This window comes from Argiope bruennichi, chromosome 11, assembly GCF_947563725.1.
Source record: "Argiope bruennichi chromosome 11, qqArgBrue1.1, whole genome shotgun sequence".
NCBI classification, from domain to species: domain Eukaryota; kingdom Metazoa; phylum Arthropoda; class Arachnida; order Araneae; family Araneidae; genus Argiope; species Argiope bruennichi.
Window position 1 is genome coordinate 71,598,108 of NC_079161.1, and position 72,089 is coordinate 71,670,196.

A 72,089-nucleotide genomic window follows, 5' to 3' on the forward strand; every position below is an offset into this window, starting at 1 on the left:
CCAGGCATTTTTGAAAATGTTTGGTGGTCGATACAACGGCTCTGTGGATCCTATGTTCGTATGAATGGTCGCAATTTTGAGCACCGATTGTGAACTTGTACTTTACCTTGTTGGAAAAAAAGTCACAATTGCAACTACTTAAATGTACTGTTTCCTTGTGTTCACTTCATTTGTTCATTTGGTACATTCAGTTGACCATTTGTGGGCGCATTTTCTTATATGAAATCTGTTTCCTGGCGTATTCCCTACTTCCCCAGAAATTTGAAGGATAAGTTTTGAATCACCTTGTACTTAACATTGATCATAGATAAAATTTATTATTATTGAATGTTAATAAACTAAATTATATTCAAATGCTGCATCTTAATGTGTTTGCCGTCAAATATTATATTCACTTTATATTGTCAAACTCCTCTGGCCCCTAATTCGAATGTATCCTATAATATTCATTTAATGTGACTGTCAAACATGGTTTAAATAGAGACATGGCGTAAATAGAGAGTTGATATATTCTTCATTTCCAACCATGGAACTTCGTGGAATTTCTTGCTGTAATTGTAAAGAAACGGTGTCATTTTTCCTACAAGGCAGAAGTCACATTCTTTTGTTTGGTCCAGAACTATTTGGATTGGATTAATGACAGAATTATTTGGATTGGATTAATGACAGAATTATTTGGATTGGATTAAAGGCAGAATTATTTGGATTGGAATAAAGGCAGAACTATTGGGATTGGATTAAAGGCAGAACTATTTGGATTGGATAAAAACAAGAACTATTTGGATTGGATTAAATGCATAACTATATGGGTTGCATTAAAACAAGAACTATTTGGATTGGTTTAAAGCAAGAACTATTTGGATTGGTTTAAAGCAATAACTATTTGGATTGGATTAAAGGCAGAACTATTTGGATTGGATTAAAGGCAGAACTATTTGGATTGGATTAAAGGCAGAACTATTTGGATTGGATTAAAGGCAAAGTTGCAATTCTATGTTTCGCTGAAATCTACTGTATAACCATACATTATTTCTTACTATTGAATTAAGAAAAATTATTTGAATGGTAAAGACAAAATTGAAATTTTTAATAAGTATAAAAGTTTATTTAAAAAGAGCCAACAAAAATATGTTCCGTTGTTGAAATTTTCAAAGCCTCTTCTTTTTCAAAGTTTCGTAAAATCGCTAACTTTCCGTGAGTAAGATCAAGCAATAAACTTTCATGATTTCAACTCAAACGAATGGATTCTAGAATGCTCTCCGAAGAACGCCGTCATAATTTAAATATATGCGTTTTTGAAACGTTTCCTTCAATAAAACAATGCAAATAAGAATGGTATATTAATGAATTGTTAAATAATTATTGTCAATATGCAAAATGTTTTTGTTAATTTTTTATGAAATAAATTATAGATAACACCAGAGTTTAATGCATTTCCCCTTTTTTAATTTGATAAAAATATTGATTATTTTATACTATTCAATTATTTTCCATCTCTCAAGTAATGTTTTCAAAATATTAATCCCCACAGGGATCACATTAAGACTATCAATTGTAGTCTTCTATACCTTGAGCATGATTTCAAGAATTTATTAATTAAGTAAGTATAAATTAAGTAATTATGTCATATGGTTAGAATAACCGCTTTTAGTCTCGTTATTAATCATTAAATTTAGTTTCAAATGTTATAAAATAAGAATTTTCAATTAATTATGTGGCTAAAGTATTATGTTATTAAAGTATCCCTCTGGAGATTCAAGATTAAAGGAGTACTTTTTTTCATAACTTATGACTAAAGAAATGTCGTTTTTATTTAAAAATGCATGTTTCAATAAAAGTTGAAAACCGTCTAAAAATATTCTCCACTGAAAATGGACAAATGACTTTTACACATTATATGCTCATTAAAAAGATTTTTCAAAGGAAAAATTTTAATTGGTTACTATTTTCAAGAAGAAATCATAATTAATCTCATTATTAATTTTGTGAAAACTAATTTAAACATGTGTATAAACTTTTCATTAAGTGCAGTTTGTAACTAAATTATGAGTTAATGAAAAATTTAATTTACTTGAATCATTTTTATTTCTATTTTTCACCAAATTGTGTTTTTAATTACTTTCATCTTTGGTGATATTTACTTAACTTAACGTAATATCACTTATGTAATATATGTTATAATTCATTGCTATTTTTATAGCAACGAATTTAATACAATTCACACTTCAAAACTTTAAACGGATGAGAGAACACATTCAAATAGAACGTGTTTAGTAATTAAATAGATTTCCTTATGTTAAATTTTATACTATTCAGAATGCATTCCAGCAGTCTGAATAAGAATTTTTATATGGCTTATTTTATATTTTGAAAAAAATGGCATTTTATTCTCACTAATTTTAGATAAAAATATTTACTCGTTTTCCCAATACATCGTTTCAATAAATTTTACTTCTTTATGTTACATGGATGCATATTATATTGATTTTTTTTAGCTTTTGATTTAACCTTTTACTTGTTTGAAATCTTTGAATTTGTGAGAGTATCCATCACTCGTTTATGAACTAGATTTCTTAAATTCTATATACTTGTGTGTTTCTGATGACAATTCACCAATCCTATGATTAACAGTTTCCTGTCTCAAAGCTAAAAGAACTAACTAAATTTTTTTAGCATCACACAATATTATTTAAGATAATAGGAATGGACACAATTATAATGTTTATGAAAATTAAGAATAAATATATTTAAAAGTAATGCTTTTTTTTTTTTTTACCTTTTAGTAAACGATGTATAAAGAAATTGTTGTAATCTTCAAAGAATTTGATCTAGATATTTTGACAAATCTTTACGGTTTAGACCTCCTGAGATTGAAAAACACATTTTTGGAAAATGCCTGGCTGTATATGGCAAGGATAATTAAAAAGGTTTAGGTTTTATTTAAGGTTTTATCAATTAAATTGTATATATCAAACATACAAATTACTATGAAATTTTGAGTAAATTCCAGTCAGAGGAAATCTGTCTATCCTGCTGTCCGAATAAAGGTCAACTGATAACTACAGAATGAAAAGGACTAGATAGATAAAATTTAGAAAATAGATTTAGCATCTATAATGTAGACATATATTAAATTTTGAGACAAATCCAACTAAGGATTGATTTTCTGTCAATCCATACTTTTAAAAACATGCAAACGCGATAGGTCAAAAATTGAGAGATTTAAATAGATGAAATTTGGTATGTGCTTTTGTGGCTATGACAATAGTTCTATAAACTTTTTGCTTCAATCGATGAAGAAAAAAAAAATTGTCTAAAACACAACTCCAGTTTCCGAATAAAATAAATCACATGCCAGGAAGCAATTGAAAAGAATCACTCTCCAAGGATTTCACAAGAAATTCAATAAAATGGTTAAATTGAAGCCAAAATTTAGTGTTTCATAATTATCGCGTGCCAATGCCATGGAATTCATTTCGAGGCATAACTCTTTTAATAGAAAATATGCTAGACAATTTTAGGCAAATCATTTCCATTGGTTTAACTTTATAATGCACAAATTTCAATCCTTTAGTCTCCTTTTCAAAATATATTTACTCTCTTCTTTACTACCTTTTCATCTGATCAAATTGAAAATATTGTTCACTTAAAATCGTCCATCTTAGTTCCGTTGACTCAATTAGGAGCAAATTGAGTCAAGAGCCGTTGGTACGATGAAGGAAAAGAAAAGAATATTTAAGGAAAAAATATATTGAGAATTTAATTTCAGAAAGAATTGGCAGGATGTGAACGAAGTAAATATAAAACTAAACATCGAAAGAAATTAAAAAAGCGGCAGATGGTTAAATCGTCTGCTCGAATGATGGCAGACGATGCAATTACCCATAATCCCTTTTCTAGGATCATAACGACACGTTGGATTACGTTTTGAAGTCTGATTTTTATAAATTATAAATTATCCGCTGGCAACAACTTGCTCAGAATAAAATGATCTCATACATCAGATGATAGGATGGAAATATGTCGTATTCCATATGGTTTTTCTGAAAAGTGCAATATGAACATCATTTACTAAAGGGGAAACAAGTGAAGGATGAGATGTATTTATTTAAATTTATGTCTAATAGTTGCTCGATAATATTTCGTAAAAGTTTTGAGCCTTGAGTCTTTAATTTTTGTCAGTGTTAGAGTTGACTTTCATATTTTATGTCAAAAAGATTTATCAATTTCAATGTTTGTTTATAATTACGTAAAAATGAGAAAATGTATAGGTATTTCACGATAATATATAGATAAATAATATTATATTGTAAAAAAATGTTCCAGAGGATATATGAAAGTTTTATTTTTAAATGTAGTAATTGTGTTTTTTTATTTAAGATTTTAAATATGAGATATTATAAATTTTGAAAATAGCGCTTTCTTAATATTTAAGTAAGTTCTCGCATTCTAATTACTAAGAAATAACAACTATGATTTTCATTAATTACTTTAATTAACATGAGATATATGAAATTCTTATTTGTTATACATCTAACTTGATAAGATATTTTTATGCTCGTAAGAATGAAATCTTGTCTTCAATTTTCGGTTATTTTCTGATACACTTTTAAATTAACTTTTCAATTTTTTACACTTACCTACTCCAGATGATAATTACGACATTTTAATATTTAATGGGTCATTTATGAAATAAATTTGGGTTAATATAAGAAAAATACTTAATAGAAATCACTGTAATGCTTATAGCAAATAAATGTGAATATATTAAAAGCCGAAAAAATAAAATCATTTTTAATACTAAAAAAATATATATTTCCCACAACGCATTTCTTAGTGTGCAAAAAATTCTGAAAAAATATATTTCTCAAAATTGTGGATATTAAATGAAATTGCAGAAGAGAAGGCCGCTTAAAACAATATCATAAAAATAAATTAGAGATGAATATTTATCATGCAGAATATTTACAAATATTCTGTCGAAATTTTAAAAATATAACATATATAAACAAAGTTAAAATTTATTTAGTATTTTTCTATTCACGCTTCGTGCCTATACCATTTAATTTCAATTAACATATTTTTTTATAAAATAATTATTTTTATATACACTGATGAAAGTTTGCCTAAAAACGCGTTTTTAGATGCAAAAACTAATAGATATTATTTGTATGTCAGTTGATTAAAATTTCAATGTTCTATAAACACAGTGCAGTTGGAGGGTTATTCACTACTTTCTTAATCTCTTATTCTTTTATTTTTCTTCTTTGCGATATCATATAAACATTAATACTATAGGATATCAATAAATAATGGACATAATTTTGAAAACAATAATAAAAAAATGTGATGATTAACAATAAAGAACAGAAATTATTCAAGTTCATTACTTTCTCATAAAAGACCATCAGCCCTTATGAGGCTGATGGTCGTCATCAACTTCACTTCTGCTTCCTGAGAAACCCTTGCATGGGCAAACTATATTGATTTGATTGGAAAGTTTAGGATTAAATTTGTTTATGAGTTTACTAAAACTAAATTTTAGCTTAAAATTGCTAATGAGTAAATGCATTTGCTTAAAGGCTTTAAGATTTAATTGAATGAAATATAAATTTGATCTTTTGTGCGCTGTTTAATAAAGACTACTCATAATATACGATTTTAATTATGTTTGAAAAAAATATGTGTTTTATAATTAAAACCAATTACTTTGCTAAAAATAACAGCAAATTCCTTTACATTTAGAGATCGTGCAACTATTTAACCGAAGAAGCACATGTATTACAAACACAATTTTTAAACATGACAATGTATGAAATATTTAGAAGAATGAATAAGGAAATAAATTAGTGAGATTTACATTTCCGGAATCACAAATTAGCCTCAGCTAAAATGTTATTTATATTTATCATTTTCGATGAAATCTTAATTTTTACAATAATATGTAAGTTTTGTTTTACTGCAGAACACAAAATATAATGATATTTCGCCGAATTGAAGTTGATGGTGATGGATACATAACGCTACCAAAATACAATTTGATACATATCTATTCTGTAGATGTTAAATTTGTGCGCCGAATTGTTTCAGTTTATCACTCTTCGTTTTTTTTTTTTAGTCATCATATAATTTATATTTGGATGAATGGACAATTAGTCTTCCTCTGAATAAATTTCGTTCAAATTTTACAGACATCTACAGATATGTAGTAGAGAAAATACGCTAAATTCCATCGATCTAGCTCAAAGTGGTTTTAAAATATCCTGTTAGCAAACATATAATAATATAAAAGTGTTTTTTTTTTGCAGAAAAATGGAGATTCCACAAAATATTCAATTTAAAATTTTGTACAATTACAGTACTTTCTCTCTTCATATATGAGGCCATAAAAATGATTTATTTTAGATTTCATTTCACATTTATAAACAAAATTACAACAAATGAAATTAGAATAAAATATAAGAGTCAAGACATCCATTTTGAATAATTTTAATTATCTTTAATTTGATATCGCAAATAAATTTCAGCTATATAGATACAAACTATTTCAATCTAAAACAATTATTATGATCATCTATGCGTATATAAACTGAAATACACTATCATTTGTTTACACACATTTACAAAATTCTAGAATAACATTCAATAGTTATTGAAAACTTCCATTTGACATATGTGGAAATATCTCATGGATGAATTTGCGAACATTACTATGAAATTTTAAGTTATTTGAAATAACCCTCAAATCAATATTTCTGCATTCTGGTTGTCATATATCCAACGGATTTTGAAATTATAGAAGATGAAATTCGAATTTCATGTGGAAACAGATTCGGTTACTTTCGTAAATTTAATGTCAGTCACTTCTGTTTCAAAATATTTTAATGAAAATTCTGCATTTATATTATAAAATAAAATTTTGATATGTAGATTCTCCAGTAAATTTTGCTTAAAATAGAAAAATATCCATCTAAATTTTCTTACAGATTTTTTCAAGAAGAATATGACATCTTAAAATAAAATATTATAAAATCTAATTTTAAATTACCAATCATTTTAGTTCTTTACTGATCTGACTAGTAATTACATTAATTTCAAATGTTAAAATTAATTTCACCAAATTAATTTCAACAAATATAATTCGTTTGGTTTTTGTATTAAATTGATAATTTAAAATTAAAATACTTCGCGAAATCAATAGGAGAATATCATATATCTCCTATCGTTATAAAAAAACTATTTTTAAAAATTCGAAAGTCAGGCACTAGATATTAAAAACATAAATTTTATTCGGTTTATTAATAAATGTTAAATTCTTTATTGTTTTATTGTGTTAGTGATTATTAGTTTCTGCGTTAAATAGCGATAATCTATACTTATATAAAGCTCAATGTGTGTGTGTGTGTGTGTGTGTGTGTGTGTGTGTGTTGGCGCTCTACAGGCCAGACCGTTTGACCTACAGCTACCAAATTTGGTGCATGTATACCTTGGAGGTCGGGAATATGCACCTGGGATCCTTTTCTTTTGAATTTTTAATTAGAATTTTAATTTTTCATTAAAAACAAACCTTCCCGCCAAAAAAAATCTTTTCATTTTCCCTACCGCCAAATGAGTAAGGCTTCCGTTTTTTTCCCCAACAATAATGAGGAAAGGCTTAAGATTTTTCGGCTGATTATTTCAAACGATTCTGTTTATTTTCTTAATGTTTGATGCATTTAAAATTAAACATTGTTAATGAATCGATCTTTCAGATTCATTTTGAAATACTTTTGAATTAAAATAAAACAGAATAAAAAAAAAAATTAAAAATGTTTAATCTGCATAGCGTTACCCTAACTGGCGTAGAAAAACTCACGCATTTAAATTACCGTAACTGGCGTTGAAAATTCACGCATGCGCATTGTGTTCTGATTGTTGACATGACAACCCTTATCAACGGATGATTTAAATTATTTTTAGGTTAGATGCATGCTTTTGTAATTAAATTGTATTTATGTTAGATATATATTTTTGTATATGCTTATAGTTTTAAGTACATCGTTTTTTAAGTAGTTTTTTTAAACCTGTTTTAGACCGATTATTTTAAACGATTCATTTTATTTTCTTAGTGTTTAATGCATTTAAAATGAAACATTGTTCATTAATCGATCTGTTCATTATGAGTCTGAGAAAATTTTATTGGCAAATTCTTGAGATATTACATAAATTAAGAAAGATATTCTTTAGTGCCCATAAAGTTGAAACGCTTAGTGACTCTGTTATCAGCAATCATATTATAAAAAAAATACTTTGTTTCAGTAAAAAATATCATTATATTAATTGCATATTAATTCTTTCCACTTCAATTGTTTCCACTACGGGAGCTAACAGAAAATTAGAGAGATACATATTACGTTATGACTGAAGTCCTTTATATTTGGAATGAACTATAGAATGTTACATACTTGCATGCAAATATTGCATATGTCAACGTTGTTTCTCTTATTCTTAAATTTTATTCTTAATTACTGATTACAGTTTATCTTTAATGATTGTTAAGATTTTACTTGTCAATTTAATTATTTTAGGATACTTGAACATGCAGGGCTTTCAGTGCTCGTAGTTTAAACATTTAGAAATTGACTGCCTGATAATCTTAGGAAGCTGATGAAAGATTTCAGATATTATAGTTTGAATAATAATGCGATAATTCGACTCGATTCCCTTAACAGGTAATTCATTTTGATGCAATGCCTATAAACATTAAAGATAGTACATGATTTTCAAGCTTTAAGATTCAAGCCTTTTTGGAAAAAGAGGACAATTTTGTTTAGAAAATAATTTTAATGTAAAAGTGTTTCGAAATAGAACACAGGGAGGAGACAAAGGTGAAAAAATATCCACAACTCTTTAGTCTGCCTTATTGCCGTATGATCAAATCCCCTATGGAAAAGTGACTCATGTATTTGGTTGTCATATTAAATTATTTAGAAGTTAAACAAATCCTCAAACATCTTTCAAGCACACATTATTAGTACTACATCATAAATCAAATTTTAAAATAAATATTGTGCATTCTAAATCACTTGTATAAAAAGATAAATATAATATGCACAAGCTTTTTAAAATCTTTAAACATATAAATATCAAACTCTATCTACATAAGTTAAATTTTATAATAGTGAATTTAAATATTTGATTAATTTCTGCAGATATGGTTGCCGGTCTGTTTTGGATAATACATTGCAGCTACATTTGTGGTGAAAAGCTTATTAGCCAGATAACAGCTTCGAAACACGGGCAATTGCTTTTGTCTTGTGGTCTTGTTACTCGGCAGCGAACCACGAAGTCCCAGGCTCCTTCCTCGCTCATAACAATCCGTCACTCCTTAAGTAACTAAGCGAATCAATAGGTGCAGTTATAAAGCGCTTTTAAAGAAGCAATTTAAAATTTTTGTATAGTGATTTGTAGTATTTTATTGTTGCTACTCCACAATAATTAATAATGGCGGTATCTGCATCACGCACATAAGTGTTTTAAACTTTTAACTACTGAGCCGACTCAACAGACCTAGCATACTGTGCTCTAAAGAGTAGACATCTTTTTCAAAATGGGGATAAAAGATGTAAAACGAGTTATTACCAAATGTGCCCTTGCTTTAGATGCCTGCCTCGTTTCAAAGAGAAGCTGGCTCGGCAGTGTAGAATTTGCACAAGCTGTTGGACTTGCTTAGTAGTGAAAAGGGTAAAAACATAGATACTAAACTTAGCCAATTTATTGGTGTTTCCGCAAAACTTATGATCACACAACTAATTTTTATTCGTGAAGTACAAATTAGTCATGAATTCGTAAAAGTCACATTTTTACATTTTTTATTCTAGATTGAAGTGAAGACCAATAATCTGAGGTCTAAATAATCTAATTTATATCATTTCACATTTATGTTGATTTATTATAATCTCCTTTTATGAATCAGAAGTCATTGCTAATATTTCCTATCATTATATTTTTAAATTTAGTAATTTTACGAATTTTTTTTGTTAGAGGGTTTCAATTCAATTTTAATAATTAGTTTATATTTGAGAATGTTTGTGATAACTATGTGTAAAAAAAGGGGGGCATTGCAAAAAAACAAAAGTTAAGGAAGCATAGTAACATCTACATATTTTTTTTATTATTATTGCTTGGAATTATATTTTAGTTGTATTTTAAGCAGAATAGTTCTCTTTAGCATTTGCTCAGAAAAACGGTTGAATTATTTCTAAAATTTTTGTAAAATTTAAATTTAAAAAATAAACTTTATTTCATTTCTAAGACTTTTTTAAAAGTGCGAATTTAAAATTATAGCAAGATATACTTTTATTCTACATAAAACTTGCTATCGATTTCTTCCTCCTAATAATATCTAAGTTTTTATAACTTTTGTATTGTAAAATGCACACAAATTTTTGAAAAATGAATTAATTTAGATTGTGAACATTTAAAAATTTACTACACATCGTAGAGATAATTCTATAGTAAGTTGTACAAAACATATATTTTAGAATATTCACAAAATAATTCATACCATTAATTTATTATTTAAAAAATCATTGATCTTTCGAAAAATATTATATAAGCAAAAACACAACATGAAAAAAAAAATTAAATTATCATTCATCTATACCATGATATATCCATTCAAGTTTGCCTATAACTTCTATAAATTAATTAATTCACTCTAAATTATTTAAAACTAGCCGCCTTTGGCGACCAGCCGGTTCCCCAATCTTAATGCCCGTTAAAATTTTAATAATTAAATATTTTATGCAATTCCAACTTTAATAGATTCTTCAGCAAAATATTTTAAAACTTCAAATTTTGATAGTCATATAATTCACTCATAATATTATAAAGGCCTTCAGTCATAATGTGATATGTATCTCTCTCATTTTCTGTTACCCCTCGTAGAATTTATGCTTTAAGGTATATGTATACACTTGAAACTTCAAAAATCGTTCAAAATATCGAATATTTTTTTATTGCTTAATAACGTTTTCTGATCCTTTAGCTTTCAAACGATACCCAGATGTTGTCAATATTCGAAATATTTCTTGAGTTATAATTATTTTTCTTGAGGTGCTTTCATTAAAACCTCTAGTTACGGTGTTTTTAAAACTCATTTTATGAAGAATGATATTTTTTCACTCTGTTGCTTCATTCAAACAATCATAACTCAACAAGAAATGAACCAAATACAGTTATTTATATATCAATATAATGTGTATGAAATAGCGGATGTTTTGTGTCTCAATAAAAGTTATATGTATAGACATAAATTTTCAATAGCTGTTTAAAATTTAAAATTACAGATAAAATCTCGCCTTTTCTATTCATTGTTGATGAAAAAATTGTTTAAAAAAATATATATTTTTATAACTTGTTTGAGGCAGACAACATGAAGTCTAATATTAGGCATCATTTCCAACTAGAATTGTGTGTCTGTACAAATTAGAATTTAAGATATCATGTTTCAAAAAATAAGCTAATTAGCTCGTTAAATATTATTTAATTAATTAATAATTAGTGTAATATGGTTTTTTCTCACTAAAATGAGTTTAAACATATATTAATAACATACTGTGAAAAAACTGGATTTTTAAAGTTAAAATCTAAAAAAAAATCTTCAAGTGTTAACGTACACCTTAAATTAAAGTGCAAAGGATTAATCTGCAATTAAAATAATAATATTTTTTTACTGAAACAAAGCATTTTTTTAATAATATGATTAGAAAGAATATATTATGAAAGAATATCTTTCTTAATTTATGTAATATCTCAAGAATTTGTCAACAACATTTTCTCAGACTCATAATGAACTGATCGATTAATGAACAATGTTTCATTTTAAATGCATTAAAAACTAAGAAAATAAAATGAATTGTTTAAAATAATCGGTCTAAAACAGGTTTAAAAAAACAACTTAAAAAACGATGTACTTAAAACTATAAGCATATACAAAAAAATATATAACTAACATAAATACAATTTACTTTCAAAAGTAAGCAACTAACCTAAAAATAATTTAAATCATCCGTTGAAAGTGGTTGTCATGACAACAATCAGAACAATGCGCATGCGTGAATTTTCTTCGTCAGTTAGGTAACGCAAATGCGTGAATTTTTCTACGCCAGTTGGGGTAACGCTATGCAGATTATACATTTTTAATTTCCTTTATTCTGTGTTATTTTAATTCAAAAGTACTTCAGAATGAATCTGAAACATGGATTAATTGTGTCTGCCTCAGGCATGTTGTCTGCCGCAATCAAGTTATAAAAATTCATAGTTTTTTTTTTTTTTTTAAATTTTTTTCATAAACGATGAATAGAAAAAGCGAGAATTTTTCTGTAATTTTAACATTTAAACAGCTATTAAAAATTTATTTCTATAAATATAACTTTGATTGAGGCACAAAACATCCACTATTTCATACACATTATATTGATATATAAATAACTGTATTTGGTTCATTTCTTGTTGAGTTATGATTGTTTGAATGAAGCAACAGAGTGGAAAAATATCATTCTTCATAAAATGAGTTTTAAAAACACCGTAACTAGAGTTTTCAATGAAAGCACCTCAAGAAAAATAATTATAACTCGAGAAATATTTGGAATATTGGCAACATCTTGGTATCGTTTGAAAGCTAAAGAATCAGAGAACATTATTAAGCAATAAAAAAAAATATTCGATATTTTAAACGATTTTTGAAGTTTCAAGTGTGTTCATACACTTTAATTCATTTCAGTTTATATACGCAATTTTTCGAGTGGCAGAAAAATATAATTCATTTCTCATCACACTGAATATTCGCAGACGATCTCAAAAATGGGCGTGGTAATATTGTTTTTTTTTCTGTCATGCATTAAAAACTTTTAAAGGATTAAATAAAATAAAACAGATAACGGCTTTAAAATTTTACAGACAGATCCAATTTATCAAATGAGCCAATAATTTGTTTTATCATTTTTTTTTATGTGTTGTGTCGCCTTAATGCGAGAGAGAATTGGGACGGTAACTAGAGACAAACCAATGACGCATTAAATCAGATTCATGATATTGTTAGGATTATAAGATCACGTCTAGACAAACACTATTCTATTCTCGTTTCATCATAAAAATTATATCATTATTATCGGTTATTGTGAATTATTTCAACTTTATTACGCTTTTATAGATTTCTATTAATACAAAAAAAAATTAAACTAATTTCAGAAAATAATAATAAAATCTTTATTTTAAAATCTTTAATGAACAACAATAGTTTAAATTCCATTTGAAACCATTTAAATTTTAACTATCATAACTTATATTAGCTTTGTTTCATATATAGAAAAATTGTTATTCTTAAAAAAAGTTAACTCTGACTTTGAATACACGTTTATTCAATAATTGCCTTCTACAACCAGCTGGTTTGGGAGTATTAATTCTCATTAAAATACTCAATTCAATATTTTATTTAATTTAATCGCTTGATGGCAACTTCAGGAAAGTAACTTCAACTTTTTAAGCTTCAAATTTTGATAATCCTACAATCATAATATAATCATAGTTCCTATGATATGTAATATATATATATATATATATATATATATATATATATATATATATATATATATATATATATATATATATATATATATATATATATATATATATATATATATATATATATATATATGTCAGTTGCCAAAATGTTAATTGTCAATTTTTTGTCAGTTGCCGAAAAATTTGCATTTTAACCCTTTTACTAATGGTCCAACAGGCCTTGCAAATTACTTCTCGGCAGGCTGGTTTATTGTCAAAAGAAGAGTGTATGATATAAAACTAGTTGTCAACAAGGACGTCTACGCTTTATTTCTTGCACTTCTCATTTGAAATATGAACTGACCTGCCAGGATAGAATGCGTACGGCCTGTTGGGCCGTAAAGGGTTATTGTAGTGCGAATGATATAAATATATAAAAAAAATGTTTTTGTTTTAAACTAACATGTTTATTTTTTTAAATTTAAACTTGAGTTCTGAAAACAGAAACGTTTAGAAATGAAGTGTTATATAGAAAATAGATATATATATATATATTCATAATATTTGCAATATTCCAAAGAATTATTCAATAAGCATTTCTTTGATTTATTTGAAAATTCAGATCTTAATTTCGCTTTTAAAAGATTTAAATGATGGAAATATTATTTTTAAAAAAATCAGTGAATAAACGGCTAAAAACATTATGCAATCTTGAGTTTTATAGCATCCTTTTGGTCCTATTGTACCATACGTAGTGAAATATTTTTGTCACTTGAACTTATAAATAGATATGAAGAATTGGCCTATGGAGTGTTGGAGTGATTAAAATCGCACATTTTTTTAAGATAATAATGTTAAAATTATGTCCATAATTCAATTATTATTAATAAAGTGGATAGAATTTTATTTAAAATGTTAGTATCTCAAGATTACTTTAATAAGTGTTACCTGAAGAGCGGATATAAAATTCGTCATTCATTAGAATACTTATTTATTAAAACTGTAAAAAATAGCATTATTTTCTTCATTTTAACCATTTTATTTATTAGATTTAGATTCCTAATAGTAATTGTTACGAATATTGTAGTTAGGCCTCGATTAAAGTGGATATTCTGTTTTTATATAAGTCATGCATGTGGTATGTAATATATAATTATTAAATCAATCTAGATATTTCAAAAGATCACAGGGAACTGTTTTTCCGCAAGATATCCTGCTGTCATATTTATTTCAATTTGCACAGAAACGTACAGAAAATTTCACTTATCTGCCTTTAATTTTCATTTGAAGCTAACTTAATCTTTTAAAATGAGCTTCGATCAACATGATGACAACATTTTGATAAAAGCTAATTGCTCCTATAATGCGATGGGGCAGGTTAAATTTTATATTTATTTTTGAGAAATAAATTTTTGTAAAATATGTTCAAAATATATTTTTTTTTTGAAATTTATTAAAAATAGAGAATTATTTTGTTAAAAAAAAACTGCTGCCATTGAAAATAATTCTTTTGAATTTTAAAATCATGAAAAAAGTCACTTCTTTGCTATAATTTATTTTGGACTTTAAAGTGGAAAATGTCAAACTTTAACTTATATTTTCGTTAATTATAATTGAAATTAAAATATCAACATTTGTTTTCTTTTTTACACCTTCCAAAGAAAATATGTGCCAAGTTTGGCAGCTCCTGGTCAATCAAACTACCCTCTAAAGAGCCAATGCACACACAAAAATACATATTCATCTTTACTATAAGCAACAAAGATTGTTTTAATATTCAGCTGATACCAGAGAACCTGTTTTATTCACTTCTAAATATAAGTAACTGCTTACATTTTTGAGAAAAAATAACTCAGTTGCGAACAAACAAATTAGACTGCATTGTAACCTACATGTTATGTCTAGGGATTTACATAATAAACAGATGAAACATTGCTTGAATTGTTTACGGGAAACATTTGTTTATATTTGCATAAATAAATAATTTTTATTTATTTAAATAAACATCCGTATTTGTTTTCATAAATAAGCACCTGCTTGTCTATTTCAAATACAAAAGCTGAGCTGCTGATACATACATTAAATGATATCGCAGCCAACATGACACATTCAACGGTTTGCATAAAAAAACAATAATTGGAAACTGTTTTAAATGTTTCCTATAAACACCCGTTTGTATTTTTATAAATACATATTTGTTTATATCTTTATAAATTAACATCCGCACGTATTTTCATCAATAAAAGCCTCTGGTCTTTTTGAGATACAAAGGCTCTGTTACTAAAACAAATTAAATGATATCCTAAAAAAGAATTTCGAAAAATAGCAAATAGAAACAGGGATAAAGCACGATGTTTCCATTCCCGAAATAAAAGGAAAGAGTAATTTTCTTGGATAAAATTTACTATCATTTCAAATTAATTTTAGGTACGGCCGATTTATTTTGTTTTATCTGTTGTGTCAGAATAAAAGATAGACAGATATTTATCAATGGTCATTTAGGGTATAATTAGACATTCAACAAACATCAAATATTGTGTTATTTAAAAATGTAGAATAAATCTATACTTATAATAAAGTTCAATGTGTGTGTGTGTGTGTTGGCGCTCTACAGGCCAGAAAATTCAACTTACATCTACCAAATTTGGTACATGTATACCTTAGAGGTCGGGAATGTGCACCTGGGGTCCCTTTTTTTGAAATTTTAATTAGAATTTTAATTATTAATTAAAAACTAACTTTCCCGCCAAAGAAATCTTCCATTTTCCCTACCGTCAAATGAGTAAGACTTCAGTTTTTTTTCTCCCAACAGTAATGAGGCTAGGGTTAAAATTTTTCGGCGATTTATTTCAAACGATTCTTTTTATTTTCTTAATGTTTTATGCATTTAAAATTAAACATTGTTAATTAATCCATGTTTCAGATTCATTCTGAAATACTTTTGAATTAAAATAACACAGAATAAAGAAAATTAAAATTGTATAATCTGCATAGCGTTACCCCAGCTGGCGTAGAAAAATTCACGCATTTGCGTTAACATAACTGGCGAAGAAAATACAAGCTTGCGCATTGTGTTCTGATTGTTGTCATGACAACCATTATCAACGGATGATTTAAATTATTTTTAGGTTAGTTGCATGCTTTTGTAAGTAAATTTTATTTATGTTAGTTATATATATATTTTTATATATGCTTATAGTTTTAAGTACATCGTTTTTTAAGTAGTTTTTTTAACCAGTTTTCAATTATTTAAATTATTTTTAGGTTAGTTGCATGCTTTTGTAATTAAATTGTATTTATGTTAGTTATATATATTTTTTGTATATGCTTATAGTTTTAAGTACATCGTTTTTTAAGTAGTTTTTTTAAACCTGTTTTAGACCGATTATTTTAAACGATTCGTTTTATTTTCTTAGTGTTTGATGCATTTAAAATTAAGCATTGTTAATGAATCGATCTGTTCATGATGAATATGAGAAAGGACAAATTCTTGAGATATTACATAAATTAAGAAAGATATTCTTTAGTGCCCATAAAGTTTAAACGCTCAGTGACTCTATTATCAGTAATCATATTATTAAAAAAATGCTTTGTTTCAGTAAAAAATATTATTATATTAATCGCAGATTAATCATTTACCATTTAATTTCAAGCATAATTTCTACGAGGGGTAACAGAAAATGAGACAGATACATATCACGTAATGACTGAAGGCCTTTATAATATTATGAGTGAATTATATGACTATCAAAATTTGAAGTTTTAAAATATTTTGATGAAGAATATATTAAAGTTGGAATTGCGTAAAATATTTAATAAGTAAAATTTTAACGAGCATTAAGATTGGCAAACCGGCTGGTCGCCAAAGGCGGCTAGTTTTAAATATGTCTTGACGTTTGCTTCACAAAAGTGTAGATTTCCATTTCTTAGAAAGAAGCTTTAAAACACAATAAATAAAGAAACAGATGTGAAAAAAGGAATAATAAACTAATCTAAACATAAATTGATTCCAATTACTTTAAACGGTCTCAACGTTTGCTGTAGAAAATTCATTTTAAATCATCGTTCCGCGCCGTTAATTTAGTTTAGTTTTGCTGCAAATAGTGAAAAATCTGTATATATATAAGTTAACGTACGTGGCACAGAAATAGAACTTGTTACTACTTGTCAAATGGCAACAGTCAAATATAAACAAAACATCATATAAATTTCAGACTGCTTCAGTCATTGATGATTTTTTCAGCTGCACTGAATCAAAAATTTTGCTTAGCTAATTAATGGAGCTGCAAAATATTAGTAGAAATGTTCTGGAAATAGTTCGTCACCTTAGACATTCAGTTAAATGAAATAAGATATAGAAAAAAATCAAGAAATAGGCTTCAAACAAAAAATTTAATCAAGCGCAAAAATAGGCTTAATCATTGCCTGATAAGTAGATTGCCGTTCCAGAACTTCAAGATTTAAAATTGATATTGGGTTTCTCGCCAAGCCAGTCAAACAGTGCCAATCGTCCAGAAACTCTAAAAATCAGTAATCCTTAATGTATACCAGAAATACTAACAAATGGGTTTTGAAGTTGCCATAAAAAATTGTCAAGATTATATTTGACGAGAAATCGCTCCAAAATTTTTCAATTTTGGCACACTATAATGACCTTCATTCTAGCGTAATTATTATGACTTGCCTATGGAATTTCCCAAATCTTCCCAAACAGTTATTTTATAAAAAAAATTAAAAATACCTTTTTGAACTATCATAAAACAAAAATATTAACATTTTAGTGATATAAAATTCTTTCCTGAACAATTTTTCCCTTAGCTTTTCTAATTTACAACTGTTTAACTGAATTCAAGTGTTTTTGTCTTATAAAATAGAAGGTGACATTTTTTTTAAGAAATGCATCCCATTTTATTAATTTAATTACCTAAACTCATTAATCTAAGCTAACAGACTGGTCGCCAAATGCAGCTAGTATGATTTAGTGCAATTATCATTTTCTACAGTCGGTAACAAATACGTTTACCGCTGATCTCACTTATTTATGTTTCGTTTCTATTTAGCAAACGACTATTTTCTGAAAGAAAAGGACAGGAAAATATGATTGAAAGAAAAGAAAAAATTAACGATAAAGCTCAAATTCAAATTCAAGAGACAAGTTAGAGGCTTCACCATAATGCTTCTTATTATATAGGAGCATTTAATTTTATTGCTTGAATTTTCTGATGTAAATATTATCCCTGAATCATTCATTTTTTATCCTTCAAAGTCATTTCCTGTTAATAATCAAAAAGTTTCTTACTTTGTATATATCTTATAAATAGACTTAGCACAACGATTTATATCAAATGAACCCTGTTATAGAGTTTAAGCATCTAATATTTTGATTTTTTTAATCAACTTTTGAATCAAATCTATCCAAGAGTTGATCGTATGTACTTTCTTTCCTTTTCTACTTTCGGATGCATGTTAAACATGATAAATCCAAAACTTAAAGATTTAATAAATGAAATTTGGTATGTTATTTTAAGTTCTGTTTCAAATTTTTTTTCCAATCAATGAACGAAAATGGAGATGAAAATATTGTTACAAACTTGTAATTTGCTTCCCATCACGGCTAGTATCACCGTAAGAAAGACCGTTGTAAGATCTGAGCTGAGCGGCTGCCACGTCAATGACCTGAGAGCTTGGCGACCATTTGGCGACTTGGCGGTGAATTTGGCGAGTTTGGCGACTAAATGGATAATACCAGAAAGTTCGAGAAGTTTCATGATCCATCCAGTAATAACAGAGATACACCCAGGTACGCCCTGATTGGTCTGCAGTTTCTAGCCCCGCCTCCCGGAACTATAAAAGACGGGCACTCTGAAGCTGGAGAAGAAGTCGTGTGGATAGTGGAAGAAGTGTGTGGATAGTGGAAGAAGTGTGTGGATCGTCAGAAAAGTTGTGTGTGAGAGGAGTCGGAGTCGCCGACAAATAAAAGTTCTTGGAGGATTAGACAGCAAGAAAGCTGCTGAACTATAGCAATTAAATGTGCTGCGCTATTACAATTGATTAGCGGTATTTGTTGTAGAAGAAAAATTTGTAACAATATATATTTATATTTCTTTACTGTACAAGAAAACACAAAACATTCATGTACACAAAACATTAAAAAATTTGAATGTTTGCGGTGTTCCCGGTCTTTCTCAAGTTTTTCACATCTTCGGTTGGGGGTAGTGAACAAATATTTTTTCACGAAAAAGGCAAGAAAGTACCTGGTAGATCACTTCTACTGTTTTATATCATCGCGTTTATGCTCATATGCATTAACAGACTAATAGATGATTGACCAGTTGTTATAATTTGTTTAAATTCACCTCACAACTACAGTTTTAGTTTCAAAACTATTTACCAAATTATCTTCCTTTGTTAAAAGACGTTCCAAGTTATTATCCCGTGCCTTTCCTAGAATAAGCAGATTATAATACAGTACTTAGTAATCGCCCAGAAATAGACAGATCATTGATAAATTATATGAATTTCAAATATAATGTTATTTAAGTTATATTATTAAGTGATATTATAATATTAATTAATATCAATATAATTATTGCTAAATAAATTAATAAAATTTAGTTGGTGTTAAGTTCACTTACAATTTTTTTTAAAAAAATAATTCTTTTTTCTATCAACGTATGTACAGATATAGATACATGGTTTGTAAAATATTTTTTCTATCATATGAAGGTCTAACAACGAAAGAATAACAAAAATCTGGGTAAATGTCAAACTTCTAAAAAATAACAATATGAATTTTTGTAATCTCTCTGTTTCTGCAATGCTTTCTCTCTGTACACGTTTCTCCCAGTAGGTAATATTTCCGCTTTGTAAATACCGTGCCTATGCGCAGTATCTTCACTTTATAAATGATCTTTCTGTAAGCAATATTTTCTTTTTTTTTTATTCTCCGTTTCTGTACAATTCTTCCTTTTTGTAATACCGTTGTTTTCAATTTTTTTTCATTGCTTAATACTCTCTTTTTATAATCACATTGTTTGTGCAATACTCTCCCTTTGGGCAACATTCACTCTTTGTAATCTGCATCTTTGGACATCACTCTCTTTTTTATGTCCCTGTATATAAAATAATATGTTTTTGTACAATATTCTCACTCTATCCAATATTCTCTGTTTGTACAATGCTCTCATTCTGTTCAATATTCTCTGTTTATACAATACTCTCTATTAAAGACGACGGCGTTTGTAAAGCATACATTTATTCTTCACAATAAGTAGACGTACAAGCATATAAGTAATTTTAGAATAACAATAAAACAAGGTGATGCCACTCAAGCTAAAGTAATTATACAAAATTGTTTGCTTGCTTGCTTGCCGCAACATCCTCCCCACCCTGGTCAACATCCAGAGGTATGACCAGTTGAATTGGACGGGTAATCTCCTTTCCTTTGACACGAAGGATGCAGGTTCGAATTCTTCCGTCCCGGCCATCGATTAATTTCACCACGAGAGCTTTCTTCCACATTTGTCGTGGTCGCAGATCTTCTTGTAATAGGACCAAGTCTCCTACTCGTACTCGTGGTGTTTCCTTTACATTTCGTACTTGATGAAATGTACGTAACTCCAAAAGATATTCTTTGGACCATCTTTTCCAAAATGTATCCAGTAAGTCTTGCTGTTGCCGGTAAATATTTGTGAGCTTATCATTTCTTGACTCAGGTCCGGATGGAACAATGGTCAACTTTCGACCAGTTAGGAAATGAGCTGGGGTCAAAGCTTCCTCTGTATCATTTTCACCACTCTCATAAATCAAAGGTCTACTGTTGAGTGAGGCTTCTATTCCCACTAATACCGTAGAGTTTTCGGCACCATATATTAAAGACGACGTCGTTAGTAAAGCATACATTTATTCTTCACAATAAGTAGACGTACAAGCATATAAGTAATTTTAGAATAACAATAAAACAAGGTGATGCCACTCAAGCTAAAGTAATTATACAAAATTGTTTGCTTGCTTGCTTGCAGCAACAACTCTCCGTCAGTGGTATATTATATTTATCTTCTCACAATTTTCACAATACTCTCTCTATGTATGATTCATTTGAATATACTGTATTCTTTCTTTGTCATTTCTTTCAGATGCAACATGATCTCACTTTAATTTGCATCTTTGTAGATTAAAGAGAAATCTGATATTCTCTGCATAATAATATATCTCTAGGCAACATTATCTCTTTATAATCTCTGTCACCGTGCAATATTCTCTCTTTGTACAATGTTCTTTGAACATACATATTCTCCCTTTGTAATTTCTTTTAATTATTGCATTAACACTCTTTAATCTGTACCGTTGCACAATATTCTCTCTTAGTAATTTCTTTTAATTACAACATTAACTCTCTTTAATCTGTACCGTTGTACAATACTCTCTCTTTGTAATCTCCCTATGTGTTCGATATTTTCTCCTTGTATAATATTTTATCTTTGCAACCTATTTGTAATGCTTTTTCATCGTAATCAGCATTTTTATATACTACTCTCTCTTTTCATCTCTTACTTTGCACCAAACACTCCGTATGCAATCTCTTTTCGTGCTATCTACATTATCTAAAAAAGTTATGACTTTTAAAATTTCACATTTACTAAAATATATCTGCGATTTTTGACAAATAATCCAAGGGATTTAAATAAGCAATTCATTTCCAATTTCATTCAAAGCATTAATTTATTCCTTTAGTCCTTACTTTCTAGATTCCTATCTCATTGTAGTTTCTTTCGTAACCAAAGAACCGCAGAAAGAACATCCGCAAAAAATACCAGGAGACATTAATCGATTTATCAGTATTCCGAAGACCACTTCGGGATAATAAATTAACATGAGTCTTAGCTAACTCTCGAGTGTCTCAGGTGTCTTATTACTTTATTTGTAGCAGAATGTATTTTTTCCCTTTCCCCCTTTTTGTCCGTGTTGTTAAAAAGAAAAAAAAAACTAATGGCTCGTGAATCGTATAAAAATTATTTGTTGCTTTATTAATTCTTTCGAAAGGAAGCAAATGTTAAATTATATAGTTAATAAGCTATTGTCTTTTTACATTGATTACTAATTTATACATGTTATATGGATCAATATTTGTTTTAAAAATCAATCGAGTAAGATGTATTTAATGAACTAATATTTTAAAATTGAGACTTTTGAAACAGAGTAAATAATACTTCAATATAAAATGTAAGAATAGGATAAGGAATTTTTTCAAATCCTTTTATCAAAAATATAATTGTTACTTTCTCTTACATATAGTATAAAGAAAATATAGCAATCGTCAAAAAGCTATATCTCAAGTTTTTGACGAATCTCCATGTTTTAGACCTCACTGATTTAGAAACAAATTTTGGAAAAAATCGGCTTGTCTGTCTTTGACAAAGATAACTCTAAACCTATTTCAGCTAAACATTTGAAATTGTGCATACGGTTTTAATGTCAAATTTGAATATTTCAGTCAAATTTTGAGTAAAATATGTTGTGAGAAAGTTCGGTTCTGCTGTTCGAATATAAGTAAACACAATAATTCCAAAACGAAGAGAGCTAGATAGATAAAATCGAGTATATAGATTTCACATCTATAGTAAAAACCTATTAAATTTTGAACCAAATTCAACAAGAGATTGACCATCGGATGTATATACTTTTAGAAACATATAAACGCGATGACTTGAATACATAAAATTTGGATATATTTCAGTTATTGGAATATATCAAAATATTTTGTGTTTGGAAGAGTAGCTTTATGTCGATTTTTTGTTTCATTCGGTAGCGAAAATTGCGTCTAAAGCACAATTCAATTGCGTATACTATTAAGTGCCTGCTGGGGATTTGTCGCCAAATAACTCTCCAAGGATGACTCGATTGATTCAATGAAAATGCTAAATTCACACCAAAAATATTTCGTAACTACTGTATTTTAGAGTCATGGAAGACATTTTTTGGTATGACAGCTTTAATAGAGAGTATGAGAGAAATTTTGGGGGATATCACAGCAGCTGGTATCAACATGCGGTTCAAAAGGGATATATCCATCTAGGTGTTTTTTTCTAATGTTTGTAAAACTGACAAATTAGGGGAAGAATATCTTTCAGACATCTTAATTCACTGGTTGTGTTAAGATATCTAATAAAATCTGATAATGTTGATATAATCCCATCTAAAAGCTACACCGTTACAAAAAGAAAGCTGCACATCATTTTATGTTGGTGACAATTTTTAAAAAAGTTAATTTTTTTTATTCATTTAACCCTTAACTGGGGAAGTGAAAATTTAGGAATTTACTCGGGAAATACGGTCTACGACACTTCATTTTCTTCACACTCAAATTAAATTTTCTAATAAAAGTATTAGTATGAAAATCAGGCATTATAATCTGCAGATATTTTTCTTAATATATAAATATGTTTTAGAAATTTTTCAAAATATATTAACATTAAGAAAAGTAATTGTTTTGAACATATTTTTTTTTTCTCAAATTACATGTTACAACAAAAAATATTCTGGAAAAAAACATATGGTTTTTCAGCCTTTGAAACATATTTATTTTTACAGTATATAAAAGAATATAAAGAACAATATAATTAAAAAATCGATACTTATATAAAAAATAAAAATAAATGACAATGGGTAATTTTGAGCCTTTTTTTTAATTTTATTATTTCAACACAGAAAATTGTGAACTTTCGTAGCAGGGTTCTCAAGAGTATTTTAAACATATAGGTTAAGTACTGGTATAAAAATCGGCTTGTAAATTCTGTAGATATTTTTCTTGGTATATTAATACAATTTAGAATTTTTTTTTCAAAATACATTATCACTAGAAAAATTGATTATATTTAAACATACATATCAGAATCAGTCGAATGCGAATTCATCAAAAAAATCTTCTGTGCAATTATCATCATCACTAATGTCACTTTCTGCTTCATTTAAATGTCTCTGGAGCTCTGCCTCATAAGGGAATCAGTGGGTTGGATGATATTTCGAGGACCATGTTTTAGAGACATCTGCTAGGAGTTTTACAATTCTGAAATACTAAAAGGGAGGTGTAGTCTCACAGACGTCGCGCAATAAGACATATTTTTTTTAAAACGCATCCGCTGAAACCGATGGAAAAAGTAAACGTGAAGTGAAGGTCACGATACAGGAAGTTACTATGTCAATCCATTCGATTAGGGCTAAAAATAGAATAGGGGTGACCGAAAGTCCATCCTTAGTGGTCTGAGGTACTGCACCTCCCCAGTTAAGGGTTAATAAGTTTAACGTAAAAAGGTAAAAAAAACTGTGATACATTTAAAAGTATTCAGCAACATCTGATTGCATCAATTTATTTCCTGTAACTTCAGAATTTAAAGATTGTTATGGAAACTGTCCACTAAGTGTTATTGTCAGTATTTTTAATATGTAAAAGATATCGACACACAAGAAAATAGGAGTTATAGGTAGCAAAATACATCCAAAATATACGTAAAGACAACGATGGCAGAAACCAACAATACACATTCAAACAGCATTTCCTAATCTTAGTTTCACAGCAACACGAATCTCAGCCAGAGTTCGAAAACTACATTTTTGAAAATGTCTGTCTACTTTCCATCTTTGAGAAATATAACTGAAAAATTCTTTGAATCCAACGGCTGAAATGTGGTATGCAGTCTTTAAACAAAATTTGCAGATTTCTGAACGATTATGAGCAAACTCCGTTCAGGAAATTCTGGAAGTCAATCAGTCTGATTGTTTGAATATAAATTAGCACAATAACTACGAAATGTAGAGAATTAGATGGATAGAATTCTTTATAGACTATAATAGAATTAACATTTATAGTCTATTCATCAATAGAATTTTGAACCAATTCCAGCAAGTGGTTGATGGTATTTACTTTTAGAAACGTGTGAACGCGGCAACTTACAAATGGAATTATTTAAATGCACAAACTTATTATGGGAATTTTGTGACTACAAGCATTGTTTTGGATAAAATTGTTGTTTCAAGCGGTGGGAAAAACACATCTAAAACCTAAATTCTTTTTTCGGATATAATTAACCACATGTCAGGGCCTAATCGCCAAATAACTCGCCAAGAAGGACACGACTGATTCAGTAAAAATGCTGAGTCCATGTCAAATGTTATATTTCATAATTCTAGTATGCCAATGTTATTCAAGGCCTTCTCGGGGTAACACCTTCATTGTGAGAAAATTTTGGGAAGATAACTCCAGCTTGGTTTGTTACCCTTTTTCCGTATGTTCGAAGCTTTGGCAGACATGTTTAAGTTGAACGGAATCGTAGATTTATATCGAATTTGGATTAAAATCCATTTTTGTATCGAATTAGGTCTAAAATCCATTTTTGTATCGAATTAGGTCTAAAATCCATTTTTGTATCGAATTAGGTCTAAAATCCATATTTCTATTGAAGTTGGACTAAAATCCATTTTTCTATAGAATTTGGACTATTTCTATCGAATTTGGAATAAAACCCATATTTCTATCGAATTTGGAATAAATTACCTTCGTCTAACTGAAAGTGGCTTTGAGCTATCGAGCTTACAGCCAGAAAGACTTAATTCAAAAAATGTATTTTATAAACTCATGTCTGAATTGGAAAATTCTTCAAAATGTTGTCAATTTCGAATTTTTGACAATTACGATATTTCTTCTTATATACCTTAGAATACGAGAAAGTAAAAATTGAAAAATTGATTCACGTTTTTGTTCAGCTGAGATGAAACTATTCGTTAAATTAAGAGTATCCTGCAGAAAAATTCATAATTAAATTTAAAATTAAGTCTTTAAAACAGACGAACATTTTCCAAAAATATGGTTTTAGAAACATCTAAATACGCAAAAAAAAATATTGAATTCTAAAACGGTTTTAAATGCAACTTCAAATATTTACAATTTTCAGAATATTTATTAAAATATAACAATGTAACTAATTTTAATGCAATGTATTAATAAAATATTTATTACGTATTTATTATTAATGAATTAGGAAAGCAGCTTTCACATAGATGATTAAAAGCAGACGAGTTTTTTTTTCTTCGCGATAACAAGGTCATGCGCTTGGCGATAAAAATGTTATGTCCTGTTCGCCAAGTAATCAGCGTGTATTACCTGCAGCTGCACTGGCTGATATGTTTTCTCACTCTTAGAAAAACAGATTGCTGCTCGTTAGATATTAAACACCAGGTTTACTACTGGTTCTTCGATTACACTTCTATATATTTAATATAAAGAAGATAGAAAAAGCTTTCGTTTTAAGTATTTACAAAATAAATAAATAAATGATATTTTGCTGTAATAAAAACTAGAATTCCTAAATTATCAAAATATATTTTATTTACCAGATGTAAAATAGTATTTAATCCTTTATAGTTTTATGGTATATATACTAACCATCTGCGAAAGATTTTTTTATGAACGGTTTTATGAGAATTCAAAGAAATATTTAAAAAAGATAAATAGGATGATCAGATGATTAAAATTCGATTAAACTATCTTAATGGCTCAGAAAACTATTAAATATAAAGTTGGATATCAATTAAATCAAAAATGGTAAGTATACTTACCACTGCCCATTCACGGTGCGAAGGATTTCGTAACGACATTAAGTTCCAGCGTTTGTCATTAAATGTTATCTCCTGGAAAAGATTTCAGAAATGAAACACCAATGTGTTGTGTTCTTTTCTAAGATATTCTTATATTTAATTACCGATATCTGTTATTGAATTTATTTAATTTAAATTCAACATTCGTTTTTAAAATTAACAAAAACTGTTGACGCAATTCCATTTTTTTAAAATTCGATGGTTCCAAAAAAAAAAAGTTCTTTTAAATTACCTAAAATTAAGTTGTAAGTATACTTACCAGTAAACATTCGATGATGGTTTTACCCTTAACACTCTGTAATAAGTATATTGAACCAGTGAATATTCGATGATAATTTTAACTTTAATGTTCAGTGGTAAGTATGCTTACCACTGTCAGTTTCCAACCTTTATTTACCGACCCTTTTATTACTATTGAGTTTACGACCCTAATTTCTCGAATTGCACAGAAAATCAGCAAACTTTTGATGTTTCAGTATTTACATCATCATTTTATCATGATATAAGCCTAAAAAGTATTATTTGTCGATGTTCAGAAGTTATGTCCTATGAAGTCTAAAAAGCATATGATACCTTGAGTAATCAACGAATGCTGGATGTTTTCTCCAATCAAACAATAGCCAGGAGAGGAGAAAAAAAAATTAAATGCCAAATAATTGGCAGTGTTTCGTTTTAACCATTTGCAAAATAATTCTTTGCAGTACATTTATCAAATATAAGGGTTCCTTAGCTTTAAAAATGCCTTTAATTACTAGGAGGAAAATAATATTTAAAAATATACGATAACTTTGGGTGGTCAATGGCTGCTGGGTACTTTCTCTGAAAGAACAGTAGACAGTGAAAAATAATTTTTTGAAATGTCAAACAATTGGCAGATGATAGTATTCATTTTAACCATTTACAAAAACATTTGTTGCAGTACCTTTAATAAATATCAGAATTCCCGGACTATGAACATTTCTTTTATTTGCAGATGCAAAATAATGTTTAAAAGCAGTCATAACTTTGAGCAGTCAAAGGCTGTCAGGTATTTTTTCTGAGAGAACAGTAGCCGGTAGTGGAGAAATAAATTTATTGAAATGTCAAATAATGTGTGGCAGTTCGTAATAAAATTATTAAATGGGCGTGGCTTTTTATTCAATATATGGGGTTAACATGAAGAAATAATTTAAAAATCTTGTATAAGTATTGTAATTGTCTAACGTTTGTATACTACATTTTTTCCTGGAAAGAGAACTATAAATTTTCTAGTAAAAAATAAATAAAAGGGTTATAAGTTAATAACATCATAATCCTTATGGAGTTTTAAAGGCAAAATATTAACTTCCATTTTTTGACTCTATCAATTTATTAAACTTTGGATGGAACAGACAGTCATTGTGATTCATTATTCTTATAGAGTTGTAATTGACTTTTCTTAGTTTGGACTATAATTGATTAATCTTCGTTTGCTTCTTTTAGTCAGACAGGGGAAAATTTATTTATTCATTACAAATGCCCAGAAGATTGGCTATAGTGCCATTAGATTTCTAGCCTTCCAATATTTCTGAAGTTTACATTTTAAAAACAGAGCGTGTGTCAAGATGAGTAGCATCAAAAATTTGATGTTGTCTGCACATAGAGCATAAGGGAGAGTCACAAAGTCCAAGCTAATACAAGAATGTGGGTAAATAGTCATGACTTGCAGTAAGGTGGAAAAGTGCCGCAGCTGCACTTCTAGGAGAATCTGGTATCAACCGTGTAGCTTCAAGCAGTGAAATCCCTGGCTTACCGGCAGTGTCAAACAGTGCTCTCTGCTTTATCCTAGAGGCATATAGCAGGGGAAACATAGATCCATCAACAAATCAATGAGTTTACCAACATGAAAGAAAATTATAAATACATGTTGATAACATGAAAAATCGCATAAAGAGTTTATGGAAAGAATAACAAGAGGCGTTTTCGAAAAACTAATATGTTATCCTTTAGATGATGGAGCCAATTTTATTGAGTATATTTCGGCAAGAGTCAGGTTTCACAATATAGCCCCAAGTTCCAACATAGTTTCACAAACTCTATATAATTTATTCACAATGCTGCCATACATCTTATCATTGCAGATTTTCTGATATGAAAAGAAGTTTTTTAGATAATTCTAATGGACGCGAAATAGAAAAGGTATCAATGACTTTCTGGCTTTGGAGACAAACGAAACTGAGTACAAAAAAGTCTTTCTTAGGAGTGTGATCTGCAATTAGATCTGTCTGAACGCTTTGAGCTATTGTGATAAGGATTCCCTGTGTGCTGCTGTTTACTACAGGTGCAATTTGTGTGCGCTTCGACAACTTCTGTTACCTTCGTTTCGCATTCTCATGTGGAATACGAAGGATTATCCATTATTGAGAGCGTAGAACGTTTCACCGCATACTGTCCAAACCGATTTTTTCTTAACATATTTAGTCAAAAATTAATACTACTCATGAAAATCTAAATAATAGTGGCCAAGTAGTATATCCAGTATTTATTCTATGAACAAAATATTTCATATTGCTTGATTATATGCTTCTTTTTTTCGCAATCTTAAAGGCCATAGAATATACATAAAATAGATTTTATCTGTGCAACGAGATGTGATTGACACATTTGGTTAAATCTTTTATTAAAATTTTAATCTTGTGTAAAATATTGCGTTTTCATTTCTTGGATTTAATTTTCTTAATAGCTTTAATTTTTCTTGATGGCCTTAAATATTTTACTCACTCACTATAAAATATTATAAATAGAAGTAAATAATTTCAAAATGAAATCATCTGATCAATAAAAACAGATTAATGCAAATTCCATTTAAAGTTAAAATAAATTATCAATTAGCAGAAAATAAAACACATATTAATTGTTTAAAAAAAATCGTTTCAAAAAGGGTTACACTATAGTTTTACAGTGCAGTATCATTATTTTTAGAGAACTTAAACCATTTAAGCAATATACAAAGAATGTATTGAAATAAAATATGAAATTTTCCTTTTGAATGTATTTAACTATGTTTTGGAAACCGATTAGGTTAAACATTTTTATGTAATTACTTAAATTAAAGTATGTCATGCAGTTTTTTTACGATTAAATTTATTTTTATAATCCATTAGTGCTGAAGTGTTGTTCTTAATTAAAAAAAAAGGTTTTATTAAAATTTGAGGGTCTTATGCAAATAATCATCGTTTAACGAAGATTAATCTGTCATTTTATATTAGAATTCAATTAAAAAGAATCTTGGGGAAATCAAAAATGCAAATAAGCAGTTATTTATCGAACGAAATAATTTCACCTTATTTTGCAAATTTCTGAAAATCCATTCAATTTGTCTTTTGGAAATATATTCTTTTATTAAATGTTTTCGGATTAAATAAAGAATAAATGAATTGAGATAATAGTCATTGGTGTTAATATTTAGAAGAATGTTTATACTTCTATCTTATAACAATAGGAATATTATTCTTTTTATATAATCCCATTTGTTTAGATCATTAAATACATGTTTCTTTTAATTGTTATGACCTGAAAATTAATAATAATTTGAATGAGGTCAATTCACGGTCACGTGTCAAGTACCAAACAAACCGGTTCTGTTCAATTTTCAACCGTTCTGCGCAAGTCGGGATGTCTGTCGATAACGTTGATGAAACCATTGTTTAGTAAATGTTACGCTAGCCGATCAATTAAAAAAAATTTCTGATTTTTTTTAAAGATATTATTTTGAATTATTTTCTCCAAATTTTCGTAGTTATATAATTTTATTTCTTATATTAAAATTTTAATTAGTATTTTGAATGGAATTATTGTTTTTGCATAATTAATTAACATCGCTTTTTAATTCGTTTGGTGCCGCTTTATTCTTTCCTTTTCTATATCCCCCCCCCCTTTTATCCAAAGGATACATTTTGACAAATGACTATGGCAGTGTTTTTGAAAAATTACGTATGTTCATTTTTTACATATTATTTAAATATTATTGAATGTTGAATCTTATAAATATAGTTCTTTTTAAAAATAAATTATTACTCTTAGATAAGTTAATATTTTAAAGCTTACTCATAAAATTATTACATTTTTTTTTCTTATGTAATGATTTTTATTAATATTGAGACTTTGAAGTTTTAAGTTTGCTCAGAGGAAAGAACATGAAATTCAAATTAGTATATATTGAATAAATTATGTTTACAATTTCAAATTATGAAATATAAAAAATATCGATACCTTTTTTTAAATCTATGCAACTTATGAATCAGTTATTTCATTTTAATTTGTAGAGATCATTAAAGGAAAACAAACAAAATTACAGTTTCCTATTTTTTATTTACACATTACAAATATATATATATAGATAGATAGATAAAATATATCTGATAATTATTTGAAAAAATGTGATCAAATGGATGTTTCAATGTACCCACTAATTCAAAAAACTAAAAAACTATTTATCAACATTTATTTTTCTAGACACTTAGAAAAAATAGAACACAGTATGACAAGAATGTCAATGTAAATTTTCATCTTTCTTGTACATTTTTTTAATTATCTTTGTCTCAGAAAGACATTTTTTAAAAAATATGTTTTTAAAGCTCAAAGAGGTCTAAAACATAAAGATTTGTCAAAATATGGAGTTCGAATATTTTGGCGATTAAACTATTTCTTATATACTTCGTATAAGGGAAAGTAATTAAAAATAAAAACTTTACACCATTGATGTAAACTAAAAGTGTAATTAAGTTTGGTTTTAGTGGTGGATTGATACAAGTGTTTCTCATTCTCAAGAGTGTCTTTCCTTTTGACAATATATGACCATTCGCGCATAAAACAAATAGGCAATGTTTTGGCGGACAGTGATGGTATAGCAACTACATAATCTCAATCTTCCATCATGCGTCATTGTGATGTTTGTCTGCAGTAAAAGTCACTAAAACGTCTCGTTGTTATTTCCATGTATATGCATTAAAGACTTCTGCAATCGTCAAAAAATTCGAACTCGAGATACTTTGACGAATCCCATGTTCATCTTATTGAGTTCGAGAAATACATTTTTGGGAAATTTCCGTTTCTCTACCAGTAACAATGATGGCTCAAAAATAACTTAAACTGAAACGGATGAAAAAATTTTGTGTACTGTCTTTACACCAAATGTGTGGATTGCTATCAGATTATTAGCTAACTCCATTAAGAGGAAGCCTATCTGTCCAGCTGTTCGAATGTAAGTTAATACGATAAATACAAAACGAAGGGAGTTAGATAGATAAAATTCGGTACTAAGAATTAAAATTAATAATTTATACATGAATAATATTTTGATCCATTTGTAATACGATGTTGTTGGTCTATAGTTTTAAAAACATAAAAAGCAATAAACGGAATTAATTGAATGCATCAAATTTGGTATGGTATTTTTTGACTACAAGCGCAGTTTTGAGTCAAATTTGGGTTTCAATCGGGTAGGAAAAAAGCGTCTAAAGCGCAAATTTGATTTTGAAATAATATTGACCGCATGCTAGGAATTAATCACCAATTCTCTGCACAGAACTTACACGATAGATGCAATAAAAAATATCAAATTCATGCCAAAGCTTAATATTCTAAAACTACTATGCCATGCATGGCGTTCTCTAAGTAACTCCTTCATTAAAGGGTTATAAGAGAAATTTTTTGGGAACACTCCCTCTGGTTTACTAAGATAACTAAATCTTGAATACTGTTAGATTCTGGTTTCAATCTCACAGAGTATTAGTATTTTTGTTTACTTTATTCTTTGATTAAATATCACTTCGCTGTTGGAAAAATGCATGATAATACGCGAAAATGCCTTTTTCAATTTTAGGACGAACCCTTTATAAAGTCAGGGAAAGTTCTTAATTTTAATCTTAAATGTCTTACAGTGATTCTTATTCCTTTTACATTTTTGTCTTTACATACCATTAATTATACTTAAAGCTTTGGTAATTAGCAATTAACTTCAGAGAAAATAAGGCCATTATGTTCTAAATCAAGATATCAGGCCGAGAGTACCAAGTTTAAGATTCTATTCCAATGAAATTTGCGACATGTACATAGCCTTTATGAAAGTTTAATGTGATGAATCTTGTCATACATTTTACCGTTGGTCTTGTGCGAAAATAATGATGTGGAAGTGGCATCTCTGGTGATGTCCTCGTCATTTGACCATTGCTCAGAATTAGAAGGATCATTCTTAAAATACATTCTATTGATTGAAAATGAGCCATTAATACATTTAAGTTAAATTATACATATTCAGAGAAATACATTATCATTTGTAATAATTAGAAATCGTACGAAATTAGGATATATTTAGACTTGAGAAAACTCATTTAGAATTTTCGACTACAAATTGAATTTAGATAGTAAAAAAAACGTAAAAATCTTTAAAAATTTTTTTTTTTTTTTTGTAATTTACTGAAATTTATCGGGCATTTTAACATTGGAATGAATATTGAGGAGTTACATTTCATTATTAACATTCATGAACATAAACACCTGAATTTTTATTCAGTATGAATTTTAGCGCATATTGAAATAACTTTTTTAATTAATGATTCAACATCTGAATCGGACTATTTCATGAGCAATGTTATATAGCCATTTGATTTGGATAAATCATTCAGATTTACATAAAACACAAATGTTTTTAAGTGACCAAAATTAAAGAACTCCAAGGCAAAATGTCAGGGGAGAAAAAGTTCAAATATTTCACATCTGTGCAATTTTCGTTAGAAAAGACATAATAAAGTATTAAAAGAAAAAAATGTAACTGTGTAAAAATACTTTTCTGTTAAAAATCTATTAAATATTAGTTAATAATGCGAAAGTTTCTTTTTTTATTTTTACATCAATTTTATTACATCAATTTTATTATATTTATTATTAAATATTAGTTAATAATGCGAAAGTTTCTTTTTTTTATTTTTACATCAATTTTATTACCTAAATTTTGTCTATAGCGTCACTTTTGCTTCTAATGGCGAAACTGTTCAAGTTTTATCTCATGGTTCAAGTAATATGCGATCTAAATGGTTTTAAGTTATGCCCAATAGATTCCGTATAATTTAGTTCTAAATTTCTAAGAAGGAAATAAGATATAAATATAGCATGTAAATGTATATTTGTAACAAATGTAATTCAGAACTGCTGTTTAGATCGACAATTTTCGTTTGACATTCTAATATTAAATATATAAGATGTCGATATATAAGATGTTTCAAGAATGAAATTGCTGAAAATACAGTCAGTGTCATTTCGAATAGGATGTAAGAACTTAATAAGACTTAAAATGAAATGTTTTTAAAAAGTGTATATTGGCATTTAGGAAATATTGATATATTTTTGTAAATTTGATAAAGTGTAAAATTATATCAGCTTGCAACAATTATCACTATTAACAAAATATAGCTTTGTAAGGTTCAAATACACACATTCAAAAACAGATATAAAGATTATTTTTTTCTCGTGCATAAATTTATTTCCTATTATTCTAAGATTAAATTATTATTTATTCCTATTTTACTCATATTTTAGAGAAAAAAATTTAAATAATTGATCAAAATGATATTTATAGCATTCCACTTAAAAATAAAATTGAATCGTAATTGCGTTAAAAATATTTGCCAAAATAATAAGTAAAACAAGATAATAATCAGAATATTAGATCTAAAACATTATTTTCATTGAAATGTTATGAAACATCGGAGAATAATTGTTTTATCAAAATGTATCTAAAGGTCAAAAGCTTTTCTTGAAATTTCGACTATTTAACTTATATTCATTCTAATCTCAAATTTAAATTAAATTGGAATCTCTGAGTACTTTGAATCAATGGTTTCAAAACCAACTTGCTTTCAAATTAATCCATCTCATTTCTACGTACACATAAATTTTATTGTAAACAAACAAGGTTAAGAGAATTTGATTTAATGAAAACAAAACAAAAAAATAACTAAAACACGAAAAATCTTGGACTAATTTAAGCAAGAAAATACACGAATAAATGTAAATTTAAATCTCAACGTCGAGAAGAATTTAAAATGAACAACGTTGTTCAAAAGACGACGGACGATCTAATTACCCATAATCCCCTTCTCGATTTCTGACATGGCTGACAGCGACAAGCTGGATTAAGTTCCGGAGTTCCAATTTTTATAAATTAAAAGCGATTTTCTTGGAATAAAAATACGTCATACATCACGTGAGGTTAAAAATGTGTTGATCTCTGTAGAAGTTTTGTTGATGGATAGAGATAAAGGTACATTGTGGAGTGATACGATGTCTTTATTTAAATTTACGTTTTATGGAAGCTGCATAAAATCAAGAAGAGAGTTTTCTGTCTTTGAACCTGACATAGTATTTTTTAAAAATTTCTTTTGAAAATAATTCATATTTTATTCAAAAATCCAATATTATTTTAATTCGGATTTAGAAACAAGAGAATAGAATTGCTTTTAATCAAACATAAATAACTTTTCACTTTCAGCTTACGTTATTTGTAATTATGGTTTCAATTTAGGATTAAAGTGTAGTTTTGTATCTAAACTCGCGAAAGGATTTCCAGCTGCTGAAATATTGCCAAAATGAAACTATAAAAAAAATAACAAACGGTATTTGACATGAGAAACACTGAGTTTTTGTTTTGCATGGTTGCAGCTGAAATTCCCGTGGATTGTCACATTTGGCGAGTTTTGAATTCATAAAACATTTTGCAATGTGGAAATCACGCCATAATGCATTTCTATTAGATATTGTGGTAAATGAAGGATTAAATAATAACGTCATTAATTAAAATAAAATAAATCTGCAATTACATTTTTATTTTAATCTTCCATTAGTTATAATATATGTTAAGAATCAAGAATTAGAACAAATTCATTTGTATTTGTCTCTAAAAATCATTATCACAGAATCATTACCATTATCAAAATCATTATCATTTGAAAGGAAGTGAATATGGGAAACGGAAAAATGTTCGTCCATAGGTTACCGAAATAAGTCACAATCAGGAGATATCAACAAAACAAGAAAAAAAGAAACTACAGTTTTTTAAATGAGGTGTTATCTTGCATATATTGAGAAGTCTCGTCCAAAGAAAGATTCTGCAGTAAGAGAAAATTATACAGATTTAATTAATATAATTATCGCTGCATCAATAATGGTAAAATGAATGCCACGTTTCGGGCTATTTGCAGCACACTCTGCTTTGCTATGCTTCGATTGTATTTTACTCCTATGTTTTATGTGTTTTTGAGTACAATGGACATTTAGAAATCCTGTTGGGATTTTGACTGGATGCCAACGCATGGATTTTCTGTAACAATAATTATACTCTTATTACGTTCCGCAGTACAAAGAATTAATAGATTTCAAATAGATAATAAATGCCGTTTATGCGTCCGTTTAACAGATGATGACGTGGAACATTTCTCTAAAAGGATAAATACATATATCTAAATGTTCATAGATTTGAAGATTGAATACATGAAATTAGTACAACCGATACCTTGAAAATAAAAAATGCCAAGGAATATTCAGATGAATTATTATGGAATACAGATGATCATTTGATACAAAAGTCATGTAAACGGAATGATAAAAAATAAAATAGTTTGTTGCTACACATAAAATGAATCAAGTCAAGATGAATTATCTCTGTGGATTTTTGTCTAACTGAAATCAAACTTTTTTTTTTCTTTTGTTTCCATTAAGATGCGTGCGAATTTTTTTAATATAAAACTACAACAAACGGGACACAGTATGAAAAGCGAGTTTTCAAGATTTTTATGAAAATTATTTTTTTTTCTTTTATGGGAAATATACAAATAAAAAGTATAATAAAATAAAAGAGAAATAATACATATAAAAGAGAAATAAATTCCAAATATACAAATAAAAGAGAAATAAATTAAAATAAATCGCATACTATATTAAATCCAAAGTTCGACATTTAATTGATAATGTTTTCCAAAATCGAGTAATTAATTATAAGTTCTGGTTTTCTTCATTATTCTACAAAACACAGAACACTAAAAATAAAAACCTGAGCACTTGGGGCATTCTCGGCTTTGTTCTAAATTACAATTAATTAGGAAACATGTGAGGACATTTTCTGGAGGTTAATTCCTTGTATCAGAAATAAATGCTTAAGAAAATACCACAAAGAACAAATTATAATTTCATCAATGTTTCGTCAATTTCATCAATTACATAACTATTAGACATAATCTTTATATTTCTTAAAATATATAATTTACTGTAGTAACCTTCATAATTTAATGAATATGCATAAAACTAATATTAAATTACAAAACAACATAATACAAATTCAAGTAAATAGAACGTGACCGGGAGTGATCTTCCAATACCTTTCTAGAAAACTCTCTAATAAAATTGTCATTCTAGAGCAGTGGTTCTTAACCTTTTTAAGCCGCGACCCAAATTTGAGAAATTTGAGAAAAAGTCAAAATTTTTTCATTGTTTAATTTTAGATCGTATTTTTAAAAAATCTTCAATCCTACGATGATGATTTTTTTAACTTACAAATTTTTTATTTATTTTTTTAATAATAAAGATAAACAAAAGTACTTTTGGATCCAAGGAAAATTTAATTAATAATCAAGTGTTTTTAATAATTTTTATTGACCAAATTGAAATATATTTATAACTTTTTGAAAATAATTGACATTTTAACTTATTCCTAAAAAAAAAAAAAGAAACATCAATACATATGTTAAGTCTTTTAAATTTTAAATGCAAGTCATACAGTTTTAATGAGAACTTTGTGCTTGAAGACATTTTGAAAGATCTTCAAACCTCGGTTGAATGCTTGTCAAGGAGCACCTTATATATCCACTTTGTAGAACCGGTCTCCAAGGTCAAATATTTGGCGCGCTTCTCTTGTACGCCCTCGCCAGCTTTGCTCCATTTAGTTCTCACCGTTATTATCTTCACACGTACTTTTTTTGCTCTCGCTTTTTAATCAGCTGATATTTTTTGATCTTGTTAATCACATTCATTTTCGATTGTTGATATTTATTCAAGTCGTCATTTCTAAAATGTCTGAAATTTGGTGTATTGAAATTTGGTGCCGTGTAAAGCGTTCTCTAGAATCTAGAGAACGCTTTACACGGCATTGGCATATAACAGTTTTGAAATATTTTTTGGCGAGAATTTAGCATTTTTTACTGTTTCTATTGTGACATCTTTATTTGGCGATTAATCCCTGGCATGCGTTTTTCTCAACCAGTTGAAAAGAAGATTTAGCATGAAACTGTACTTGTAGTCACAAAATACTAAACTAAATTTGATAAATTTAGTTTACACAGTCACAGAGTTTTTGAATTTTCGTCTTTACATTTTTCTGAAAGTACAGACTGACAGACAATCAACCCATAATTAGATTTGACAAAAAATTTGACAGGTGAATATAATATAAATGTAAAATCTGTGTAACCAATTTTATCTATTTGGCTCTCTTCGTTTTGCAATTATCGTGTTAATTTACAATCGAACAGCCGGTCAGACGAACTTCCTCAGAATAAATTTTATCAAAATTTGATAGAAATATGCAAATATAATGTAAGTACTGTATACCAAATTTCAACCGTCTAGCTCAAAACGATTTTGAGTTAACTTTGTCACTGATAGGCAGACTGATAGGCACTGATAGGCAGATAGAGTCACTGATAGATCAATGGAAATTTTTCCAAAAAAGTGTTTTTCTAATTCAGGTATGCTTTAAAACGTGGAGATTCTTCGAAATCTCGAATTCGAATTTTTCGACGATTACCATGCTGTCAATACATTTCCTATATGAGAAAGTAAAAGGAGATATATCTATAATAACAGGCACCTTTGTAATTATAATCCATAAGATAATTTTGTCTGTATAATTAGATATATTTATCTGAATACGTAAAACAATGTTCTCATATCAAACGTAATTGATCATGTTATGTAACACCTGTATTAGTATGTCATAAATTATTTAACAATTTTTGTAGGGCATAATTTATTTAACGGATTTATCTGTATATGATAATTTATTTAACATATTTATCTCTATGACATAATTTACTTAATTGATATATCTGTATGGAATAATTTATTTAACATATTTACATCTATGGCATAATTTATTTAACATATTTACCTCTATGGCATAATTTAACACATTTGTCGGTATGGTATAATTTATTTAACATATTTTCCTCCGTGGTATAATTTATTTAACATATTTTCCTCCGTGGTATAATTTATTTAACACATTTGTCGGTATGGCATAATTTATTTAACACATTTACATCTATGGCATAATTTATTTAACATATTTACCTCTATGGCATTATTTGTATAACACACTTTTCGGTATTGCATAATTTATTTAACATATTTACCACTATAACATAATTTATTTAACACATTTTTCGGTATTTCATAAATTGTTTTACATATTTACCTCTATGGCATAATTTAACACATTTGTCGGTATGGTATAATTTATTTAACATATTTTCCTCCGTGGTATAATTTATTTAACACATTTGTCGGTATGGCATAATTTATTGAACACATTTATCTGCGTGGCATAATTGATTTAATACATTTGTATGTGTGGCATAATTGATTTAATACATTTGTATGTGTGGCATAATTGATTTAACATATTTATCTGTATTGTATAATTTGCAAGGAGCAATTTTGCTTCCTTAAAAATTTAAACAAAATTTTAAGAAAATTAATTTAGTTTGTTTTATTAATTCAAAGGCCAAAACCGTTTGCTATATAAACACCTATTAAGTTTCAGTTTAACAGGCATGATATATTCAATGGGACTCTTACATAAATTCCAAAATTAGTTCTAGAAATAAATGTATAATATGTTCTTAACAATATAGAGAATTAAATTATTTATAGAATCTATTAATTCCCTAAACTATAAAAAAAAATATTAGAGATACTGGTCTCCTTGAAACTTTCTCCCATATCCTTTAAAAATATTCTAATGTTTTATTAACCTCAAGCAAATGCCAATTTATACTTACGAAGAATTCTTTTAGATTGCGAGTTTTTGCGATCAGTTGCTGAGATGTGGTTAATGCACAAGTACTAGAAAAATGAATATGCATTTCAGAAGCCATTTCTTTAAAATTCGTCATGGGCATACAAAGGCAGTCACAAAATCATGTGACGGATTTATATATCTAAATCTGTTAACACATTTTTCTCTTATTATATTTACAAACTTGTAAAATAACAGATTGGGAGACGATTAATTCCTTAACGGATTTGGTGCCAAATTTGATGTATGCCTACAATTTAAATCTCACATACGAAAATGTGAACGAAATTTTATTCTCTGGCTCTCTTTATTTTGTAACTTAGGGAGGGCAGCTGGACAAACAAACTTCATATGAATTTCCCTCGCCTTCCTGTAATGTAAAGACCACGTATAAAATCTCATTCTTCCAGCTTAAAGCAATTTTGAATTATTTTTTTCAGACACAAATATAATTCCAGAAGAGTTTTCTTTTTTTTTCTTCTCCGGACTCAATGAAATCTCAAAGGTGGAGATACATCAAAATATTGACAATTTTTTCACAAATACATATTTTAAAAATGTATGCTTTGTGTATGAAAAAGTAAAAAGGAAAAATAAAGAATTTATGTATAATAAACACTGTATTGTGTATTTTTATTTTTGTATTTATTTTTGTTTTATTCCATTTTTATATTTACTCTCATAATGCTAATAAATGCAAATGATCCATTGCAAATATAAAATGTTATCAATTTAAATAGAAACGGTATAAATACAAATATAAAAAGTACTATATATATGCATTAAAATTTATAAATAGTATTATTATTAATTAATAACTAAAATTTTTTATTATTAATAAAGGAGAAGATAATTTTTAATGAATAAAATTTATTATTAACTAAGAAAGTAAAGGAACTAAGCAATACAAAATGCAAATAGGCCCTTAACTGATGGTTTCGATGGATTTAATATGTATCACGTGACCGTTAATTAAATAGATTAATAATTTCTATATGTAACTGCAAGATCTGTTTTCTTTCGACAACATTGAGTCGAGGTTATTTCATGGAGCAATTTTTCTTCCAGGAAAACTGAATACATTTCCATTCAATTTTGCTCTCAAATACAATTAAGCCAATTTAAAATTAATTACAATATTTTATCAAAATTCATTTTGTCATATTTAATTAAATTAATCTTGACTTATGAATTAAAAACCATGTTTTTATTGCATCAATATTAAGCAGCGAAAAAAAAAATATGCAGCACGAAATTTGCAAGATTCAAAAGATAATCAATAATTTAAATAGCAAGAACCCTGGAAAGAAAATATATTTAATTGAGATTTATTTGATTAAGTTTTTTTTCAAGTTTAATTAGGTTTTATTTGATTAAGTTAAGTTTTCAGTTTTGCTTATTACTTAGAAATTCATGCAAAACTTAATGGTTCGTTTGTAATTGTCAATAAAATTATAACTTATATTTAAAAAGTAGTGTTTGCAAATAGTTTCCATTTCCCATATAGTCCACTTTCAAATTTCCACTGATATTGCTTAATTACAATTCGTATAATTGTATAAAATTATTAACATGATAAAAAAATAATATTCTATAACTTAAAAAAGGATTTGGATAGTTTATTGTTTTCCTTGAAACTTTCACATATTAAAATTATCCGAACCAATATATATAAATATTTTATTTTAATTGAGTATATTGTTGCAGACGATAAAAAGATTTTTTGTATGAACATATTTTATGTAAAAGTAAACTTAAAAGTTGCAGACGAGTAATTTTGTTTATGAAAATATTTTATGTAAAAGAATATTCTATATTAAAAATAAATTTGCAGACTATCGAAGTTATTTGGATATGAATATACTTTGCAAAATGTGTATCTTTTGCATTAAAAACAAAATTGTACACTATAAGAGCGTTTTGTGAAAAGTTTCCATTGAATATTTTAGATAGAAGTATCTTTTGTCATAAAAATATTACATTAATAAAAGAATTTGTTTACAGGCGCTTTTGGATTGCAACGAGTTTTATATTAAATATTTATATCGCTTGTCATAAGAAAGATTGCATTCATAAAAAAAGAATTTGTTTACAGGAGCTTTTGGATTACAACGATTTTTATATTAAACATTTTTTCTTGCATAAAATTCATTCTCTGTGATTACTGAAACTTTATCTATAAATAATTGCTATGTTATACGTTTTAAAAATTTTTACCTAAAACTCTGAATTTCAAGTCAAATTTAAAAAAAAATGGTGCAAGCTAAAGGAATTAATATTTTATTGGAAAAGAATAAAAATATTTTATTTCTAGTAAAGCTGCATATCTTAACTGGCAAATAAATAAAATTAAGCTATTTAACGCAATTTTTTGAAAAAAATGATGATCATAAACCTAGGCAAGGAGACTTTAATTTAGAAATCGGGACGTTTTTCTTTAAAGATAAATGGATAAATCTTTAATGCAAAATATGGTATTAAGATTAATTATAAACTGCATAATACGAAAGAATTTTATTAGAAGAAAAATAAAACTATTCAACTTTATTATATTTGAGGAAAGCCATACAGAAGGAAAAGAAACTTCGCATCTCAAAATCTGACATAATAATTAAGTTTGAAGAAGATTAATGACATTTCATTACTTTTAATGAATAAGAAAGCCTTTCAATGGATGAATAAGAAATATTTGAGCCTTTTTTTTACGATCGATTATATTCTTTTATGAGGCTGATGACCCAACTTATTATTAAAAAAAACAAAAAAAAACTGAAAAATATTTTCAATTATAATATTAAATTTAGCTTGTCATAAATAAAATTATTGAAACATGAATGTTTTTTTTTAAAAATGTTGTGCTTTAACACATGATATATATTAGAAAAAGGCACAAATAACATTAAATATTGAAGATTATAATAATTAAATTATTTATACAATTTTATCTAATGTTTATCTAATGTTTAAAATTGATAAGAATTTAGCGAACGAAATCTTGAGAAAGCAAGAATAACAATAAAGAAAATCAATTTATTTTTTAACAAAAAAATGAATGAGAATTTTATTAAATATATATTGTAATTTAAAATTGCATTATATTAAAATGATTTTATGTCAACGTAATAATAAAAGCGATAAATTGTTTTGGAAAAAAAAAAAAAAACTTCTACTTCTTTTTACAGAAAACACGTGATACATTTTTATGCCATTCCACAATGCTAAAAATGATATTCATTCCTATGCAACAATTACCGCAATTATTTTAACTGTTATTATACCAATGCAATAAAGAATGCAGCAGATAATCGAATGTTTTGCTCTTTTCTGCAATAAGATACTCATTTTACGTACAGATATATTGTTTATTTCAAATTTATAATATCAGTCTTTATTGAAAACCCAATATTTCTTTATTTTATTTGAGCATATATTCTTTTATCTTTCGAAAACCATTTTTATTTCATGCCTGGGATAGTTAAAAATGAAATTCAGGGCATTTTGATAAACAGATAAAAATGGAACTGTAAGAATATTATTAATAATATTTTTGATAATTTTTATTTAGATTATTTCAAAATTATCTTTTCCTACTTCTTTTTTTACAGTATTCTGGGAATTATTTTAGAATGTTTGCAGTATGAATTTCTTTATTTTTCAAAGCATTGTAATTTCTGAAATTAAATGTTGATTAACTATATTTAACACACATATTTCTTGTTGAAAAAGAGAAGCTAATCAGCTAATGTCAACAACAATATGTAAGGCTTCGAGTGGAGAAAAAAAAAGAAATTTTCCAACTTGAAATTTTAAAATAAAAGGAATTGAAAGTTAGAAAAAAGAAGAAATAATTGCTAATCAAGGAAGTTTTGAAGGAACACAATTTTATCAATTGATTGAAAATTAAAAATAAAAATTGAAAAACTCATTTTCTTCGAGGTAAATTTCTTTAAAACATTTTGTTTATATATTTTAAATATGATTTGTGAAATTCTATTAAAGAAATTTATGGGAAATTTAGCATTCATTTAATTTATATTACTCTTTCAGGAATAAAAGCGCAATAACGAATCATTGTAAGCATAAAATTATAAGCATTCAAAGAATATATATGATTTTACACTAAGAATCCAGTAATTTGCAAGAATTTTATGTTGAAAGGGCAATAACGAACTACTATAAAATTGTGCACATTTTAAAATTGTAAAAATTCAAAGAATATATATGATTTTACACTAAAAATTCAATAATTAAAATTGTTGTCTTTGTATCTTGAAAATGCTTAAACATACAAGAAGATATATTAATCTGATAATTTTCTTATATAAATCATTTCAAAACAGAAAAAAATTGAGTCAAAAGAAATTCTGAATTTTCCCAAATTTTTCAACAATAATGAAATTATAAAAAATTTTGTACGCTATATTGTATTTCTCCATTAAATATCATTTGAAAAATGAAAATTATTGTTTCAAATATCATCATTAAATTATGCATATAATGGGATATTTTAAAATTGAAAAAACAAATACATATATGCCAAATAATAAAAGTTAACAAAGAAAAAACTCAGAAGAAAAAAATCAGGCGATTAAATTTATTACAAAATATAAAGTAAATTTTTGAAAGACGTAAATCAGTAAACCGCCGTGAAATATTTCTGGTTTCATCAGAACTCAATAATTTCAATTCTCTTTGTACAATGGAAATTAATCCTTAAATTAACCATTTGAAAACAAATAAAATCACAAATCTTACTTAATCCATCGTTAGTAATTTATTGTAATTTATTCTGCAAATTATCTGATTTCGATAGTGTTTGCGTCTATTGAATACAAGATCATCTAATCACAGACAACAATGTTTACGAGGATATTCAGACTCATAATACAAAATGAATTCAGTCCAATTTTCGCTTTGTTCATTTTCACAACAGGAGTCCTGGATCCTTGCCTCAGAGGGAATCCTATTGTAGGAATGCTCTGCTGTCAATTTACAAAAACTATTTGGTCAATGTTCAGAAATGTAAATGTCTCTTGAAGTACAAATAGCAGCTCGCGAGTTAAACGTTCCCTCGAAGCAATTGAAATGTCTCTATATGCCATCTGAATGTTTTGAATAGACGTAATCTCAACTAAGGTATCTCAGGGTAATATTGAATATGCTGCTAATATGCCCACTTAGCTGTATCAGTATTAGAGTGCCTTAACAAAAGAAAAAGTAAAACAGAATTCACATCAGCGAACTTCGGTGAATTAATCCAATAATATTTCATGTTAATTCATTTGTATTATTAGAAAAGCTAATAAAATACAAAAAACAAAACTCCATACACAAATAATTTATAAATTTATTTTGTTTAATGAAATTAAGTAATGAAAGTAATTAGTCAAAAAATAAGCTTAATAGTTTTAAACAGTATGATAGTACTTCAAATGACCAATAAATATATCCAAATGGCTGCCATCACTTGGAAAAATTGTATTTTTTCTTCCTTTTAGTTTCTCTAATACGTATATATAGAAAATATAGTAATCGTCAAGAAATTCGAATTCGAGATTTTGACGAATCTCCATGTTTCAGACTTGATGTGTTCGAAAAACACATTCTTGTGAAATGTTCGTGACAATGATAACTCAAAAACGCTTTGAGTGACACGGTTGAAATTTGGCACAGGTATTTTAAACCAAATTTACATACCTCTATCTAATTTTGAGTGAAATCTGTTGAGAAGAAGTTGATTTACAACAGTATTGAAATACTACGGATTGGTCGCCAAAAATTTCGCCATGTATGACATGATACATTCAATAAAAATGAGAAATTCACGCCAAAAGTTAATGTTTTGTAATTATTGCACGTCAATGCTAAGGCGTTCACTGGCATGACAAGTTTATAAAAGAGTGCGCGAATGCTTAGGTGCGATCACTTCTGTTAGTTTTTGTAATTAAAATAAATGAACTAAACACAGCATAAGAGCTTTCCATAATGAAACTATTTCAATGAATGTCAGGAAATGTTGGCGAGTAAATTTTAATGATGGACATGATATAATTTCTCGTGTTGTGGAACGTTTATTGGTACTTTTCCGTTAGCCTAGCGCAAGCTAAAAATCGCCAAATTGCTTACGCCAAATTCGCATTTGGTTCACAATTGGCGACATTTGCGCTCTTCAAAAGGAAAAGTACCGGTTTATTTTTATAATTATTGCTTCTGCTAATTTTTGCCCGAAGATGCAAAATGATCTAAATTTATGAATAATTTTGAAACTTACTAAAGAGCTGAAAATGATCATACCAAAGGAATATTTTTTTATGTAAGAAGACGGTCACACAGAAATTATGTGTTAACTTAATGTTTTAAATCATATCTTAACTTAAGACAAGAAATGTGAACTTACCTGATCACCAGGGTGGTTTTATCCATTACTTAGCTCGTAGTTTGAATAGTGGTAGTAATAGCAAGAATAAACTCCGCTTACAAAAAACAAAATATTTATTAATAAAATATTATTCAGCTGTCGTTATAAGTGAGTAAAAAATGTAAAGGTTAGTTCATTTCAGCTCACTTCTTAGAATAACGATTCATGTAGCAGTGCCGCCACAGTGTCACTTAACAATTATCTTTTTTCAAAAATTGCATACTGTGAAAAAATGCTCCAGTGATAATGACTAGGAAACCTTTGCGCATATCTGTGTTTGTTGATAATGGTAAAAAAGAAAAAGAAAATCCTATCTATTTTTTGCTGATAAGGACCAAGTATTCAATATCACTTAACAATTATCATTTTTCTTAAGCTGCATGCTGTCACCAAGAATGCCACTTGTTTGTCCTGATGCACAATAGATTTACACACGTATCCAAGTTTCTGTGACAATGGCCAGGGATAATGTTACATTGATCAAAAACGAAACAAAAATCAACCTATTACTCCCTTTTTTTGATAATGGCCCAGAAAATGCCATCATATTTGCGCTTTGATGATAATGGCTAGGATGATTCCGCGTATATCTGCGTTTGTTATGCAAATGGGTCAACGAAGAAATCTGCTTTTTCTAGTCTTTTCTGAGATGCCTTTACTATTTGTATCTCGAAGGAATTTCTACTACTCTATGTTCATTCATTTGAAGAAATATATCGTACTATAGAATTTAAAAATATTTTTAAAGGTCTTCATTAAAATACGTTATGAGGTTTCTCATAATATTTGTCATTCTCACGTTCATTGAAGAAATTTATTATTTTGAAGAGATTTTTACCATAAGAAACATTAAGAAAAAAGTATCTGAGCTTTTGCATATACTATTTTTTTAAACGTAAACAGTTCTTCGTTTTAATACTTATTTTACTTTATCTATTTGCATTTTTTGTTGATGATTTCAATTTAGTTGTTTCAAAACTTGACATTATTTAGGGGGATTTTTTTTAAAATTATTTTATATGCAGTCCGAATTATTTCAAATTTCACTGTATATTTTCATAAAAACGACAATTTTGCATTTTTTTTATGAATGTATTTTACCTATATCAAATAAAAATCTTCCAAAATAGTGTTTTGAGGGAGGAAAAAGAAAAAAATCACAAAATTACTCAAACTGGTCTTATTATTTAAGAATATTTCCTCTAGAAGTTTCAACTCCGAGTTCTAAAAAGAAGTGAAAACCAATTTTTCATAAAAAATCTAAATCGGTTATTTTGTACTCATAAGAGCTATTTTTTTTAAATTCTTCAGTTTTACAATAACTATCAGAATTTCTGTGTGAAAAAAATTTATACTATAATCTCCTCAGGTAAATTTCATTTTATATTTTTTATTGCATTGTTTCGGAAACACAGCAAAGATAGAGAGAATACATCAATGATAAAAATTTGATTTCGATATTTTTATAAATTTTCATCCTTGGGCATCGCTGTATCCAAAAAATCTTGAATTAATGTATATCTGCCATTTATAAATGTGATGACACAAAAGTTATTTAGACTAGGTTAATGAAAATTGTTATATAGTAGGGTGGAACGAAAATGGCCTTCATTTTTTTTTTGTTTTGTTTTAGATTTAGTTTGTAATAGTGGGGAAAAGTTGCCCTTTAAGTTCAAAAAGAAATTTAAAAAAAAATTAGTTGCAATACAACATTTTGAGGTGCAGCAAAGAGCTTAAAATTTTTAATTTTTCAGTTTACTTACAAATTTTGTGAAAATATTTTCTATTAATTTTTCCACGTATAATGTTACAAAAGATGGTTTTAAATACTTATATAACATTACAACTAAAATAATTATTAATTACAAAATGGAACGGTAATAAAATATTTTTAATGTCAAATTTTATGTTTCTTACTTCTGTATCCTTAATGATTACTGCAAAACTGTTTGTTTCTACTTCATTGCAACATTTAACTGTCTTTTTTTTTGGTATTAACCTTTGGCATACACGTGAGTCAATTTTTGCTCTTATGTATCCATCTCTTGCGATTGAACCACAGACATTTTGAGCCGATTCGGCCACTAGTCTCACAGCTCTTTCCACTGTTTGCGTGAGATACGGAAGCAGGGGAAAATCGATAACTGGATCCAATATACTATTTAGATCAGCTACAAATGCCTTGCATATAAATAAAATATTACCAGTTAAAAATAATATCAATATTAACTAAATCGTTATAGGTTTATATTGATACATAGTTAGCCACCACAAGCTCATTAAGGAAGAAAGAAGCAAGAAAAAGTAATTAACTGCAAAAAATAGTTAAGTTTAATTAAGATCGAACAAAAAATACTAGTTTTTAGAAACAGTTACTGATGACAATGACTGTTTTAGTTAAACCCTAATATATAGTCTTTGAATCCTAATTGGTGTTGTACTCTGTCATTCATCTGCAAATTTTATTCATTTGCATGTAAGCATATTACTTAAAAAATAAAAGGAAATAAGTTACATTTTGATTTATCATGTTTGTTTCTTGAACTATATATCAATTACCAATTGCTTAGTATCATTTTTTTGGCCAATTTCTTAAATATTATAAATTCTTTAAAAACTGAACTGAAAAACTTAACAACTGAATATCTTCTTTTCTTTTAAATATACCGTATTACTTTGTAATAAAAAATAGCTTAAATATTTTAGGAATTTCTTTAAAATAAAGATTTGATGAGTGAAATGAAAAAAAAAAATGTGAAATAAAAACAAATACAAAAATCCCAAAAGCAGACGATTTTTATTATAATAATATATCCAAATATTTGTTCATTCACAGGCGAAAATGAATAAAAAATTATTATTTGAAATTTCGATTTAAAAATAGAGACAGAATATTCTCCATAATATTAATTTTTTTTAAGAAGTGAGATTCACATTTCAGTTAAATATCAAATTCTTCGAGTAAGCGTAAAACTTAAGCACACGAAAGCACTAAGGGTTGCAAGTGGAAATTCACTTGATTGTCCGGGTTACTATTTTGGCGACAGCCTCAAACCAATCCAACTGTTCAATTGATTTTAAATCATTTCATCGGCTGAATTACAAATTTCTAATGATATCTTCCCCGATTTCTGTCAAATTCCAGCGATTTTGACAGATTCTTAACTGAATAAAAGTTTCTATCATTATGAATTATAAGCTTTATCCCATTTGGGCGCCATCATTCATTAATATGTTAACTAAAATTTGGCGATCTTTGTCACATTCTTAAGAAAAATTGCCGATTATTTATCATTCCCAACTGGCTATTTCTCACCAAAATTTAAATATATGCATCAAATCCTATCGATACTGTTGATGGCCATATATTGCTAAAAATTATCGAATTTTAAATGATAATGTGACAGAATTACTGATAAATATTACTGCTATTAACTTAATCAGAAAAATATCTTCATTAATTTGGCTTATTGAATTATTTTACGAAAATAATTGAAATTTACTACAATGTCAATGTAGTAAATTTCATTGTAGTAACATTACAATGTAATAAAATGTAATGTTATATTAAAAAATGAAATAAAATTAACAAAAATTTGGATGCACAATTATTTAATAAATTTATTTTAAAAATATGTTTAAATTATCGTCAGTTACAAACTATTATGATAAACTGATAATAAATAAAATTTCTTTAAATTAAAATGCAGTTAAAAAAATATGAGGGCTTACATTTTTTTCGTATCAATGACATAATAGAAAATATCAAAACGATCAACATTTTGCATGGATTTCGCTTATTTTCATATATTTCTGTTACTTATTTCATTCTTAGATTATTTTTTGCTACATTACATTTGATACATTATTATTATAATTATCATAACTAATTGAAACGTAGTTGAAGAAAAGATGAAATTTAATTTTGAATTTTAAACATGTTTGAAAATCAATTATTTCTTGAAGACAGAGTTTGAATTCACTCATTGTCGCTTAGGCGAATATACTTTTAGCTCACTTAAATTCTTTCGATAGATCTTAATGTTTTTGCAATTTTTTTAATTACTGATTTATTGACTAATTTAATTACTGAATAATTAAAGACTCTTTTTTAATATTAAATAATTATTTATTTGAAACTAGCTGCCTATGGCGACCAGCGTGTTCACTTAAATTAATAACATTTTACACAATGAAATGATTAATTCAGAGTGACCAAATTAACAAGTAATACTATTTAGGATTTAGGATTAATTAAATCTTTCTTTTTTTTGTCACCCTATAGTGCAGTATATTCTCACGACGTAATAATAATTTTCATGAAACATTCTAAACAATACTGACAAAACAAACCTCAAAGGTCATTGGTCAAGTGACTCGCTACCTACACATCACAAACTGAATAAAACGCAATGTCACATTCCATATTTTTCTGAATAGATAAAGAAACAATTTTTAAAGAAATAAAAGTGATGTTATTAAAAAAAAATAATTCTTTTAAATTTACCTCTTTTGGACAAATACTAAAAATATGATCATCTAGTTTTCATAGGAATTATCCATTTGACCATAGTTAAGCTTATTTTCACTCTCGGTAAAACTTTCTCTTAAGATTGCTTCTAACATTTTGACATATTCTTTCGACTTATATTCTGAGATTTTCTTCATTCCGACAGAATGGTGACTTAAGTGACGCGAAAAGCTCGCACACATTCGTCAAATAGGGTTAAAATTTTATAGTGTTCCATTAATTAGTTTGGTATTGAATTCAATGCAACCGTAGAAACGTTCAACGAATCAGTTTGTATAGAATGTTTGTATGATGATTTGCTTGCATTTGAGTTTTGATTTCGATATTAAAAAATGAAAACGATTTCAATGGAATTTACATTAGATTAGCGATGGAACTTACATTAGATTATATATATATATATATATATATATATATATATATATATATTTATATATATATACTGTTAGAAAATTCTGGATGCAAATCTTCACAATTTCTATTACATTGTATTGAAACAGATCGATAATGCAATAAATTCCAGGTAAATATGCATTTATTTAGTCACAAAATCATCTTCATTTATTTTTAAGACTTATCTTAGTTCTATTCATTGGTTCCAAGTAAATTAAATGAATAAAACGCAGTAAAATGATGTGGGGATCCAAATACGCGTAAAAACGGATTGACTGCTGATCATTCCTTCTTTCGAGATGCATGTTTTGCACAATGAAAAAAAGAAATGGTCCATCACTATGACAAACAGTTTCCTTAACAAAAAAGAGTCACGACAGGATGAATTAAAAAATAATTAATTCGTATTTGTTCTTTATTCTGCAATTTTATTTTTAATCAGCTAAAAAGTAATTGTTTTGCATAAATTGTAAACAAATGAATAGAATTAATTAATCAATGAATATATTTTATATATGAATAGAAATAGATGCTTGAATTCTTAACATAGAGCAATGATTATTATATCAAATCGAAACTAGAATGAAAACATTCTGATTTTACTAAAAAAAGCGAGTAACTATATATCTTTCGGTTTTTGAAATCTATTGTACTAATTGTGATAGCAATAGATGAGATTTCCGATTTATAACAGAACTCTGATCTTCCCTGGGGGGGGGGCATCTGGAAATGAGAATGAGAAGCTTCCGGCATGGCGGTTGGTTCTCCCCACCATGGAGGGGACGCGAAAAAGTCAGGGTCTGGTTAATCTCATCAATGCCGGAATGTACTTCCTTAGGGAAAGGGTGTACCGTGGCTGGTGATGCCCTTAGGACTCAACCTCAGTTCCCGACAGCGCTGCTTTTGCGGTGGTCCGGTAATTCGTTAATTTTTTCCGAGTGCCTTCAGGCGTGTTGGAGAATCAGTGATATGACTTTATAACAGAACTAAACTAATTCCTTTAAGCAATCTGGAAGGCAAAGGTACATTCTTTATCATCTAAGTTTCAATTTTCAACTTTATTTCAATCCTTAGATAAATTCCAGTGAGAAAGACTTTCCCGAAACATTCTGGTTTATAATTGAATGAAATTTCCTCCCCTCTACCAGCATAAAATTGTTGATCTTGAATAAGGTGTCGAATGCCTTTCATATCGTTGGTGAACGACATGTAAGATAGTTACAAATCACAGATTTCATGATAGTTATAAAATATTAGATCTTTGGCATGAATTTAGCAATTTTACAGAATCTTTTTTAAGAATAAATGTTTCGAGCACCTTTTGCAGATCGATTCAACCATCATTTTACACAGAACTACAATTGTAATCACAAGACAACAACATACTGAATGCCATTGATACGTCTTTAAAGGCTTTTTTCTTAAATCAATTGTATAAATTGAGGTCCCTATGGAATGTAAATTTTATAATTGAACTAAATTAAAATCTTCATACTCTAAAACATCATTTACGAAAATATTTTTTTGATACTTTGTAAATCTATAATTGATTATTTAATATTTTACATTATATATATATAGGAAAACATACCTTATTCCATATAGATTCATCTGATTTAGAAGAAACATTTTGTAAGCAAAGTTTATGAATCGTTTTTTTTTTTCATTCTGATTTTCCATATCCATAAAAACGCAGAGAAATATTTCGCAGAATGCAGTATACATAGGCAGTTAATTTAGAATATACATATATGCAATAAATATGAAGATATGTCTTTAACACATTTTAAAAATTAAAAGAAATTAAGGAATTTTTAAATAAAATAGGATTTAGAGTTCCTCTTAAAACTTGCTGGCGCATTTTCTCATAAAGGTATAATCATAATTCATACTATCCGAATTGTATACTTTTAACACGCGAATATATTAAAGGCTGAATAATGGTGCACAAAATTTTATTCCTGTATTTTTTTACCTGTTTTTATGGTCGTATTTTTCTGATTGACAAACGAATTTAATCTGAATGGATTTTGTTCCCATTTTGATAGATTTATATCAAAAGAGTGCAGAAACAATATACTAAATTTCATTCAACCAGAATTCAGAATTATGTCATTTACAGACAGGGAACAAAGCATAATTGCAAACATCAGACTCTCAAACATTAAAATTCGTCAAAATTAGAATCTCACATGTTTTGACAATTGTAATACTTTCTGTTTACATGTTTTGAATGTGAGAAAATAAAATGAAAAATATTATATAAACATTATTATTAACCTTATTTTACCTTAGTTTTACAATTTATAAATCGTAATAGAAGAATAGAAGATTTGTGGTATCAAGTTTTCAACCAGTTTTGACAAAATTGCACCTAATTATATTTAAAAAAAAATATGGCAATTGAATTTTGGTTATTGTACTGTATAACTTAGCCGACCTGGAAAAAATACACACATTTGGAAATACAAATCATATATAAAAAGAACATACTAAGTTATGAAATATATAGAGTAATATATTTCATAAATTCATTTTTACTTTTTTTGTATACATAGTATGGAGAGAGCATAGCAATCTTCAAAAAATTCAAACTCAAGATTTTGACAAATTTCCACATTTTAGAAACGTTAAATGTTCCCTGAGTTCGAAATGCAAATTTTTAGAAAATGCCCGTCTGTCTGTCAGTGACAAAAATAACTCAAAAACGATTTGAGCTAGAAGGTTGAAATTTTGTATACAGTCTTTACAACTAATTTGAAGATTTCTATCAAATTTTGAGTCAAATCGGTTCAGAGTTGCTGTTCGGTAATAAGTTAACACAATAAATACAAAACGAAGAGAGCTAGACAAATAAAATTCGGTGCATAGATTCAATATTCAATAATGTAGGCACTTATCAAATTTTGGACTAGATCTAACTACAGGTTTATTATTTTATTAGTTTATTAAAGTGTAAGCGAGATATTGTTGGGAAGATGACATCCACTGGATTTATTATGTTATAAGTTTATGGTATACTTTTTTTTTTCTCTATCTTACGTGATTCATACAATAACTTATTCATTTCATTATTCTGCATTTTTTTATTCAGCGGTCATCTAAATTATTTTAACTAATATATACTAATATACAATTAAATAAGAAGTCGAAACTTAAGAGTGATAGCTATATTATAGATATACCCAAATTCTATTCATTTTCTTGACAACATTTTAAAAACGTATCATCTTGCCAATCCAAAATTCAAAAACAATAATTATTTTTAATATTGCAACATGAGAAATAAAAGAAAAATTCAAAATAAAAAATAAATATAAAAGTTTAACTGAAAATTTATTTGATGAATAAATACAACCAAATCAATCTTGATAATTTTGGAAACTAGGCTTTTAAAATCGTCTGCGCATATTGATAGCAGCCTCATTGGCATAATGGCTCATGCATTTTTATAACTTCCCATATTTATAAATTATTAATTTTTGGAGAAAAAAAAAAGATTCACTTCGTGACTTTAACGGATTTCCTGGTACCACATTCTTCTGGTTCGAGAGCCATTTTTAAACCATATTGATAACAATACCTGTAACGACTAGGAAGAAATAAATTGCACATCGAGATTTTAATGAAATTCCCGGTTTCTCATCTTATTATCCCAAAAATCTTTTTATAAATTATAATGATAATTCTACCTCCATAGAAGAACATGATAAATTAAAAATAGAAAGTACTGAATGGAGAAAATTTTAAAATTTCTTTACTCACTATAAATAAAGAGTCTCTGAAATTCAGTGAACACGTCACAAAATCATGTATAAAAAAACTAAAAACAATTTCATTTTTTGATGTTTGAATTACAAATAAAGTAATGAAAGCTCTGTTTCACAAAAATTTCCAAAAATATAAAAGGTCATTTAATTAGATGCCAAATAAAATACGCCAGTTAAAGGGTTCATTTAATTAATAGGATATTTAAAAATATATATTATGAAATTGTAACTATAACTCTTAAACTTAATGAGATATCTCGCATGGTTATTTATAAATAATTGACAGTTCTACTGATAATTACTAAACAAATTCTCTTTCTATATTTATTTTCATACAGTTTTCAATGAATCAAATAATTCTTGGAGAAAAACTTTATAAAAGTGTTTTAGTTTATTTTGCTTGTCCTCCATATACAATGTTATTCAAATTAATATAACATAGTTTCTTTCTAAAAGTTCTAAGAGGATACTAAAAAAAGAAAAAAAAGTGAAGTATGCGTTTTGGAAATTCCTTATTAAATTCTTTCAAGCATGTAACAAGAAAGATATATTAGCAACTACTTTCTGTTTTGTGAATACTTTTTCATTTTATTAAAATATGAGGTTGGCATCGATAATAATTCTTCAGAATATTATTACTGGCTTATAAGAAAAGGATATTCTTGTCTCATAAGAAAATAGATAAAATAGATTATACATAACAAAAACATTCTTAGAAAGTAATATCATATAAAAAATTGAAAATAAAGTTTTATCGCAAAATACTATACCATGTGGGAGAAGTAGTTTCAATATAATTTCTGTAACATGACTAAACACAATGCAAAAAACTTTACATCTTTTATTCTTTTTTTTTGTTCAAGAAAAATAAAAAATAATAATAATAATAATAAAATAGTTCCCAGAAAAATTCCCGTTGCTTTTATTTTCTTCTTTAGGTTCAGTTTTCATGAAAAAGAAATTATATCCAATCATGTATCTATTTATTATTTCTTTCATTTTTACTTCTATTACATTTGATGACAACGATGGAATTTGATAAAGAAAGTAATATATGTGATTTCTAAAAAATTGATACTCAAAGAGAGAATATGTGATGATATAGATTTGAAAATTTTGCAAAAAATTCTATTTATTTTGGAACTCGCGAAAACATTTCATTACAAAATGCAAACTTTGCGCATAAAAGAGTTTGGTTATATGGAAATTATTTCTTTTGTTATAACGCAAACTCAGAAATGAGAAAAAAAAAGTTTAAACCAAATCTACATCAAAAGTTATTAAAAATTCTATTCCTTTCTGCACTATATATTTTCATAGATTTTTAAATTATTTTTATATTTGTAGAATTGGATTAGAAATGTAAGCAGAGTACTTGATTTTGAATGTTTTGGGATCTCTTTACGGTGTATATAAAAATATAATATATTATTTATACGTAGATAAACATATAAACAATTATACGTTGAGCCGTTTATTTTCAAAAGGGACAAGTCCGTTTTTGTTATTGCGAGATATTTAAAGGTTTGCATTTCAATAAATTTAAAAATATTGATAAGTATTAATAGATATATTGTTTTTTTATATTTTATGGTACCAGATAATGTAATTTTATAACCAATAATGTTTACACTGTTGTCTATAAAAAATAAAAGTTTTATTATAACTAAATGGACTTGCTTCACTTTCGAAATGAATGAATTATTGTAAACATTCATTTAAATGGGAATTATCTCAGTTGCATCAGCCTTTTTTTTATAATAAATACAAAATACTATTCAAATTTTTATAAATGTTTAATCATCTGATAAAAGGTGAAACAAAACAAAGAATATTCTTGTATAAAATATAAAATAACAAAAAACAATTCACTTTTATAAAGAATTTCAATGAAATCTTACATTTTCAGCTTAAACGAAGATATAATTAAATTGAATTTTATTCAGGATTTTGCATTTTAAAATGTTTATGATAAACGGGAGGTATATATGGTAATAAATCCCTCATGTCCTTGCATTTTTCAGATGTTATAAATAGATCTCTTTCTTTTTTCATACATAAAAGATAATTTTATATTTCTGAAATTACTTGTTCTTCTTCGTTGTGGTGACAAATTGCTAATTTTAAACTCAGCATCTTGTTTTGTATCTATCGAAGTTTTGTAGAACATTTTGTATGATGCATCGCTTGCAAATCAGATCCAGTATATAGTTAAGCAATTCACAGTTTCTCCATCGGGGTTTTTCTTTCTTTTTAAAACCGCTTTCTTCAGAGGTTGGGTTGAAAATGGATTGTTAATCACTATTATTTAAATTTTATTCCGTAATTATAAAAGGAAGTTTGCTTCCATTTATGTATGTCTCTATACAAATCCATCTCTCTTATATCTATGGATATTGCCATACCGTTAACGTAGTGATGAATTAATGACCCTTGAAGCCTGAATTTCGAAATTTAATATCGATTTTTTCAGGTTTGATATACTTTTCGCATAAGTACTTGTACGTGTTTTCTCATACTGTCATTTTTCCTAACTAAAGACAAATAAATAAATAAATAATAAAAAAATAGGGCCATATCATAGAACATAAAATTGTTGTTTTAAAGAAACTTATTTCTTATTTGTGTTGAAATTTATAAAATTTTGATCGATTGAAAAATTACAAGATTTTACCGAAAAATTTTGAATTAGAATACTACTTCCGGTACTCTGTTATATTTTCCATATTTTATCAAGACCATTATTCGAATATCAAATACTAATACTGAAAGAAAAATAATCTTTTTTCATTGATTTTAATTAATGGATTTATTAGAGTCCAAAGACACAAAAATAAAACTCGGATATTATATTTATATGTTATAATTTAAATTCGGTTGTTTGTTTCTCTCTCTCTTTTCAAATACATCTTCATTTTCAGTAATTAATAAGTTTCGAGATATCCTTTCATAATTTCAAAATGCTGTGAGTAAAGAAAAAGTTGAGAAAAAGAAGGACTGAGGGAAACGTCTTTAATATGATAGGACTCACTGACATATTTAAACTCTGAAATCCAATTTCTCAATAAAAAAATACCAAAAATATATTAATATTTTGCTTCAACATTCAATGATTGGAAACTCTATTTTGAAATATTTATTCAAATAAAATATTGTTGCAGATTACTTCAATTCCTCTATTATGACGGGGCCGCGGTGGCCTGGTGGTAAGGTCTCGGCTTCGGAACCGGAGGGTTTCAAGTTCGAGACCTGATTCCACCGAAGAACCGTCGTGTAAGGGGGTCAGTTGCATGTTAAATCCGTCATGAACAAACGTCCTCCCTCTGGTGTGGTGCGGAGAGAGGGGTGCCAGCAGTAAACTACTGCAAAAAGAGGCACAAATAATAATCGACCACAGCACACAAAGCGGCCAGACAGAATTCAGCAGAAGGAAGAATTTCTCGTAACTTCTCTCTACGGCCTTTCCAAACGTCTGCAATTCTCCACTGTTTCCTCGCTTTAGCTGTATCCTACTGCCGACCCACTACTACACGACTGGCTATTCCACACACTACACGACGTTGCTTCTACAATAAACGCAAGGACTCGGCGCATAGCACAGTTCAATAATTACTTGAGCTCCATACAAGGCTGGACTATTCCACCGTTGCTTCGTTATCCTCTTGAAGACTCGTTTCATATATCCAGCTGACTATAATTCATTGCAGTTTGAGATTGCTGGCCTTTTATAGTTCCCGGGAGGTGGGCCGAGAAGGTTCTGAGCCACCTAGGTGTATCTCAATTCCCACTGGATGAAGCATTAAAATTCTGGAAGTTTCCAGCATTATCTATCTTGTCGCCGAAATCGCCAAACTTGTCATCGCCAAATGGTCGCCAATCTTTGGGATTACTGACTCGGTACTCTAGCAGGATCCAATACAGATTATTGTAAATCGGTGTTTCCAGTGATAGAACTTACCGTCCTGGGAAGCAGTATCATAGGTTTGTAACAATATTAACATTTGTTTATTGCTGTTGTTCATGACTGGTTATTTTACCTCACTTAATATTGAAAAGTGGGCCAAGAGAATATAAATAACATTTTTGAAATATCATGAAGTTCAATCAAAAGAGGTTTATAGAAGAAATATATTCTGAATGAAGAAATATTTCTCGAAATTTGCTTACAACTTTTTGCAAAACGAAACGACGCAATTTCATCAAAATTATTGACTTTAATTTTCTACAGAAAGACTATCTCAGGGCTCAGATGAAGAATTAGGACTTAATGCACACTGTCACCTATATGAAGTATATGAGAAGAAAATATTATTATGTTTTAAAAATTTGAACTCGAAATTTTGTCAAAACCCTCTTTTCAGACATTCCGGAATCCATTAAACACAATTTTGGAACTGCTGTTTCGACGATTCTATCTCATTAAGGGGTAAGACGCGGGACAATGAGTGGATATCTGGTATTCACATTTGACCTTGGATTTTTCCCATTAGACACTTTTTTTTTACGTGTATGTGAATTTTGTGCCTTTTCGGTGCGCATTTTAACTCAAAATTTCGTATTGGTATGGCTAGTTCAAGTGGTAAAAAATCTTTCATGAGAGGTACGAAGAAACTTTTGCTAGTTATTTTATGTAATATATTTAAAAATAGAATATCCGTGAGTAGAAAAATTATGATTAATAATGTTTTTTTTAAATATCAAAATGTATAAAGTATTATATATTTTAAAAATAATATTTTAAGACGTTCTATATTTACAGCAATTCCTTAAATGAAAATAAAATGCTTTAAATAGAATAAATAATAAGTAAAATTAAAATAATAACTATTGTTGTTAATCTTAAAATATTTCCAAAAAAATTCAATAACATATAAAAAAGAAGCATTTTAATATAAAAAAAAAAACATTATTATTTTGCAAAAGAGTAATTACCAAATTTTAAGATCAGAAATTTTTCATTTCTTCTTCATAATTTTATGTTGATGCCTTTTACATTAAATAAAAATTGCTCTGAAATATTTTACTGTGCACTATTACCTTGGTCCTTCTGCATGACAAATTATCTGTAGTATTTACGTCTCATAAAACCTCGAGTCTTCATTGTTAAATGAAATCTTATTTCTACAAGCATATACAGAAGAAAATGCAATATCAGTGAAATCCATTGTTTTGATATAAATATTATCATTTACTTCCAAAAGAAACTGGTTTTATCCTTTATTTTTTTTTTTTTGTTTATTTAGCGAATCAGCCCCAATAGATCAAGAGTTACAAACCCAAATATGCGTAAAAACGGATAGACGGCTCCCTTCAAATTATCGGAACGAAACGTGCTTCCAGTACTGAGAAAAAAGTAAGGCAATCGATGGAACATACAATTCCATCCTTAAGAGTGGACGAAATGGTAAAGATAGGAAACAGTTATTTTATACTGGATGATTCTATTAACATGTGCAAACTTAGCGGGATGGCACAACTTTGATTTTTTTTTTTTTTTTTTTTTTTTGTGCAGGAATGTTTGGTACGAAGTAATGAGTTTTTGTACAAACAGATGATAAAAAGACGTGAAGAAATATTGTTTATTTAAATTGTACGATTTTATAAAGTAATACATTACTTTTTCTCAAGCCCTTAATGCAATTGACTATGTTAAAAAGTCAATTTTTTTGTGAATTTATAAAAAAAAAAAAAAAAATCATATTCTTCCAATTTGAAAAGATTTCTTTTTAAAACAATTTGAATAAAAAAAATGATTTGTTTTTAAATCCAATTGTTTGGAAAATAACATTACATTTTTATAATTCCATTTACGTACGTTTTCATTTTACTTTATACCTTTAGATGATGTTTTTTTTTCTTTCAAATTCTAATATTTAGTGTATTTTCTTGCGAAACCCTTTAGGGATTAAAATAAAATACATATTTCTTTTCTTCATATTTGATTAGATTAATTTCTCAATATGTTTTGCAAATCCTGAACTATGAAATAAGTAAACTGTTCATTTAGAAATATTTTATAGTTATGCAATATGAAACGAATAGAAAATTACATGCTAATTATCATTCGAAACCTAATATTAAATAATAGATAAAAATGTTTCTTATTTTTAGCGTGGTATCTAGATAATGTATTTCTTAATAAATCCGCAAAATGTTAAGCAGGTCATTTAATAACTTCCTAAGCAAGAAGTGTTTGCTTTATACCTCATTTTAGCCCCCGCCCCCTAAAAATACCCTCAATATAGAAGTAGCCAAATTATCGAAGAGCGCTTTTATAAAAATGTTACCCAACATAGTCACATATCTTAACTGCTTTATTTTCTTCTATTTTATATTATCACTTATTTTGGACATGATTGCTAAATAGACTAAAAGATGAGCACAAAGCCTCGATAGTTTGATTGAAAGATCTCGTACTGAATGCAAAAGTATAAATGTTCACCTAATTCATGTGTAAAGCCATTTATAAGCTGGTCAGGGATATGATGTAAAAGCTTTGAGATTGGAAGTACCATCCCAGGTGCTGTCCACAACATCTGACGATGTTTTAAAATCGCGTAAGTTTTTTCAAAGCCAAAGCCAAATTGTACTTTATTTTAATTTTACCAAACAACTCTCAACCATGCAACATTCAACATTATTTGGATTCAATGTCTTTATATGAAATTATATTCTCAACAAGTTTGAGAATTTAATTTTCATATTTAAAGGGAATAATACTTCGATATATAAATGAGATATAATACAATATTTATGAGTTAAATAAAAATAATTCTTCAAATTATTTAAGTTAATTTGATGTAACAAAATAGTTTATTGAAAAAGATTGCTGGTAATTTGAATTTTGCTACTGTTAAATGCTGCTTCTTGTAATTACAGCTGATTGAATGTGCACAAAGTTGCAGTTTCTGGAACAATTTCAGCTAACAGCTCTGTTCTACCTGTAATTCGTGCTATATAATATGCATGAAACAAATACCGTTCAAGCAGACATTTATGTCTTAAGTTCTAGGTACACGCTGCAAGCAAATTTTCAAAATTTCAAATAAATATTTAGTTAATAATTAGCTTGAAGAGTTAAAATTTTTCTTCAACAATTTCAAAGCAATCTAACGCAAAAAAATTCTCAGAATATTTTAAAATTTTCCCGTTGAAACCTAACGTTATCGTTCTATTTCTTGGTCAGCTATATTTACATGCCTTAGTAAAATATACGCACCCCGTCCACTATTTTGCTTCGTTTATAAAGTCATTATACAATCCCATAATTAAAAATGGCTTTAAACTTGGAAATACCACCCATTGGATACGTTTTGAAGTGAAAATAGTGCATAAATTTTCCTGCATTTCTTTCTCACATTTAACTTTGAAATAATATAAGCAATGCGAAATTTATACTTTATTTTTAATATATATCTTTATAAAAAAATTAATATTTTCTTCCATATTTTAGATAATTTAAAGATAGAAAAAATATTGTTTTAAGGTGTACGTACACACTTGAAGATTTTTTTTTAAATTTTAACTTTAAAAATCCAGTTTTTTCACAGTAGGTTATTAATATATGTTTAAACTCATTTCAATTAGAAAAAACCATATTACACTAATTATTAATTAATTAAATAACATTTAATGAGCTAATGAGCCTATTTTTTGAAACATGATATCTTAAATTCTAATTTGTGCAGACACACAATTCTAGTTGGAAATGATGCCTAATATTAATCTTCATGTTATCTGCGTCAAACAAGTTATAAAAATGTATAGTTTTTTAAACAATTTTTTCATCAATGATGAATAGAAAAAGCAGAATTTTTCTGTAATGTTAACATTTAAACATCTATTAAAAACTTATTTCTATACATATAACTTTGATTGAAGCACAAAAGATCCGCTATTTCATACAGATTATTTTGATATATAAATAACTGTATTTGGTTAATTTCTTGTTGAGTTATGATTGTTTGAATGAAGCAACATAGTGGAAAATATCATTCATCATAAAGTGAGTTTTAAAAACACTGTTTAGTTTTAGAAACTGTAAAAACACCGTAGAGTTTTTAATGAAAGCACCTCAAGAAAAATAATTATAACTCGAGAAATATTTCGAATATTGACAACATCTTGGTATCGTTTGAACGCTAAAGGATCAGAGAACATTATTAAGCAATTAAAAAATATTCGATATTTTGAACGATTTTTTATGTTTCAAGTGTGTACATACACCTTAAGGAAATTCAATTTTGTTACTTTGCTATCTTAGTTTTGGTTCTTTAAATGCACTTGAAAAAAACTCACTAAAATCTATGTTCTAAATCAAATGGAAAACGAATGCTGTAAGACAGTACAGTTTTCTAATGAAATTAATTTTATGTATGCAGAACTTTTCTTTTATTTGAATAATGTACATTTAACTTTTATATTCACACATTTCAAAGTGACAACATCAAACACAGTTCTTCCTTGATTTAAATATAATAATTCCTAGATTTAAAAATCCATTCCTTATAATTATTGGAAATACAAATTAAAACTAAAATATTATCATGGTTTCGACTTTTTGCAGAGGCTTAAATCTCAGTATTATTTTTTACATCCACTTTAGTTTTAATATTGAGAATAATTATATTTTACATAAAGCCCTGGTATTCCAAATCTAAATCTTGAAAAACAAAGGATGTAGCATTTTAATCTACAAACAATCTTAAAAAAAGTATAACGCACTGGATAAAAGTATAACGGTAATTTTTTTTAGATTGTGACTGAGAGAAATATGATAAAAATAATATGCATCTTGAGTTTTTCACTATCCTTTGAATATACAATCAAACAAAAAAATTGTTTTTTCAAGAGTTCTTTTTTTTTTCTTTTTTTACTCTCTTTTTCAGTATTTCTTGAGAAAGAAAATATGATATAATACGCCTGGCCGATTTTTCTCTCAGATTCAGCGTGATGCCAGCAGACAAATAAATAAAGGAACTTCTGTAAACAGAATAATATATTTAAAATTTGAATTTCCAAGTAGCTATTCCACTGGTACAACACAAGTAGCGACACTGCTTTACATTTCTTGTTAAGGGTTAAGTTTTCTTCCGAAATTCGAAACAAAGTTCGTTAGGAAATGCAAACACTATATGTCTTAGAATGAATCTATGCCAACTTCTGATTCTGTAATGTTCTACCTTAAAATCTACAGAGGGAAAATATTTAAAGAAAATTCCATGTGGAGTGAATTTGAAAGTCCATTTTCAATCCTTTCTGTTATAAAACACAGATGTAAATAATAGAGAAACACTGATATTTAAATTCACTTCTCAATGGATATCAGCTAAAAATTCCATTAATTCCGTTTAGTAAGCGTATGTTATTTTGGTTTTACAAATAGATTAGAAAATACATACGAGGATAAATTTTTTTTAATTTTGATTTGCAGTATTTTATAATTTTCTAATGGTATAAAAAGTGTCAAAAATAGATTCTTGGATTTTTTTAAGTTACTAAATACAAGACACACATTTGCTGAACTCCGACAATAGGAGTCTGTCATGCTTCCTTGGCCTTACATTAAGTCAACACTTTTATTGCCTAGGGGAGCGGGTGATATCAGATTTATTAAAGAAAGTATGTGATAAAGTTTCCGGATTTCCCCTGGATATTTTTTCAAACTTATTTTTATAATCAAAATTATTTTTTGTCCTCTAATTTTTATTTGAGGTAGAGTTAGTCATTTTTATTAACGAAATGCCCTATTTTTTGTTTAAAGCAATATGTTAATTAAAATTTAGTAACTTAATATTTGCTTTTTAGCTTAATTATTAACCGTCTGGTTTCGGGTTTTCCTGGAGCAATGAATGGGTAGGCTTTAGTTAAATCTTTTACTCGAAACTTGATGTTCATTAAAATAATCAAAGCATTTTCAGCATCAAATTTAGAATGTTGTTAAAAACTTGCTATTTTAAAAAGATATTCTTTATATTTTGGATACGAATCTCCCTCATGGAGTTAAATTCCATGTTATCAAAGAAGCATTACCTCTATCTATACTGAAACGTTCTAAACGCCCTTTTGAAGATATTGTGGTGGAGGCCCAACATGCCTGGGTAGCACTGAGAAATTTTTCCTTCTTTTGTTAAATGCAATTGATTGAATATCCATGTCCTGTGCTTTAGACGCTCACCCATATGATTTTGTGGATTTCCTGAGAATTCTCAAGAAATACCATAGTATACATTTACTTAGTATCCGTAAACTTACACGTGCTTTCTTTTATAGATCAAATCTTTAACAGCACGGTTGTTATTAAAGTTTATAAAAATATTAGGGAATTTTTCTTATCTTTGAAACAAGGGCGTTCCTATATTCTGATGGGAGTTCACAATCTTAGTTATGAAAAGCTTACATTTTAAGTATTTGAGCAATCAATTTCAAATTGCACATACCGATTTAATTTTCGTACAACACTTTTTGTCATTTCTTTAAAAATATTCTTGACATGATTTTTATTAATATATTTGGTTGTTGAAAAAAGTTCAAACTGTTTTCATCATTCCATAAATACTTTGTTTTCAATTTTACAAACTGTGAAATGATGATTCTGTTTAATACCTTATTAAATCAGGAATCTGAAAATGGAATTACAATATCATGAAAATAAAACTATACTTTATCCTGAAAATGACATTTTTAATAGCTCTGTAATGTCATGAGATTTAACTCGATTATTGGGATAGTTCAATGATTGGTACAAGTGAGAGGTTATTAAACTATTAAGGCTTTGCTATCAATCATAATTTGATGATTAATTGAAAATAACATAACAAAACAAAAGATTTAATTGAAAATAACATAAGCAATATTCTAGACTTCTCAACTGTTTGACATAAACGGGTTTTATTAGAATATAAAAAATTTGTTCAAGTAGTGGTTTTATAAAACAAAATTGTTCCAGAAGTATGAGACACGTTTTTTCGTCCTGTGACTTTGTATATTATAAGTGTTTAAGTTATATTTTTTGTATTTTATAATAACCGACATGCATAGCTAAAAGCGAGACACTGAAAACCTAAGCGTTAAAAAGTTTTTTTTAAAATTATTTATTGTGACTTCTGTTGTGTTTATTTTGTAACAAATTTTGTTTAATCATCAGATTTTGTTATTATGATAGTGATGAAAGGGTAAATTGAATTTTTCTTGCACCGAGATTCTTTAAAATTCTGCTTCGGCTACGGAGGAGTTAGGATTTTTTATACAACACATTCAAAATACTAAAATAATCTCTTATGTTTGCATGGAAATCTCGGTATTAACGAAATAATAACCAATTCTAAAAATTTCAAGCAAATAAAATTATAAATATATTCATAGCATCTCTACAAAAAATATTTAATACGAGTTTCGAATTTTACTTACATTTAGGAGACTGATATTTTTATTAACTTAACAACTTAACAGCTTAATATTAAAGTATCTACGTGACATACGTTTTTTTAATTATTTATTGTGACTTTTGTTGTGTTTATTTTGTAACAAATTTTGTTTAATAATCATATTTTGTTATTATGATAGTGATGAAAGGGTAAAGTGAATTTTTCTTGCACCGAGATTCCTTAAAATTCTGCTTCGGCTACGGCGGAGTTTAGATTTTTTATACAACACATTCAAAATACTAAAATAATCTCTTATGTTTACATGGAAATCTCGGTATTAACGAAATAATAATCAATTCTAAAAATTTCAAGCAAATAAAATTATAAATATATTTATAAGCATGTCTACAAAAGACATTTAGTACGAGTTTCGAATTTTACTTACATTTAGGAAACTAATATTTTTAAGAACTTTAATTTTAAGAACTTTCCTCGTATTTCTTTTTCATTTTTTAAAGTATGTTATTACGGTCGTAATGATATATATATATATATATATATATATATATATATATAAAAGTTCGAGAATAGTTATATTTTTCAATATTTTCATAAAAAAAGTTTGGATAGACATCTATAAAAATAAATTATATTAGTCAAAGAATAGAAATTCTTAAAAAATTGCAAAAAAGGCAATTTTAGTTAAAAAGATGTACAAAACAAAAAAATTTTAGTTAAGATTTTTATCAAATTATTTGCTTAAAATTTTGATGGTAGCTTAATAAAAATATTATATTGTTTCTGAACTACAAAAAAAAGCAATATTTCGTTCCGTTTTTTAAATATTGGAGTTAAATTGATAAACAACAAAAAATTTCAAAATTTTTTTTCAAATTGTGAAAAAATAAAATAACTATAAAATAGCTTTGAATGAATAGAATACTTATTTTTTATTTGTGGAACTTCGGAACAAATTGAGAAATTATTATGCAAAGTTTGAGAAAAAATGTGCTATAGATTTTAATATGTGAAGCTTTCGTAAGAAAATTCTATCAAAGATTCAAATTTAAGAAAATAGCATGCAAAGATGAGCAATAGTATTAAAACGCACAGTATTAAACGCAAATACAAAAATTAATTAAACGTTCTAAAAATCAGACTAATCAATTCCTAATCAGATGTCGGAAATCAATTCTAATGGTTTTATAAAGAAATCAGTTCGAATATTAAGAATATTACATTTTTAAAAAAATCATATTTTCCCAAAAAAAATCGATTTTTAGCGTATGCACCTACCTAATTATTGTAAATTTATAATAATAATTTCAGACATCGTGACATATATCAAATTAGTATAATTAGAAACATTGGGCATAAGGTATTGTATTTCATTTTATTTCCAAAAATCAATATAGAAATAAATGTAAGCGAAACCATCAATTACATCAATGTACGCTACTATCATTTATTCCCAGATGGAATTGATTTTATCCTTTGATTCTTCGTATATTGGGAGAATCAAATGCAGCAAATGACGGGTTGCGAGCCCAAATATGCGTAAAAACGGAGAGACCTTTCCCTTCAAATTCTTTTATAGGAACGTGCTTTTAGTGTATTGAGGAAAGAATGGAGAAATCAATCGAACAACCAGTTGTCTTCCTAAGAATGTACAAAACAGAGAAAATAAGAAATAGCCAATTTTTTTTCCTGGTATGTGATTGTAGCACTGAGAATATAAGTTGAAACATTTATATAAATTGTGCAATATTTTTTATGGAATAGTCTGTAGTTGTTTTCTTTGACAGAAAGAAATCTAAAAACAAAACTGAAAAAAAAGTAAAAAATTGATTCGCAGTAAACAAAGAAAAAATAAAAAACACATTGGATTCATAAGAAATAAGTAAGTTCTAAACAATAAGCGATTTGATTTCGATTCGGAATAAAAAATAAACATAAATAGCAGTTTATTAAATGAATAGAAATAAATTTAAAATATCAGACAATGAATGACGAATGAAACCAATCCAAACATATTCCGACAATTTTTATGTCGAATGGACTATAAAATTGCTTCAGTGATAAAAAGAAGCCTGTAAAAGCACAAAAATTATAAAATTAAAAGCCAAAACGAATGTCACGAGAATTAAGAATTTTTAAGATAAAATTTATTTCCACCCAAGTCAAGAAATAAACACAACTAATAACCCATTAAATGAATAGCAGTAGACTAAAAATAATAAGCATTGAATACAAAAAATTAAACTAATTCAAACATATTCCGACAATTTTTATGTCGAATGGACTATAAAATTGCTTCAGTGATAAAAGGAAGCTTGTAAAAGCACAAAAATTATAAAATTAAAAGCCAAAACGAATGTCACGAGAATTAAGAATTTTTAAGATAAAATTTATTTCCACCCAAGTCAAGAAATAAACACAACTAATAACCCATTAAATGAATAGCAGTAGACTAAAAATAATAAGCATTGAATACAAAAAATTAAACTAATTCAAACATATTCCGACAATTTTTATGTCGAATGGACTATAAAATTGCTTCAGTGATAAAAAGAAGCCTGTAAAAGCACAAAAATTATAAAATTAAAAGCCAAAACGAATGTCACGAGAATTAAGAATTTTTAAGATAAAATTTATTTCCACCCAAGTCAAGAAATAAACACAACTAATAACCCATTAAATGAATAGCAGTAGACTAAAAATAATAAGCATTGAATACAAAAAATTAAACTAATTCAAACATATTTCGAGAATTTTTATGACGAATAGACTACAAAGAAGCTTCGATAACAAAATGAAACCTGGAAAAATGTAGAAAAGCACAAAAATTATAAAATTAAAAGCTAATAATCCATTAAATGAATAGAAATGAACTATAAATAGCAAAAAGTTTTTAAAAAATGACCCATTTTATTGAATTTTGAGAATTTTTATAATGAGTAGACAACAAAGCAACAAAATTCATTGACAAAATAGAACCTGGAAAAATCTGTAAGCGAATACAAAAATTGTAAAAAGTAAGAAATAGAAGATTTATAAAAATTCCCAGTGAATATCATAAGAATAAAGAATTTTTAAGGAATAAATTGATTTCGACTAAAGTCACGAAAAAAACCCAACTAATAATTTATTAAATTCGTATTTAGAATTGTATCGCAATATTCAAATTTGGTTACATTTCATATAAAATGTTACAGAGTATGAATATAACGCTAGGAATAAGGTTGTATTTCGGTAAATCATGAAATTTTCTCTATCGAGGTGACTATAATTCATTTCAGTGATAAAATTGCCATCTGAAAAGCGAAGGAACTGAAAACACAAATTGTTAGAAACTGATTCCCCGACACCAATAGAAGGGTAAGAAGTCACAGTGAAATCATAAGAATAAAAAATTGCCAAAACAATAGACGAAATTATTTCTATTCAAGTAACAAAATAATTGTTATAACAATCTACTGAAGGAGCTGCAATAAGCTATATATAAAACGTTGTAAATAAAAATGTGCACCATTTAGACTGATCATGAAAATTTGTCTATCGAATAGACTATAATTGCTCTCAACAAGAAAATTGTGATCTGAAGAAAAATTGATGAAGCCACCATTAAAATCGTAACAATATATATATATATATATATATATATATATATATATATATATATATATATATATATATATATATATATATATATATATATATATATATATATATATATATATATATATATATATCATGAGCGTTAGAAACATAATAAGAAGTCACAATGAATGTCAGAAGAATAAAGAATTCCAAATTAATATGTAAATAATTTCGAGGCAATTAACAAAATAAACATAATAAATGATTTACTAAATGAAATGGAAAGAGCTAGAGATAAGACTCTATGAAAAAAAAATTGAGCTATTTCGCCAAATTGCAAAAATTTCTCCAGCTGTATTCCATGATTGTTTTCAGTGACAAAATTGTAATCTGTAAAAAATTGGTGTTGAGAAACAGAAAAACGTGATTTGCTTTGAGCAATAGGAGGAGAATAAGAATTCACAATGAATATCAAGAGAATAAAAAATTCCTAAGGAATATATGAAACAATTTCGAGAAAAGTAACAAAGTAAGCCTAATAACACAATCTACTAAATGAAATGCATATATAAGATGCTACCAATAAAACTTCGTACCATTTCTGTAAATCATGAAAATGTGTCTATCGAGTAGACTGTAACAATTTTCAATGGCAAAACTGTAATCTGGAGAAAGCTGAAGTGAAAACACATATCGTAAAATCAGTTATTCGCAGTAAACAATAGAAGGCATAGTTGGTTCCACCATCGGAAAGAATGTTTTACAGTCATCGTTATTGGATGGAGTCCGGTGTCGCGTCGGAGGGTCCCGGAGCTTGGCGACAATTTGGCGACCATTTGGCGACTTGGCGACGAATTTGGCGACTTTGGCGGAAAAATGGAATATACCCGAAACATCGAGAATTTTCCCGATCCGTCTAGTAGGAACGGAGATACGCCTCGAACATTCCTGATTGGTTGAGAGGCGTCTAGCCCCGCCTCCTGAGACCTATAAAAGGATGCAGCCGCAGCTGCCGGGCAGTCGTGAACCGAGCGGTGAATTGAGGAGAAGTCGGAAGCGACAGAGCAGAGTAGAGTGAACCAGAGTCGTCGTGTTGAATTGAGTCGTGACCCAGTAGTGGCAGAGTAGTCGGAATCGACAACAAGAACTGGCCTTCCAGAGATTAGCGGAGCAGCGACGGAGTCAAGTGAGTGCTGAATTAAGTTTTGTGCTACGGTCTGCATTAGAGTCTGTTGTGTGCTGTTGTCTGCACGTCTCGGCTGAAGATAATTGTGTGCTGTATATAGTTTCCGTCTTTGTGTTGTCCTGTGTGTCTTCGTGTAAATAAACGTCGTTGTTTCATCTCCTACTGCCGCCTGCTGATTGAGTGTTCTCCACACCATATAACTCCCACTATCCAAACGAACCCCGGAAATTTCGCAACAATATAAACATTATCAACAATTTATAAAACGAATAATAGATACCGATAATAAAAATTCTACACATGTCTATAAATTGTTAGAATTTTTCTCATCAGGTACATAATGATTGTTTTCCATAACAAAAAGGAATGTAAAAAAATTCTGGAGATCAAAACAGAAATGGAAAAAAAAAATTCCTAGTAAGTAATAAAGAAGTATACATTTCACCATTAAAGGTTATATGAGATAAAGAATTTGTAAAAAAATAAACTATTTGATTTTGATTAAAAGATGAAAAGACACACAGCTGATATTATATTAAATGAATA

At 27.6% G+C, this 72,089-nt stretch overlaps 1 protein-coding gene across 1 annotated transcript; it reads right to left on the reverse strand.

Moving 5' to 3' along the window:
- Positions 1 to 19,897: 19,897 nt before the first annotated feature.
- Positions 19,898 to 21,447, reverse strand: LOC129956658 (uncharacterized). The gene is made up of 2 exons (XM_056068588.1): positions 20,913 to 21,447; positions 19,898 to 19,989 (listed from the first exon to the last, which is right to left on the reverse strand). Exons 1-2 carry the CDS (start codon positions 21,445 to 21,447, stop codon positions 19,898 to 19,900), a joined length of 627 nt encoding a protein of 208 aa, XP_055924563.1.
- Between the last annotated feature and the right edge of the window lie 50,642 nt (positions 21,448 to 72,089).

Excerpts from the sequence above, each read along its gene's own strand:
- LOC129956658 (XM_056068588.1), bottom strand. The coding sequence starts at position 21,447 with ATGTATGCTTTACTAACGACGTCGTCTTTAATATATGGTGCCGAAAAC. Across the intron at positions 19,990-20,912 it reads TGGGGAGGATGTTGCGGCAA|GAAAGGCACGGGATAATAAC; the intron begins GCAAGCAAGCAA and ends TGCTTATTCTAG.